The sequence below is a fragment of the Cupressus sempervirens genome, chromosome 11 (genome assembly GCF_028749045.1).
Source record: "Cupressus sempervirens isolate cs-2001-9-10 chromosome 11, ASM2874904v1, whole genome shotgun sequence".
Taxonomy (NCBI): domain Eukaryota; kingdom Viridiplantae; phylum Streptophyta; class Pinopsida; order Cupressales; family Cupressaceae; genus Cupressus; species Cupressus sempervirens.
This window is the reverse complement of record NC_143128.1, coordinates 535,992,611-536,064,699: the sequence shown is the minus strand read 5'-3', so window position 1 is coordinate 536,064,699 and position 72,089 is coordinate 535,992,611. Positions and strand designations below refer to the sequence as shown.

General features: G+C 35.6%; 1 protein-coding gene across 2 annotated transcripts; it reads right to left on the bottom strand.

Annotated features, from left to right (window-relative positions):
• Nucleotides 1-14,676: 14,676 nt before the first annotated feature.
• LOC149530747 (uncharacterized) lies at nucleotides 14,677-61,911 on the bottom strand. 2 transcript variants are annotated; one of them, XM_089809142.1, is made up of 5 exons: nucleotides 61,608-61,840; nucleotides 54,054-54,135; nucleotides 53,882-53,957; nucleotides 53,549-53,755; nucleotides 14,677-15,380 (listed from the first exon to the last, which is right to left on the bottom strand). In XM_089809142.1, exons 3-5 carry the CDS (start codon nucleotides 53,948-53,950, stop codon nucleotides 14,922-14,924), a joined length of 735 nt encoding a protein of 244 aa, XP_089665268.1. In that variant the 5' UTR covers nucleotides 53,951-53,957; nucleotides 54,054-54,135; nucleotides 61,608-61,840; the 3' UTR covers nucleotides 14,677-14,921. The 2 variants fall into 2 exon arrangements, with proteins under 2 accessions (XP_089665268.1, XP_089665267.1); XM_089809141.1 differs by lacking the exon at nucleotides 54,054-54,135 and having other exon boundaries at nucleotides 61,608-61,911.
• Between the last annotated feature and the right edge of the window lie 10,178 nt (nucleotides 61,912-72,089).

Genomic DNA, 72,089 nt, shown 5'->3' with positions numbered 1-72,089 from the left:
ACACTTGATATGGACTACCGTACTTAAATTTCCTTGTACACTTGATTCTAATGCCCAACCAATTAGATTGGATCCTTTGGTCTCCCAGGATATAAGGGCCACCCTTGCGAAAATGAGCTATTGCAGCCCCAACCACCTCCTTTATCATATGATTGATTCAATTTTTTTTTATCTAATCCATTTATTCTAATTTTCCCATAAATATCCTAAAACTTGTTTCCTTCCATAGCTCCCAAACCAAAATTGAAGGACTCCCAATCCAAACACTACATAAAATTTATTTCTTATGTTTGTATGGCCAATTTTCAAACATTTTCTTTATGGTATTTTACAGAGGACTTTGTCATCTTAGTTTTCTCAATAGATTTTCCCAACACTCCCTTGAAACTTGGTGCAAGAGTGCCCATAAAATAGAGTAAGAAGATATTCTAAGGTCTTATAGGCCAAACATATGTAATAATGGTCCATTTTAGGTTAGTGACTTGAGTAGCATATTATAAGCCCTCATGGTCAACTTGGTCAAACAATCCAAATTAGAATAGGATATTATGATTTTTGAGTCATTTTAAGTCAATTGGGACCGATTTGGAAGGTCTCCAAAATATTTATGGGTCATTAGACCAAAGTTCCAAAATATTGTCAAAATTGGCAAAAAGTTGCTTGACAATGTTTTGTCAACTTTGCAACTTTTGGCCAAATCAACCAACTAGTCCCACCAATAGTTATAACACTTAAGAATTAGTCAGATAGAATAGGGGTGGTCTATATAATATGTTTTCAATTGAATAATAGCGGATTGGTGTGTGAACACATATTTTGGGCATTGAAATCAATAAAGCTTCATTTGTTTCCCTACAAGATATGTCTTGCATGTGTTGCAGCAATCTTGTACTGATTCAATTCAATGCAAACTTGTTATGGAGTGTTAGTAGGCTACATCAAGAATCTAACAAATGTGGTTGCAAGGGATTTGGAAAATTTTGAAGCATTTGGTAGATATTTTTGTGAAATTGGTATCAAACCCTTAACATAATTAGGGTTTGGCAAACAAATGACTCTATCATGAAATTCAACCATTGGAATTCAAGTTCCCTTTGGGGTTTAAAAGTAAAGAACATTTACATTAAGAATCCAAAGCCTTTTTGCAAGAAACATAGTTTTTAAATTTTTCCATCAAGCCCTAGTCAAACATCCCTATGTGACTGGCCTGATTTACATAAAAAATTATTGTGTAGAATGGAAATTGGAGTGGATCAAGACATGTAACCAACAATTTGGAGTAAAGGTAGTGAGACAAAACTTCTCCAAGTGATATATTAAAAAGATCAATCCATTTGAGGGTACTTGTAGTTCAAAGGGTCCTAATTAGGTTAATTACCCTTACTTTAGCCCAATTGGAGTTTGGGGATCAAATAGAAGGTCTAGAGCCTAAAAATTTGGAATCTTACTAAATTCCGAAAATGGTGTCAAGATCCCTCATTCATTCCTAAGGTCTTTTGTAATTTTGGAGAGATAAGGGATAAAAATCCATTAGGTCTCCTATTAGGCTATTTTGTGACAACTTTGATCAAAATTGTGCATGCCATATTCTAAGGGTTGGATTGTGACTTTTTGAGGCTAAGAAGGATATTTTGGTACACTCCCACACAAAGACCAATATTTTGAAGTCAATTCCCAATGTATGCATTCCTAGGCCTAGGAATTTGCTATAAATCTTGTCACATAAATGTGTGAATTTGGAGGAACTAAGGAATGTTTTGTGATTTATAAAGTCAATTACTGAGATCATAAACCTATTGAGAGAGTGTTTCCTCACACACCTTGTAAACTAGTGGGTTAAAGCCCTAGAATTCACCATGTACATCTCACTCTGCTTCACAACCTTTCAATTCAAAAATATATAATCAACATTCTCCTATATCTATTTAGATCGATTACATCTAGTTGGCCCCTAAAAACTAAAAAAAATCTCCCTTCCTCCAATCAAGATTCTACCTTTTTCTTCCAACTAGGCAAAGGAACCAACTTTTGGTAGACATTCTTGACCCAAAATAATTTGGTTGGCAAATCCCCCACCCCTTCACTCCTATCTAGTATTTGATATCCAAATTTCACTTAGTAATGCACACTCTTTGTAGCATAAAAAAAAAACCTTATCTTCCTTATTAGTGAATAAAATGCATCTATTCCAAAAAATTATTTTATCAACTTCCTTTATTGCACACTGATATGTATCCCATCCAATATTTTGTAGAAACAATCTTACCCACATATGCCTTGTTTCAAATCCATATAATTACACTCTTTGTCTCCCCAGGCACGTATAAAGAAATTTCTCAAGTCATGTAGATTTACATTGTCCTTAAGAGCTAGGAGTCCATTCCAAGAACCGTCCCAAAAACTAACTTTGTGTCTATTTCAAGTCTACCAAATTATATGGCTAGTGATTGTCATGCCCTTGGGAGAGTTCCTAATAATTAAAATTCTACTTGCCTCTAGGTTATCCAAATATTGTGCCTTCATAACTTTGACTCAAACCAAACTCAGGTTAGAATATATGGACTAGACTAACTTGTCCTCAAGAGCCATGTTCATAAGATGTCAGTCCCTAATTCCAGTACCCCCATAGTTCTTAGCCTTAGAAATTTCACTCTATGCTAAAAGGGGACATGTACCTTCCTCTTGGGCACCATTCCAAATAATATTATGCATTTTCTACTTAGTTAACCTTATCACTTTCCCCAGGATCTTCATGCACATTATTGAAAAAATAGGGATGGTAGATATAATTGAATTCAACATTTAAATGTCATTGGTTGAGGTTAATCACTTACTCATCCACCCCTCCATCCTCTTTAAGAAGTAGTCCACTAGGTATTTCCAAAACATAGCATTTGAAGTACCTCCAAACAATGAGACACCAAAATATTTCCCTAGAAGAAGACAAACACTCATCCCAGGAATCCTATAAATATCCCTCTACAACTGCCTATCAGTACTAAAGAAGCAAACTTTAGATTTTTTCCAATTTATGCATGGACCCAATGCCCTTCTATATTTATTCAGAGTGGCCCTTATCACTCTTGCCTCTCTCACACTTGCTTTTCCCATCAAATACATGTCATCAACAAATTTTAGATAGGGCAAAGGATCAACGCCTCTACCACTTTGATGCCCTTCTAATGACCCTAAATATGACTATTTTAGATCAACCTACCCAAAGTCTTTGCCACTATAATGAAGAGAAATAGTGATCATCCTATTGAATGCTTGTCTTTGACTCAAAAAATCAATGAGGGCTTCCATTCACCAATATGAGAACTTATGGTTTCTTATGCAACTCACAATCCATCCAATCCTTGCAAAAACCAAACCTTTCTAAAGATTTTAACAAAAATCCACGATTCACAACACCATATGCTTTTCTTATGTCAAGTTGATTATCATTCTACATGTTTTTGATGTCCTCACATAGTGGATAGCATCATGAGAAAAAATAATCCCTTCATAGATGGATGTATTTGGGAAAAACCCACTTTTATCACTACATATGACAGAGTCAAGGATGCCCTTGAGCCTGTTGGCTAGTCTTTATGGTGATTTTTAAAATGATGCACAAGAAGATTAGCCTAAAATCACCAAACTTAGTCCTCTCCCCCTTTCCAAGAATGAGGGAAATGAAGGTGTTATTAAAGTCTTTTAGCATAAACTTGTGACATCTAGACTCAACTACTTCCTAGATGTCATAACTAATAATGTCTGAAAACTTCTGAAAAAGGATGGTTGAAAATCCATTAGGATCCAGGTCTTTTTCACCACCCATAGCCAAAAGAGCATGTCTATCTTATTCTAAAGTAATAGGGTGCATCAAAAGTTCATTTTTTGTCTCTATAGCACATTTAGGAATCACATCCAATATATTCAAATCAGCATTAAGACTTACCATATCATCCAAAATATGTCCTTGAAATATGTCACTACTTTAGCATTAATTTCCTCTAGGGTTTACAACAGTACCCCATTATTGTCTGTTATGGAGAAACTCTTATTGTAGGATCTCTTCACTTTCATTAAATTGTGGAAGAAACATGTGTTCTTCTCCCTATTCTTAAGCCTAATTTATCAGGACTTTTGCCTCCAATAAACCTCCACCCTTGCTAAAATTTTAGAATAGTGCTTGTTCAAATCATTTTCGCACAAGAAATCCACCTCCATTCCCCTCTTTATCACATCTGAGTGTAATGATGAACATTTTCAATCCTTGAATTTTCCTCAATGATATTTTTAAAGACCTCCTTGTTCAAAAACTTTAGTTGATCTTTGATTATTGGAGTTTTTTGAAAAGGTTAAAAGCCCTATTATTGTCCCTTGGAGCACAATTCTCTAATTTTCTCTTTCAAACCAAGGTCCCATGGCTACATAAATTAAAACTTGAAAGTAACTCTATCCAAAGTTGAATCCTCCTAGATGAACATGCATATATGGTGATGATAAGATCCTATAATGGGAAGAATCTCAATCAAGAAAACCCAATCCACCTCTGCCCAATCACCAAAATATTAAGAATATGTCTAAATTTTTTGTAATATTAAGAAACTCACCCAAAAAATGTCTAAGTTAATTGATCAATCCTTATTTCCACCTCTATCATCCCATTTTTAGTGACAAACTTATCAAAATCTTCTTGACTTTTCCCCACCCACCCTTGACCTCCCATCTTTCTTGTTAGATTCAAACTAGCATTGAAATTCCTACCCAACACAGACATCTCATTCAAGCTATTCTATAAGATCCCCATTAAATCCTACCATGTATCTTTTTCAATGTAGGATTGTTGGGTCCATGGATTTTTGTAGCTTGGAAAGATGTCAAATTTTTTTAAGAAAAAACCTCTACCCACAACCATTTTTTACTCTTAAACTTTACTTTATGCCAATTGATAAGTCTAACCATAACACCATTAAACCCCTTGAAGCACCCACATAATTAGAAAAATTATTCCACCTTGAAAAGTAGTTTTTTAAAGAAACAATATCCTCACCACTTAACTTTGTCTCTTGTGAGAATACCACCTTTGGCCTCACCTAATCAAAATATCTATTAATCAGGCAAATGTTAGGGGCATTGCAACCCCTGACATTCCATGAAAGGAACTTCGTGGCTCCCAAAAAAGGGCGTAACCCTTTCTCAATCTCAAAATTTTACTTTGATTAATAATATTTCCCATCATGGCTAGCTTCACCTTTATGGATTTTGCACCTCATTTTTTCTTTTCCCCAATGCTTGGCTTGTTGTGGGTTGTTGGAGTTTTCTCTATGATAATGTATTCAAACAAATATGGAATGTCCATTAGACCCAAATCATTGGCTCCTCCTCTTCATCTTGAGATGTGTAATTAGAATGAAAATCACTTATATCTTTATTATTGTCCCTGACTCCCTTAAAGGAACTCTCTAGATTGCAGATTGGTGATATTTTAATATGCTTGAAAAAATTTCTACATTAAAACCTTCCACACATTTCAACACTAGTCCATCCACCACTTTTGTCACTACATATGTTATACTATGCCATAGGTCCAACTCTAAAACTACATGTTTTGTCTAATTATTTTGCACCAACCCATTACATTCTTTATTTAGAGTAGTGGAGGAATGCACCCTATGTTTTGGAAAGTTCTCCACTCTTTCCTCTTGAGAATGTGCTAAAGAAAGGTCCATTGTCTTCTTGTCACTATGATAAAGTAGTTTCTCTTTTCTCTCCCCTCAATTTAACCCTTCCACCAAACCAGTTGACACAAGTTTCCCCCGTTACTTGATATTTGAGACCATGGTCAGGATCCCCCATATTGGTTCGATCCCACCACCAAAAAAAGTATACTTGAAATCCTTTGACTCAACTAACAGATAGCCACTCTTTCAAAGATAATGACAATTTCTAACATTTGCATCTTTTCTCACTCAAAGGATCTGCCCCCACCACCATACTCAATTTTGTTTTTTAATCCAAAATGGCTCCAAAGTCAGGCCCTCAAAATTTATCTAATTCTCATCCTCTGATGATTTTTAAATAAATTCTTTTAGTTGATCTTTATCCAAGATTTTTCCTTTATGAGATTTTTTTTTCATGACTTGATCAGATTTACCCCTATCTTCACTCATTGGACCCACACAAATGTCAGCCCCAATCCTCTGTTTCCACAATTCTTCTCCAATTTGAATCTCTATAAGATTTGTGAGGGGGTGAGCTTCCTACCATAGGATCAATATTAAGGCTCATTTATTTCATGGAATTGGATCAAAATTGGCATAGATAAAATTAGGTTTAGTCAAATTTGGTGTTTGGGTCAAAAATCTTAAAACAAAATTAGAATTGCAATCTTCTAATTTTGGCCCAAAATGAGGATACTAGTCTTCCATTAAGATAACAGGAATTGGGAATTGAATCCTAGGTTTGACATTTTGAGGATTAGATTTTTTTTGAACTGAACCATTTTTAAATTCCGCTAAATTACTAACCTAAAAATATGTTTTAACCATTGTGTCGCGAAAGTTTTCGCCATTTGAAGGCGACTTTGCTTTTTTGTGTTCAAATGCAACTTTGTTCAACAAGTAGTGTAATTTTCATTAGATTCCATAATGTTCCAACTATTCTTTGTGATCCATTGTCTAAGTCAATTGTTGTTCAGTAAAATTTCTTTCTTTGCATAGTTTTCATTATTTTTTCTTAGATATGCATTCATTGAATTTTCCGCAGGGGTTTCTTTTTCATTTTATTTGGTGGGTTCATTGCATCTTTTTTTTGGGTATAGTTTCAAATATTTTTCTTTCAATGTTTTGTCAAAGGCATAGAGACAAAAATGTGATAGACCATGTTCTGGTTGCAGTAATGATAGCTAATAAACCTATGTCTTCGACCCCTTTGGAATCACATATTTATCCTTGGTTGTCAATTCCAATTCCAATTCCAATGCCAATTTTATTAACCAAATGTAGAAGATATATCTTTCCACTCATCTTCCAGGTGAACCAAACAGAACAAACTATTTTCCCAAAACCATATTTCTAAATACAAAACTTAATTTTGAAAAAAATCTGGTTTTAAATCAAAACCCATTTTTGCTAATTCCGCTAACCAAACGAGCCCTCAAGGATATATGCACAAATCCCTATTGTGAAATGCCTCCTTAAACATCATTAAGGTGTCCATCTTATTCCCAGTAAACTTCACAATTTTTGGATCTCTATATTCTTGAGGGAGGTTTTGTATTTCAACCCAAATAAAAATATGCTTAACCTTCTCTATTGTAGGATCAAAATTTGGAGTCCACTCTACAAAATATAAGTGTTTCCTCTCTATCAAAAATGGCCTACTATTAAAAACCCATTCTTTGTCTCTCAAGAGAGGGCAATGACTAAATAGAAACCATTCATCTTGGTCTTTAAAGTGAAATCCTTGCCTAAATGCTTATCACAACAGTCTCTTATTCTATTAAAAGAAGCTCATTGCCTTGCCCATTTAAGCAAAAAGGCATTAGCCTTCAAATAGCTGGCCGAGTCACTCCATTCCTTGTTATCAATGAACATAGACTCAATCAAAGCATATTATATGTTAGAGCTTACCGATTGTTGGGATTATGTACCCTCCTCGTTTTGTTTCGGTCTCCAAAACTTCTTGTTGATTCATCCAAAAACAAAATCTCCTACTATCCTTAACGATTTCTCGTCAAACTATGTTTTCCCAAAAGCTTGTTACCTCCCATGATTGTCATTTTGATCACGACGTTAGAAATCATTTGCTTGAGAAAACCTCTAACCATTTTGTCGTTGCGAACTAGCCTTAAAACTAGATTGGTTTTTGTTACTAAAAGGCCAACCATAACCAATATGGCCATTATAGCTAAACCATGTGTGCCTTCTAAACCCTAGCCTTGACTCTCACTATCACTCTGCCATTTAGGAGCACTCTGATTTCATTTTTTAATTTCCAACATTTTAATGAATATAAATGCCCAATTGTTTGACACTTAAGTTTATTAATAAATCATCAAAATGGGCAATATAACATTTTATTTAATAATTAGTGATAGCCTTTTAATGTGGGATTGCCTTTGTACTTTTTGCACGAAAAATTTCTCTCTTTTTATCTATATTTTTAAGGGCAAAACAATTATTTACTAATTATCTTTTTATTAATCAATTTAAACATTAAAATAAACAATAACATTATATAAAATAATAATAGAATGAATGAAATTAATTGTATAAAACCTAAAAATTATCTATTTTAGGTAAAAAAAAGATTTGTATATATTTTTAATAAATTATAGTATAACAATTTAATCTCTTCTTTGATTTAATTATTCCTTTAGCAATAAAAGCAAAAAATATTATTTTTTAATTAATTAAATAAATTATTACAATTTTTTATTAATTAAAAATAATAATATTCTTGAATGAATTATATATATATATATATATATATATATATATATATATATATATATATATATATATAAAATAACATTTAAAGAAAATATATTTTAATAATATCTTCAAAATTTTAAATAGTAAATTTAAGATTTTTTTTTATACTAAAAATTAAATAGATGTTTTCTCTAAAAATATATTCTTATAAAAAAAAACTACCATCTATTTAATTATCATTAAAAATAAACATCACGTATTTAATTAATTAAAAAAACTTTCAAAAAAATTCATTAATAGAAAAGGTATGTTGTTTTTAACTTTATCTTATTATTATTTTTTTAAAAATTAAAATAAATAATAATATAAAATAATAAATCAAATTAATTGTATAAAACTTAAAACTTTTTTTTTAAAGTAAAAATATTTGTATTAATCAAAGAAAGTATTAAAATTACAAAATCTTATAATTGCCAAAAAAAGTATCATTCTAATTAAATAATATTCTTGATGAATAAAATAGAAAAGATCGAAATGCAACTATTCACATTTAAAAAAACAAATTATAATAATATTTTAAAAACTTTATATATTAAATTTAATATTACTTTTTATATGAACAATTAATAAATAGTTTCTCAATATTTTATTTTCACAATAACAAGTATCCTCTATTTAATTAATTTAAACAAACTTAAATTGAAGATTTTTTATATTAAAATTTTTTTTAAAAAAATTCAATATATTTTTTTTCTCTATATGTAATTTTTTGTTAATAAATTAAATAATTAAAATAAGCTATTTTTTTATTAAATAACAATATCAAAATAAAAAATAATAGTAATAAGATATCTAAATCTCTATAATATTAAATAAAATAAATATGTATGAAAATAAACAAAAATATATATTTTCAATTAATTGAAAAAATATAATTTTAATTTTAAATTTGACAATAAATTATTATTTTTATAATCAAAATAAATGAATTGTCTATTTTAGTTAATAAAAATACAAAAATTAGAATAAATAATATAAGATTTATAAATCTCGAAAATATAAATAAAATAAAAACCATTTATTTTATTATTATTATAAATTTTCCTAAAATCTATGCATAAATCTTGTCATGTGTTAACAACCACACATTTGAGAAGACTCACATACTAAAAGGTATTTGACATATTCGTATGAATGAAGTTAAAATTAGATTTCTAATTGACAATATTTTGGTAGTTGTCTATTTTTAGCCAAAAGGCTTATTGTGGGAGCTTTGACGTAAATGTTCTAAGACTTCTAAGTTTTATGATTTTTCGTTGATGTAAAAAAACTCATTTTTTAAATATTGAAGTTTCCTTTAGCATTGTCAATTTTGTGGGAAAGTTTCTAAATTGTTTTTCTTCTCCATAAGTTTCTAATTTTTTTCTCTATTTAACTTATATGATTTAGTAATTACTCTATGTTTTTTGCCCATTTCTAACATTGTGAAGGCTCTATTGGATTTCTTTTCTTATCACCAATTTCTGTTATTTTCTCTTTTTGTGCATGTTTGTTATTTTTGCTCATATATGTAGAGATTACAATGTCGCAAGTTTATATACTGGTTTGAATTGCTTAACAAGTTTAACATAATCATAAATACATAATGAGTAGTTACAAAATGCATGCATATGGATTATAGAGAAGTTAAAGAAACAAATGGAAATGGTAATGCATGCATGGCAACAAAGAAATGTAAATAGAACTAAATCATATTAGTTATAAATTTTTCTCGATTTCGTGCAATTCTAGGTTTGTATCAATGTCATGCTCAAAACGTTTTTGATAGGCTAGATTTGATTTGCAAATTTATCCATCTCTTTGCAAACGTCATTTTCTCGTAAATCTATGTTGTTTATGAAAGATCTTGAAATTGCATTATTTTTATTAACACATATCTTACAATGATTCGTGTTTTTTTATAAATGTAAAAAATAATAATAATCAATTTATATGTAAATTATTATTTTAGATTCATGATTAAACTACTTATTGCTTTCTCTCAAAATTAAAAAATTAAATTATCTTAAATTAGAGTTTGAAATGCAAAAATAAAATAGAATTCAAAATTTCTAAATACAAAATTAAAAAATTGCATTTGTATCTAGATCTTATTATTTGATAGAAATATTGTTTCTAAGAAAAATATAGAAAGATGATTTTATATCAAATACAATTTGAAATGATATGCATGCAAAAACATAAAATAGAATAACTACATTTTTAGAAATGTATAGAAAGTTTAAATTAAGTCTAGATCTTTAGTTTTTTGTATTTAAATTTAAGTTGATTCATTTTAGAGAATTGAAAATAGAATTTAATATAGTTTTAAAATTTGGAATAATTTATAATGGAGAAGAAATATTAAAATATATGTTTTACGCGTGCGCGCGCACACACACATATTCTTTTTGATGGAGGTCATCCACAAACTTGAATAAAAATAAAATGCATGCAACAAAAAAAGTAGTTTATATATCTTCAATAGATATAGAAAGATTTCCTTTGTATTGAGATTTTAGTTTTGAATTTAGAGGTTAATTTTATCATTTAATTTTTTTAACAATAATGATTTAGATTTTAGAAAAAATTGTTATATATGTAGATTAATTTCTACCATCTACCATGTTGGTTATAGTAAAAATATAGAAAGATTGTTTTCATATCAATTACAATTTGAAATCATGCAAAACCATAAAATAAAATAAAAATATTTTAGAAGAAAAATTTAAATATATGTTATACATATTTATTTCTATTTTTTAAAATTCATTAATCATTAAGATATAAATGAAATAATGAAAAACAATTGTTTACATATCTTATGTGTATATTGTGTGTGTGTGTGTGTGTGTGTGTGTGAGAGAGAGAGAGAGAGAGAGAGAGAGAGAGAGAGATTTTTGTTTTAAATTTATAGTTTAACTATATAATTTGAATTGTTTACATTAAAAAGATTTAAAATTTAGAAACATTTGTCATATATGTAAATTAATTTCTACCTTTGTTATTTTCATAATTATAACAATTGTTTATTCATTTAAAATAAATAAATTTATTGTAATGTCAACATAATACATAATATAAGCATTTGTTTATCTATATTATAATAATATACTCTAGGACCAATATATTCTCACAACCCTTAGAGCTATCCATTATGTAAATCTTAATTATAACCATAATCCCAATTATAATTATAACCATAATCCCAATTCTAACCTTAATCATTTTTTGAGACCCTTAACTCTAGGCTAAACCTTAATCCAAACTTTAATCATAATGTAACTACAACATGACCTTAACTATGGCTTAAACCTTAAACATAATGTGAGTCCTAACTTAATTTGATTTTGTGTATGGATTGAAAATTGTATTCACCTACTAGAAATATAAATCCATCCATCTTAATAAATTAACCATTAACCTAACATTAATCTTTATTAAATCATAAGTAGAAATTGAACCCTTATATTTAAAATTTTGAGTTTTCAATACCTTCCAAAATCTTCTCCAATGAATTAAACTTTGATTCTAACTCTAATACTTACACAAAACCAAATTGAATCCTAATCTATTTAAAATCTAAATTAGTTAACCCTAACCCTACAACATGTAATTAATTTTAAGAATTTTTTTGTGTACCATGGCCCTAATACTAAATGATATTAAAAATTTAAGATATATTTGAATCATAATTTCTTAACTCCAATCTTATCCAACTCAAAACCTAATCTCAAACTTAATTCTAACCCCACATTATGTTAAATTGAAAACCTAATCTAATTATAATCCTAAAATTAAATACTTTTTTCTCCTTTCAATTAATTACACAAATCATTCCTATCGGCTAATTGTTGCACATACATAAATATGCAATTGCTAGTGTATAGTGCTAAGTATCAGTTGTTCATTCAAGATATAGATTACTACTAAAATGGAACAACTGTTGCAAGCATTGATATTCAGGATTTGTGAGTTTGTGTTTCAAGGTCCTATGAATAGACCCAAGATATTTTATCAAAGACAACTTGTCACCTAGTAATATCTACCTATGTTTTAGATTGTAATAATATTTTGGTTTACTATTTGATATGATGTTAGGTTCAAATTAGTCCTTTGAAGAATTTTGCGATTGTTTTGAATTTAGTTTTATTAAGTAATTATTACGTAGATGGTTGGTTTTTTTGGGTGTACTAACCTTTACTTTTCTTGCTTGTCGAGCCTTTTGATCAAGATTTAATGGCTTTGTTTGCAGAATGTATCATTAGCATCTCTATGATTGATGTCAAAAGTAGATTTTGATAGACACTTGGTTTATTTGAGCTAACTTCGATAATAATTATATTCCTGCAAATGAGAGCCTTTAAGTAGTGCTACTTTGATTTTCTCTTCTTATTGCATCTGTAGGTTTGTAATTATGTGGAGAGATTCTAGCAAGTGGTCATAAAAATATTTTTCATACCTCCTTTTGGGATGAAGGGGAGTTCTATGTCCAAGATTGGATAGCAACATGTGGGAAGGGTTCACTAGATAGTTATCAAAATATCAAACCATCAAGCGAGAAACTACAAAACAAAGAAATGACGCTTGAGGTTACGCTCTAAATTAATTTATTTTTAACCTAATAGTTTATCACTTCCAATTATCAAGTTTCCTATGAACAAGTAAAGAGTGTTGAAGCTTTAAAAGAAAATCACTCTTGCCTCAATACAACCATGACAAACAACAAGGGAGACAAGAAGACTTTGTCTTAAAGGCATCCTTCAATGTCACAATGAGAAGAATGGACTTGATGCTCCCTAAATTTGAGAAGCAAGTGCATGATGGTTTTCCTTGGAATTTTCACCAGTCGAACAGGTTGAGATATTTTTCCTTTTCTTGTTTCTTCAGTTATTGGGTTCATCTACAATGACAAGAATTTGTGGCAGAGTAACATATATTTTGGACAACTTTTTTTTCTTCATGCCATGACTACAAGAACCAAGAAAGCTCTTTGACTGGGGCAAATGATGGACGTGGTAGGAATTACTTGGATAATCTATTCAATTTTATGCACTTGGGCATATAGGTAGTTGAGTTAAAACATGTACAAATTGTCTATCGGCTATTCCCTTGCACCTCCTATAGTGTAAGTGCTAGTACACATCTATTTTAACTTATAATATATATGATAAATAGATATTGTTTTATAATATTTTTATTTTTATTTTGTCTATTTTATATTTTGTTAATTTAGAATATTTTTAAAACATAGTATAAACTTATTTTACAAATTTAAAATATCAATATGCAATATATTATTATTTTATATTTATTTTCTAATTTTATATTATTTTATGACAAACAAATTTTTATATATTTATTGTATATTATTATTGATTTAAAATATTTTCTAAATAAAACATATGAATTTAGAAACATACTCACAAAAGATCTTTATAAGATTACTAATTCATACTTATATTATATTGATAAAATATTGAAATTTAAAACAATTATTAAATTATTCATAAATTAGAAAAATAAAATTAAAAAAAAGTAATATTTATCTTTAAATGTAAAATAATAAGAAAAAAAAAAGACCAAAAGATCCTGTGTGCCTATCTATATATATATATATATAGGGTAGGGGTGGCTCTCAAATTCCACGCCCAAGCATAGAATTGTGATTCATGTGAAACTGTTGAAGAAATTAGCCACATCCAAATCCTTATAAGAAGCCCATGAAAACACCTCAATTACTAAGAAGGCTGATAACACACCCCAAAATGCACATGGGAAATATTAAATCTCTATAAAGTAGCCTACCCTAAATGCAATACAAGATACTCTTCTTTCTCAAATCCATCAGCGATCATGGACATATTAAGGCAAGAAGGCATTAAGTCCACTAGAGGACCATCATTCGGCATATAATTAAGCAACCTTCTTTACATCAATGGAATTTAAGTTTTCAATTACCACTCGACATAGGATGGATAAACTACCTCATATATGATGCTATTCAGTTCCAAAAAATATTCATGATAGAATTAAAAACGTGTGCTAATTGACAGGTTAGCTTAAATTAATCAACAACAAAACATTAGTATGAAGTTTTCAACCATTGCATAAACTGAGAGAGACACCGTTTTTGGATTCAATTTTTCCTGGGTAAACTAAGCTGGAAGTGCTTAAACCATAAAATATCCATCATCATAAGCCCTCAACATATGAAATATATTGTATTTAAGTTATAATATATCCCGGGTTGGTGCCTTAGCATCCTTCTCTAACATTGTTCAGAGGTGCTTGTGTAGTTCAAGGGTAGCCTTCTGAGTACTGCCAAATTAAGTTTTCTACAACTTACAGGTTTGGGGTAAACAAAGTGACATGTTTTGCCAATAGAGGATTTTGTCCCACTATAGCATATATCTATCTATACTTTAACAATTGGACTCCTACCACTGCTTCTCCTTATTTGCTCGGGGAATTCCCTTTGGCGGCCCAGTCAGCAGCAGCTTTGGAACCCTTTTCAAGAGCTCCAGAGACCCACGTGGCTCCTGCACATACATAGGGGTTAACTTTGGATCCTGCAATATTCCATGCATCTCTTCCCAAGCACACTACTTTAGCTTGGGCAACGGGTTCCACCTCCTTGGCTTTGCTGATTGCAGCTGTTCCTAAAGATGTCACCGTAGCTGTAGCATTGGCTCTGACTTGATACTTCTCCTCTAACTCTTTGGCTTTGGTCCATGCATCTTTTCCCATGGTTGTCACTTTAGCTGCAGATGTAGCTGTGACTTGATGCTTGTCATCCAGCTCTTTGGCTTTCACTAATGCATCTTTACTCAAGGTGTATCCTTTCGAGAGCATTGCTGTAACCATATTTCCTGCCATGGCTGCTGCCCGGCCAGCAACTTCAAGGTTAGTTTCCTGCAAATCTTTGTGTTAGGTCAATGTTTTAAAAGTTCCCAAGAACCTCAAACCAATAAAATAATAATGACTTTGATGTTAGGAATCAGGATTATTAAACCGTTTGGCATTCTTAACCATTTTTCTTCCAGCGAAATTATGATTATTCTGTTATCATAGTTACCAAAAAAATGGGTAGGGGTAGGTATTACTGTCAAAGAAGGCACGGCATTATATCAATAAGATTACTGGCAGTGCCTTCATCTTTGTGTCCGAGTGTCAATTATGTTTTCTTTTATATATAAAGATGTATATATGTATATAAAAGAGAACATAATTGACACTCGGACACAAAGATGAAGAGACTGCATATATATATATATATATATATATTTTATTTTTTTTGAAGGGCCAGGTAGCTGCTGCATTTTTCCTTCTCAAGATAATCATCATGCTTCCTTTTGTAAATAAAGAATAAACTATATCTGTATATAATTTTCCATTCAGATTTGAGTGTTCTTAGAATAATCAATATTGTTTCTGGTATTGATTGTGTAATTTATTTTTAATCAACATTTCCGATCACACTTGTGATCCATCATTAGCATAGCATCAGTAGGAAGCTTGAGAAGATGTAAGATGGACAGATCTTACTAGCTAAATAGAGCAAGACAGGAAGAGAAGAGAGGGACGGGTGCAGAGTATGATACAAAACGTTCGTTAAAATTTTTTTACACAAACAATACCAGAAACATTATTGATTACTCTAATGGATTGTGGAAAACTGATATTCTTAATATTCTTAGAATATTATAAGAACACTTGATGTCTATTAGAAATAAAGACCACATTTTTAGCAGGAAACAAAATACATCCATAGAGAGGAGAGAAAACGAGCATAGAAAAGAAAACAGAGAAATTATAATAGCAGAGTAAATGTGTACATATCCAATAAGGGCATTGAATGGTGAATGGATAACGGAGAAGTATATATAACAAGGAAATGTAGAGTAAAAGTGCAATATCAGACCAAGGCTTCAAGACGATAGCAGAGCATATCATTTGCACAAAACACAGACAGGCCTAAAGGGAACCCAGTGGGAAAATATGTAACATCCCACAATTTTTTAATTAATGGTCACATGAGAATCATAATACTCTGCCCTTTCCATTTAAACAGTTTTCTGCTTGTTTTCTATATTTGCCTATGGAATTTTACAATTTTTTAAGAGATATATTCTAAAAATTATTGGGACTTCATCTCAAGGAAAGTATTGATATTAAAACATCCAAAAAAAATTTGAAGCCTAAATGAGGAACAGCCTTAAAAGTGTTATTACAAACACAACTTCAGAAAAACAGGGGAGATGCTGCTCCAAATGAAAAGGATCATTGAAATTGTCTCCACGGCGCACTGTTGGAAATGTTGACTCAATACCATATATAGCTCTATTGGGATTTCACGACACCAAACTCGGGGTACTTGTTGATTTATTCATGATTGATCTACTCTCCTAACTCAACAAAGCACCATCACTCTACTTCATGCTAACCTGATGTTTTTCCAAAGTTTAGGAGTGCTAACATGAGATCCTCTGCCACTTCCATCTTCAACAGCACAAAATCTTAGCAACAACTACTCCTCACTCAAACCCACCCTTCCACATGTAATGCGTTGAGGGTGCACAAATGCCACTAAAGTTATTGATGAATTTGCAATAGAATCTCACTAAACCATAAGCCTTTGTTGTACTTATTGGTTTTGGCCATTCGATGATTGTGCCAGCCTCCTCAGAATCCACAAGCAATCCATTATGAGATTGATAAATCTGATGTAATGCCCAACCGTAGTTTGCTTTTCTGTTCTGATTGCCAAATTCTTTTAGGCTTATTTCATGCATTTGTTAATTTTAGAGATATCTGATTTATAGTTATATGATATTATTTCATTACTTGGATTACAAATATATTAGTGATGGTTACTTAGTTGATTATATTTCATGTGTTGTTTAATAATTATGATTACTTGTGCGTAAATGATGTTTTAATGATTCGTAGTTAGTAAATGTGATTTCTTTCATAATGATCTTAGATAATGCCTTTAATGATGATTATTCTATATTTGTAATGATGCATTGTTATATCTGAGCACTCAATGTTTTGACTTGTGATTTATTATGATACTTATCCCATACTTGCATGTGTATGGTGCACGTGTATGTTTTACCTTTCTATCTAACATGTCTGATATGGTTAAGGGAGAGAGTCGTAGTCACCTGTTAGTTAGGATCTACACGATGTACCACTCACTGTCATTGCTTGTTTAGTTTAAATATAAATATATATGCACTTGCACATGTACATGCTCCTCTTTCATGCCGGATGCAGGTACCGGGCATCGACTTCCTTGAATTGCCAGGATGAGCATGCCCTATCACAATAACTCAATGGTAAGAATGGAGAGATAATGATCAAGTCCAATCCCAGCCATAGCCTAAATACTTGTCCTACAAGGAGGACTCGTAATTGACTATCTACCCCTTTTTTAAACTTGTGAGTCTTTTGTGCGTATGTGGTTTAATTTTTGCTTTGGTTGATTTTCCTTATGCAGTTCATGTGGTTTGACTTCGTGATTTGCCTGATAGAATATACTTATTTATGATTCTTGGATAGATCGTTGATATTGAATTATTAAATATTATATAATTTAAAATTGGAAAAAATGTTAAAATAGGACGATTTTTCATTATTGGAATTATATGAATATTTAGTTAAATTAAAATATTTAATTTAAAGTCCTAATTTAGAAAACTACATTAAATGATTTAAACAATAAATTTTAAATATTATGTAGCATTATTATTTAATTAATAAAGATTTAAAATTTAGTGGCATTTAAATAATGCACTTAAGTTACCTTTATTAATTAAATAATAAATAAATATCTTTTTATGAATTTTCTTAAAATAATAAAGTGGAGAAATAAAAAAATTAAAAAATATATTTTTAATTTTAAAAAAAGTAATTGTCCATGAAAGGAATAATTAAATAAAATAATTAGAATTTTAGATCTTGTGGAGATAGAAACCCTAAAAAGGAAATTAGGGCTCCATATTAGGGGGTTTTTGGGTCATGTTGCACATTTTTTTTGGGAGCGACTTTGGAATTGGAGGAAGGAAATTTCAGTGGCTTGAAGGGTTTTACTTGTAGCAGGAATTTCATCCGGCTATCAGATTTTAGCATTAGCATGAGGTGGGGTTTGAAAATCTGTGTCTGCATTTTCATTAGAAAAGATCTGTTTGCTTCGTGCTTAATTAGTTGTTGGAATTTTGTTTGTCATTCTAGTTATTTTTTCACATATGTATAATTTTTTTTTTTTTTGAATCCAAAAAGAGGGGTAAAAATTTATTAAGACAGAAAGGAATACAACAAGGAGAGCTCAACAAGGAGCTCGATCCTGAGCAACAAGATCATCAAATTCTTGCACCATCTCAAAGGACAGTTGCCCCCTATCCCTAATATTCCAACCCGGATCATGACTAGAAGCCCATTTGGCTAAACAATCAGCAGGTCTATTCCATTCTTGCGGAATATGCTTGAACCTAATGAACTGAAAAGAGGAAGAGAAGAAAAGAATCTGCTTAACAACAATGGCCAACTGCCAACTAACATCCTCAAGCTCTTGCGAAGAAAGCATGTTCACCACCACCTGGGAATCAGACTCACAAATAATCTTACTCCATCCCCACAAGCAACATTGTTCCACAGCATATAAAATAGCCTGAGCCTCCATGAGATTGTTAGTATAATCACCCTTATGAATTGAGAAGAAAAATTTAACATTCCCAGAACTACAACGAGCCACTCCGCCAATACCAGCCGGACCAGGATTCCCACGAGAAGAACCATCAGTGTTAATTTTCAGAACTCCACAGGGAGGAGGAGTCCAGTGCCCATCCCGGTTAACCTGACCCTTCCTCTGATGGTGAAGCTGCCTGGACATAGAAGGAAACCTATGAGCCGCAATCCCATCTTGCAGATGAAAATTGAGGCGATTACAGATAGCAAGATTTATCGGATCCATACCCCCATCAAGCTCACACTTCACAAGAATAGTTTCCTGGAGAGAATGTGATATTTTCCACCAAAGATGCAAAACACCAAGCCGAACATCTTGGAATATGCGACGATTCCTCTCCAACCAGATATGCCAAAGCATGAAAGATGGGCCAGCAATCCAAGTAGCATGGAGAGAAGAAGACTTGGAGGGAGCACTACCCAAGCGAGCCCAGAACTTAGGCAAAGAGGAAGCATGCCGACAAGAGCAACCCCAAGCGCTCCACCAAAGGTGCCATATCTGAGTAGAATAGGAACAATGGAAGAACAGATGGGAGACAGACTCCTCTCCATCACCACACAAAACACAATAAGAGGGGCCCTGAAATCCACGTTTACAAAGATTATCCCAGGTAAGACAACGGTTGTGAGCCACTAGCCACATGAAAAAATTGCACTTGGACCAAGAAACTTTATTCCAGACTTGCTTCCACCAAGGGACCTCAGCATCCCCAAATAATTGTCTAGTTATCTCCTGATACCCAGCAGAGACATGATATTTACCAGACAAGGTACCACCCCAAGCCAATACATCTGGACCAAGCAAAGAGGAACACTCTCTAGAGGCCAGAATTTGAGAAAGCTCCTGACGATCCATGTCTGTACCTCCAGGAGGCCAATCAGAGGAATGCTTCCATCTATAACCAACAACAGGTCCCAATTGATAAGGAGTCTTGTAATGAGCCACTTTATCCCATCCAGCGGCAAGAAAAGAGTCACAAAGAGGTTGAAGATGAGGGTATATGGATAAAATGGAAGGGAATCCATCCCAAGCATCAGACCAAAACAAAGCCTGAGAACCTCCTTTACATATCCAGAACAGACCCCTCTTCACCAACATCGCACCTGTCTTCAAAGTATGCCAAACCATTGAGCCACGACCTTGAAGAGGAAGTGCAGAAACAGAGCAAGGATCAGCACCATGAAAATATTTATGAGTGATAATACGAGCCCAAAGTTGATGCTGTCCAGAGCACCATCGCCAATAAAGTTTAGTAGCCAAAGCTTGTCTACTCAATAGAGCAGAACGAAGACCAAGACCACCCTCCTTTTTAGGCCTACAAACAGTTGCCCAATTAACCAAGCTCCATTTAGTACTACGCAAATTACCACTCCAAAGGAATTGTCGAGAAAGAGCATCAAACTCCTTGAGAAAGTAAATAGTTGCAGCATGAACCATGCTTCTATAAGTAGGAAGAGCTTGGATAACAGCTTGAAGAAGAGTAACCCGGGCAGCAATAAAAAGCCATCTATGAGTCCAATGATTTACCTTATCCTGAAGCTTGGTAATCAAATTTTGCCAGAAGAGACGTGGCTGCCTGGAAACAGCAATAGGAATGCCAAGATAAGTCAAAGGAAGTGAACCTATCTAAAACCGTAGGATACCAACAATCCTGTGCTAAATAGAATCAGGAGTGTTAAAAAAGTAAATGAAAGATTTGTGCTCATTAACTTTCTGGCCTGAAGCTGCCAAATAAACGTCCAAAGCATGTCGAAAGGCTTCAGCTTCCTTGATCCTAGCAAGACCGGCAAGAGCAGAATCATCAACAAATTGAAGATGGGAAAGAGAAGGTAAGCCATTACCCCACTGCCAGCCTTGAATAGAATTCTGGGACACCTGATGCTTAATGAATCTGCCCAAGCCTTCAGCCATGATGATGAATAGATATGGGGAGAGAGGGTCACCCTGGCGGAGGCCTCTAGAAGCACCAAATAGTTGTGAAGGTTGACCATTAATAAGAATAGAAAAAGAGGCAGAAGTAACGCAACTCATAATCCAACTCACCCAGTCAGAGCTAAATCCAAAAGAAAGAAGAATACTCCTTAGGAAGCTCCATTTAACTCTATCGTAGGCCTTAGCCATATCCAGCTTAACAAACATGGCTCTCTCCCTTGAAGTAGCCATAGAGTGAATAGCCTCAGTAGCAATAACCACCCCATCCAAAATTTGTCTTCCAGCAACAAAACCACCTTGTTCTTCTGAGATAATAATGGGAAGCCACCTTTTCAGTCTCTCAGCAATCAGCTTAGTAATAACTTTGTAGACCACATTACATAAGGCAATTGGTCTAAAAAACTCCAATTGATTAGCACCCTCTCTCTTAGGAATAAGAGTCAAGAATGTAGAGTTCAAAGCTCGAAGCATCTGCTTGCTAGCATAGGATTCTTTAACCACCTCCAACAAATCATGATTAATGATGTCCCAAAATTCCTGAAAGAATTCAACTGGAAAACCATCAAGACCAGGAGCCTTCCCCTAAGGCATGCCAAAGACCACCGCCTCCAGCTCTTCCAAAGAGATAGGACGCATGAGATAATCATTCATTTCCTGAGTGATAAGGGAAGGAATACAGGACAAAATAATATTTTCTTCATTATCAGCAGGAGGAGAGTCCTCAGAGAAGAGGGTAGAGAAGTACGAAATAGCCTCCTGGAACAAAGCTGGCAAGGAATTCAGTTGGATACCTTGAGAATTAACCAAAGAAGAGATAGTGCTCTGATTCCGGCGAGATTGCACTGTTTTATGGAAAAAGGCAGTGTTTCGATCACCTTCCTGGAGCCAATCAACTCGAGCCTTTTGCTTCCAAAAAATTTTCTCTCGAAGTTCCCATTCTTCTAGAGCTCTAGAAGCAAGGGATTCAGCCTGGCCAAGATCCTCCGAGAAACCTTGATCTCTAATCTCCCTTGTGATGACATCAAGATTTTCTTGAGCAAGCCTCTTCATAAAGTGAAGATTCCCAAAGCATTCCCTATTCCATATCTTGAGCTGCCTTTTAACATATTGAAGCCTTTTAGAAAATGAGAACATTGCAGTACCATATGCAGGGGCACCATCTTTCCACCAACAGAAAACAAAATCATGAAGAGAGGAGTCACGAAGCCACATCAACTGGAACTTAAAAGGAGGATGCTTCGGAACATAAGCCCCTATAGCGAAAAATTTGATTGGCCAATGATCTGAACCCCTCCAATCCAGGATTTCTGAAGAGATAGTAAGGGTGCCACTAAGCCAGAAGCAAGAAACAAGAAATCTATCCAGGCGTTATGAGATAGCAGCAACACCAGTCCTGCGATTATTCCAAGTATAGAGGCCATTAGAAGGCTTAACATCAGAGAGATGCAAAAGAGATATGTGTTGCCGAAGAAGAGCAGAAGAAGGCCCCAATCTAGCCAAACCACCATGCTTCTCTTCCAGACTTAAAACTGAATTGAAGTCCCCTGCTAACACCCAAGGATGATAAGGATGACAATTTCTAACATATTGAATATGTTCCCAAAGTTCCTCCTTTCCCACAAGATCAACAGGTGCATACACATTAGTAACCATGATTACCTCTCCTGAGTCTAGAGCAGAAGCTACCATAGAGAGAGCTGAGCGAGAAGACATCCAGCCAAGAGGAGAAATTTTTTGAGGATCCCAAAATATAGCTAAACCACCAGCACTGCCTGTTGCCCCAACACATTGGCATTGGCCACGAGACCAAATACTAGAGGCATGTTGGACCATAGACTCCACAAAGAGCTTAGTCTCTTGGATACAAAAAACATCAGGACTATGATCAACCACCAAGTTATGAATAGCCTTTTGTCTAGGGATGCTATTCAACCCCCTTACATTCCATGAGAGAATAATCATCATTGGGTAGATTTGGGAAAATGAGAATCCAAAGGTTTCATTGAACCAGACTCAATCAATATATCTCCTATGAGTTTAATCTTCTCTTGGTCTGTTTTGCGCCCACTCCTTAGAGGGGGAGAAGAAGAAGCCCGCTTAAAGGGTCGAGGCAGCAACCCCAATGGGAGAGGAGATCCCTTGCCCTTACCTGATGGTAGCACATCCTTAACCAAGTCAGCCAAAACAACATCATCATCTTCCAACACAGCAGGAGTCACCAGAGCCGCTGTCACAGGAGCTACAGGAAACTCACAATTCTGATATACTACAACTTGAGATGCCCCACAAGCATCATTAGGAATAGATCTCTCATCTGGGCAAGCTGGATCAGAAGAGATAGGAGGAGGAATACCCTCCTCTAGAACCATACTATCCAGCACCTCAAAACGGTTAAAACCTGAATCAGATAATCTTTCTTTCAAAGGCCTCTTTTGACCACGTCCCTTAGCTCGAGGACGAACAGGGGTAAATCCATCCTTATCCTGTATTGGAGCCTTACCCTTACCTATAGCATCTTGTGGATTCATCCCCTTGGTAGTATTAACCATTTGAGATTGTCCTTTCCTTGTAGTATCTGCCAAACCACCAGCATTTCCAGCTGTAGACCGATCCACTCCTTTGAAACTCGAGTTACGGGGGCACTGCCGCAGTAAATGACCATACTCATGACAAATCCGGCAACGGAAAGGAAGGGATTCATAATCTAACTGCTGCACCCAAGAAGAATCCCCCAGACAAATTTCCAAAGAATCTGGTAATGGGTTATTCAAATTAATTTCAACACAAATTCTAGCAAAAGAAATAACCTTTTTATCGAGGGTTTGATGTGCGATCGCAGCTGGCTTCCCCAACAAAGCAGCAATTTGTCGAAGGATGTCTTCACGCCAAAATTCCAAGGGAAGACGAGGCAAGCGAACCCAAACTGGGACTGTTGAAGGGAGATCCTCAGCAGAATTAAAACCTGAATGCCAAGGTTTGACAAATAACCCCACATTGTTGTAGAAATAAGGGCCTCCTTCAAAAACACGATCACGATCAGACATGCAAGAGAATACAACAAAAAAATAACTATTCCCTGCCAACATAATCTCCATATCGCCTTCCACCTGCCAAGAGTGGCGGATCCATGCCTGAAGAGTGGATAGGGAAATCCGGATTCCAAGAAATTTGCATATCAAAGCATGCTTGGTCCAATAATCAATGTCCTCCATTACAGCCGTTGGAGGAATAACCAGAACAGGGCGATCATGGCTACGCGGAAGACAACCATTAACTTTTTTCAGCTTGGAGCTCTCCCCTGAATAAAATGATTCAGATCGCATTGCATGCATAGTTGGAGAAGAGCCATCTGTTCTCACCAACGGAGAAGAAATCCCAGGCCCTGCCATGCAAACAATAAAACCCCCAATCCAAAATTGACTGCAGAAGATCTCCAAAAACACCGACGCAAATTATGTCCAGTAGCTAACAATCCAAACAGAACAGAAAAATAGTGAAGATCAAACACCAAGAACAGGCTAGGGGAAAAACCCTAGCCCAGCCGGCAGCCAACGCTTCTCAGAGACTCCATCCAGTTAGAAATCTCACATATGTATAATTGAAAATTAGATTCTCAATTACTTTTATAGAAGAATATGTTAGGGAGAAAATGAATCTGTGAACTAGGGTTTTATTAGAATATATTTGGATTGAATTTACAATTTGTCCTTCAAAATCCTTCTCGTTTTATTCCTTAAGATAAATAAAAAAGAATCCTGCTGGAAAAATTTGTCCTTCAAATTTGTATTTCCAAGAAATTATATATATAAATAAATTTCATTTTATTTTATATATAAAAAATTAAAATTAAAATTAAAATTGGGAGGTTGGGCCATGACCCCCGACCTACCCTCGAAGGCACGTTGCCTTAGCAGTGCAAGCTACCAAGGCAACGTGAGTTGTTGAGGTAGCTCACTTCCCTAGGGAAAGTCGAGTGAGCCCTTTCGGGCTATGATCGTGTGTTTTTTTAATTTAAAAAAAATATAAATGTTTTTTTTTTTTTTTTTTTTGTTTTACTTTTAATTTATATGTTATATTTTTAAATACTAAATGTTCAATATAGTTTTTTTAATTAAATATGTTTCATTTTAATTATTAAGATTTTTGTTTATATAGTTTTTTGTAAATGTGTTTAAAAATTAAATAGTTCAAATGAGAATTATGTTATTTTGTTTAAATAAAAATTTGAATTCTTATCAAATTATTAATGGAAAAATGATCGTCGTCTTTGCACATAGTATATTGATTAGTTGAAATGAAATTTTGAATTGTCCAATGTTAAGGTTAGGGAGAAAATGAATCTGTGAACTAGGGTTTTATTAGAATATATTTGGATTGAATTTACAATTTGTCCTTCAAAATCCTTGTCATTTTATTCCTTAAAATAAATAAAAAAGAATCCTTCAAATCTGTATTTCCAAGAAATTTTATATATATATATATATATATATATATATATATATATATATATATATATATATATATATAAATAAATTTCATTTTATTTTATATATAAAAAATTAAAATTGGGAGGTTGGGCCATGACCCCCGACCTACCCTCGAAGGCACGTTGCCTTAGCAGTGCAAGCTACCAAGGCAACGTGAGTTGTTGAGGTAGCTCACTTCCCTAGGGAAAGTCGAGTGAGCCCTTTCGGGCTATGATCGTGTGTTTTTTTAATTTAAAAAAAATATAAATGTTTTTTTTTTTTTTTTTTTTGTTTTACTTTTAATTTATATGTTATATTTTTAAATACTAAATGTTCAATATAGTTTTTTTAATTAAATATGTTTCATTTTAATTATTAAGATTTTTGTTTATATAGTTTTTTGTAAATGTGTTTAAAAATTAAATAGTTCAAATGAGAATTATGTTATTTTGTTTAAATAAAAATTTGAATTCTTATCAAATTATTAATGGAAAAATGATAATCGTCTTTGCACATAGTATATTGATTAGTTGAAATGAAATTTTGAATTGTCCAATGTTAAGGTTAGGGAGAAAATGAATCTGTGAACTAGGGTTTTATTAGAATATATTTGGATTGAATTTACAATTTGTCCTTCAAAATCCTTCTCATTTTATTCCTTAAAATAAATAAAAAAGAATCCTTCAAATCTGTATTTCCAAGAAATTATATATATATATATATATATATATATATATATATATATATATATATATATATATTTCATTTTATTTTATATATAAAAAATTAAAATTAAAATTAAAATTGGGAGGTTGGACCATGACCCCCGACCTACCCTCGAAGGCACGTTGCCTTAGCAGTGCAAGCTACCAAGGCAACGTGAGTTGTTGAGGTAGCTCACTTCCCTAGGGAAAGTCGAGTGAGCCCTTTCGGGCTATGATCGTGTGTTTTTTTAATTTAAAAAAAAATATAAATTTTTTTTTTTTTTTTTTTGGTTTTACTTTTAATTTATATGTTATATTTTTAAATACTAAATGTTCAATATAGTTTTTTTAATTAAATATGTTTCATTTTAATTATTAAGATTTTTGTTTATATAGTTTTTTGTAAATGTGTTTAAAAATTAAATAGTTCAAATGAGAATTATGTTATTTTGTTTAAATAAAAATTTGAATTCTTATCAAATTATTAATGGAAAAATGATCGTCGTCTTTGCACATAGTATATTGATTAGTTGAAATGAAATTTTGAATTGTCCAATGTTAAGGTTAGGGAGAAAATGAATCTGTGAACTAGGGTTTTATTAGAATATATTTGGATTGAATTTACAATTTGTCCTTCAAAATCCTTCTCATTTTATTCCTTAAAATAAATAAAAAAGAATCCTTCAAATCTGTATTTCCAAGAAATTTTATATATATATATATATATATATATATATATATATATATATATATATTTCATTTTATTTTATATATAAAAAATTAAAATTAAAATTAAAATTAAAATTAAAATTGGGAGGTTGGGCCATGACCCCCGACCTACCCTCGAAGGCACGTTGCCTTAGCAGTGCAAGCTACCAAGGCAACGTGAGTTGCTGAGGTAGCTCACTTCCCTAGGGAAAGTCGAGTGAGCCCTTTAGGAAAGTCAAGTGAGCCCTTTCGGGCTATGATCGTGTGTTTTTTTAATTTAAAAAAAAATATAAATGTTTTTCTTATTTTTTTTGGTTTTACTTTTAATTTATATGTTATATTTTTAAATACTAAATGTTCAGTATAGTTTTTTTAATTAAATATGTTTCATTTTAATTATTAAGATTTTTGTTTATATAGTTTTTTGTAAATGTGTTTAAAAATTAAATAGTTCAAATGAGAATTATGTTATTTTGTTTAAATAAAAATTTGAATTCTTATCAAATTATTAATGGAAAAATGATCGTCGTCTTTGCACATAGTATATTGATTAGTTGAAATGAAATTTTGAATTGTCCAATGTTAAGGTTAGCCTAAATTAAATTTGATCACGATTTCTAAATGGAGACCTTGTAATTAGGATTGCAATGATTAAATGTCATCTGTTCTAGAGAAGTGTAATACTTAGATGCAACAACTTAAACCTAATAAACGTTCCTATTGGTCAAACTATACTTCATAAAATGGATGATTTTAACTGTGTCTTGGAAATCTATGTTTCCTCCTTGTGTTTACCCTTAGTCAAATGATGTTTCTTTCAAGATGGTTCTTTTCTTGTAAGTTGTTTAGTTGGCCAACTAGGACGTACACCAGAGGTTTTCATTTGTGTTCTCTTTTATGACGTCTGTCTATTTCCGAATATTATGATGAGATTGTGTTTTGAAAAGTTGCATTTATGAGTTTTTCTATGTGGTGCATCTACGTTACTTGGGTTGGGAGAACCAACTTATTTTCGGATTGCCTATTAAGGAATCGAGTTCGATCATTACGGGTGTTGTGGTATGGGACACAATTGTGATTGTATGCTTCAAAGAGATGGTCTAGGTGCATGTCTTTGGGAGTGGCTTGCAGTAGGGGTTTGGGACCCAAAGTGGTTAGTGCCAAGGTAACCTATTGTAAGTTACGTAATAAGTGATAATCTAGTAATTAATATTTTGGGAAACACACTAAAAAGATAAGTTAGAGATATTGTCTTGCCCATGCCTTGAGTGCTTGTATAGACTAAGGATGGAAATCAGATGACAATATGATTGGCTTGCCTCATCTTCTTGAGAGGGTATTCTAGTTCTGCATGTGTCATGTTGAGGGTTTGAGGTTCAGAATAACCAATCTAGGGTAACTCAACACTTGAGGATCCGAGGTCTTTTGAGAGATCAGTCCAAGGTAACTCAAGTAATTTGAACATTTGATGACACTCCCTAGAATGTAGCCCAAGTCTCCTCCACAGGTTTTATATTTTCCTTTGGTGGTGTAGCTATTGGTGTGGTACTTATCATTGTATGTATTTAATGTTGTTATTTACTTTCATTGATGATGGTTGGTGATATGTGGTTGATTTACTTTTGACATGTGGCTTTTGACTTGAGGTGGATATCTTTCGTTGACTTTATCTTGTGACTTTGGTATTCAATTTATACTTAGTATATGTATGTTGTTTTGTTATGTGATGTTGGTTTTGGATTGAGTGTTCATTCTATTTGGATTATCTTTTCTAAAGTAGATTGTTTACCCTTGAGGTAGATTTGGCTATTAGGATTCCTTGCCTAGGAATATTTTGTGATTGATTAACCGTTTGTAGATTGTTCATTATCCTCTATGCACAGTGGGAGTGGAAGCCTAACTAGGTAACCACACGGTCGGGAGGTAGTATCTTCTTACCATTTGGGTCCCCCTCACGTTGCCAACTGTTGGATGATCGATGATGTAGTTGTACCTTTATCATTCTTATCTCAAAGACTTCTGTTCAGTTGATGTATATATGTTATCATGTATTTGGGTGTATTGTCTCTATTCTCACATACCCTATGTGTAGTGGATGTTATTTATTGGATTCTTTCATTATATTAGTTGTACTTACGAATTTTCTTATGAGATTGTGTACCTGTTACTTCTTTATGATCGCAAGGCATTGTACTCGAAACTTAAACTAATTAATATAAACTTCTTAACGTGACTCAATGTGAAGGAACCCTTGAGGAATTGAAACAGCGTTTGTAATTGCTTATGTGTACTTGATGTGTATGTTTATATTGCTTCCGCATTAATGCTATCTTGATGTTGTTTAATCTTTTTTTCTAAATAGTTCAGTAACATTGTTATATGTTAGGTTTATGTCTCTTGGGTTCCCAAGCGGGGCATTACATCTGAAGTATGTCAACTCCTTCCTCACGAAGCTAGATTTCTTCAAGTTGATACAAAGGCCTTGCTTTCTCAGTTAGATGAGAACCTACTATAATTGCACAAGACGATCTTCCCTTGTTTTGTCAAACACAAAATATCATCAAGATAGAAAACCAACAACTTACGAAGAAATAGCTTTGAACCTCATTCATCAACCTATGCTCATCCATTGACCCAATGGTATCAACATCTATTTATACAAGCCTTCCTTTGTTTTGAATAGGATCTTCTACTCATCTCCCTCGTGGATCTTGATCTTAAATAACCTCCTCTTAAGAATTATCTCGGAAATGTCTCATGCTCTCCTCATGCAATCCATTAGGTCATCCATGCATATGGAATTTTAGAAACATATTCCTAGTGGTAATTTTATGGATTGCATTGAATTTATGCACATTTTCCATTATGCACCTTTGGCACAAGTATGGTGAGAACTACAAATAGACTCTCTCTAATCAGACGTCATTACATTTATTCAACCTATTTGTCCAATTGTAACTCATTTTAGGGTATTTTTGTGGTTTTGTATTTGGTTGACACCTATGATCATGTTCTTGTAGTGTGAGATGTTGTATATCAGTAGCAATCCATCTAATTTATGTACCAATCATTAAACTTATTGAGCAACATAGCAACTGTAGGCTTTTCAAAGAGATGCAATTCCTTTTGCTCCCATATTAGGGTGTTATGTTGTAAATTTGCACCCTTGTATAATTTACCATCATCTAATGCTCCTACTTTAGCCAAAAAACAAAATTCCATGTAAGCCTCCACATCCCTTTGTTTGGCCTTGTCCTCTTCCTATCGGATTCTTGGCCACACGACCTAATCGGCACAACACGTGTGTGTGCCATGAAGACATCCATGCAGCACACATTTGTCCCACATGTTTGTAAACGTGCTATGAGTCGTTGAGACGTTTCAACTGCCACCCATGCCTCCTACCTCTGCCCACCTACATTGAGAATTCCTCTAGCGGCTTTGAATTTCATCTTGGAGCTTCCTTTAGTCTATCTTGATTACATTTCGCTTCTTCCACACGCTTTGGCTCTCCTTCTTACCATTTATTCACTCTCTCTCCATCTTGACAACATTTTTTACTCCTTGAACATATTATTGTATTGAGACAGCTTACACCATCTTGGCTTTATCGTTTTCCATCATTTTGCCTTCATTCCATTAGTCTCCAACTTTGTGATTTTGAAGGGAAGTCTCCTCACACTATATCCTATTTTATGTTGTGATAGCATATCATAGTCCTTCATCTTAATCTTGTAATACGTTGTCTTTATCATTTTATATATTTAACTTTCCAGTTATCTATTACCATTATCTCGTGTTCGATTGTTGTGGAGGTGGAAACTCGTTGCCAAGTTTTAGTCTTACCCTTTAAAGTTTGAAGACTTTGGTATGAAAGTGAGTGTGTGTCTAAGAGTGATGTCTAAGTATCCTTTAGGTACTTCTCATCTTTCCCGAGTCTCAATTTCTTTGCTTTCTGAGTCTCCTAATCATGTTGTGCGGGAATTTTGTTTTTTCGAAGCGGAAGGGGTCTAGGTGATCTAGGCATGGTTGGGATATTTTTTGGCATCTTTCCAATGAGAAGTAAGTGATTCATGTTTCACAATCTGCTATTTGGCCCTAACCTTCCATGTCCCATGGATTCTGAGCTTTTGAGCTGATTTTCCCCTTGAGTGAACTATATCGAGTGCGTATTTGAAGGATGGAGCCATGAAAGTGATTAACAAGCTATAAATATGGTTATGTCATGCTAGAAAGGCCTACGAAGCTATGGATCGAAGCCAAAATGAATCGCATTCAAATTTGTGAAGGTATAATCAAGTGCTACGAGGGAACACGGGTCTATGGGTTTTCTCCGACGTACTCATGAAAGTGAAGTTGTTTTGTTCTGCTTCCGAAGTTGTGTAAACTTGACCCAAATCTCAATCCCAATGATCAAATAGTGTTAATATGATGCTGGATGGATCATTTAGGGCTCATAATCAGTAAGGCGTGCTCAACATCTAGCTTCGAGGTCATCTGATTGAGGTGAAAGAATGAAGTGCTGCTAGCTGTGCTCCAGTTCGGGAAATGATGCTGAAAGAGGGGTTTCCATCCCAAGGCAATGAAGAAGGCCACTTCTCCGGAGGCTTTGAGAATAGAAAGTCAAGTTACTCTAAAATGTGAATATCCTTCGGAGATGCTCTAAAGATACTTCCAGAAAAGTTAGTGATGGAAATACAACCCCGATATAAAGGAGATGCAATGTTAAAAGCTTTAGGTGGAAAGTGAAGGGATGAAGTGCACAAGCCATTTGAGGATCACTCCTCGTGTTGCGATCCCAAATAGGAGGAAAATGGGTTTGCGGAAAAGCTAAGTTTCTCTCTCTCTCCCAAATGTGTTAATATTATCAAGTATATCTGCATTCCAGATTCTAAGGCGAAGTAAGGCACTTCCTGTAAAGTTAAAGCCTTTGTGTTGTTAAGTGATTCTTAGTCATATCACTTAAGTAAAGTGATAGAGCTTTTGGGAATTTGGTATTTTACATGTAAATGAATGAAAAGTTTAAATAGCCATTACTCAGGGAATTAAATGCAAATATGCCGTTAAAATCGTTGGCCAAACTTAATTTCATTCGTGTGGCGCCAACATTCTAATTCCTATACCTATTTCATTGGAATTGCTTGCAATTGGTTTCTTCAAGTATATTTAAATGACTATTTATCGAGAACTCTATCCTGTGCAATCATAGCGAATGGAAATCAGAGCTGTTGGTTATGATAAGTTAATTGGCCTAGAGAGTGAGTTAAAAGAGCTTACAGGCACATCTTTCAAATTCTACGATTTGGGTGATCTTCATAGAAGACTTAACTCTCAACCCATTCACCCAATCACTTAGAAACTTAAAGAGAGCGGATTGGTTGAAGAAGCTGGTTTTCCTATGGCAGTTCATGCACCTGAGTTAGTGAAGGAATGCATCAAGAGATACAACCCGAAAACAAAGCAGATTTTTATTTCTTGACCAATTTATTCTCATTTCGATCAACAAGGCACTGATGCAGTCCGCATTTGGAATTCCTGGAAGGAACAGTATTGTGATGTCAATTTCGGCTCCTCTACATCTATGTTCAATGAGAAGAAGACCCTCAGACAGGAAGACATGCAGAGGACATGGTTCTAGACTGCTTGCTCAAAGAAGAGTAAAATGTTGAAGACCTTGTTCGGCACAAATTTGAAAAAAGAAATAGTGGATATCCTCACTCCTCAGATTGAAAGGAAAAGAGATTTTGGAGTTCATCGAGCACCATTTCTTCCAAGTACAAGCAATATGTGTTGAGGATATGTAGATCGACTAGGCATAGATTATTTGTTATGAGCTCGCCTCGTGGTTGAATTTGGCTAGAGGATTCAAGCAATTTTACATGTCCTAATATCTTATCTATGCCTTGGCAACTCACCACTTGTGGCCTGACCTCCCTAACATCCTGAACTACGATGAGCACACCAAAGTATATGAATTTTACCCACATCTGCAGCTACAAAGAAGTTATGAGGAGTATGTGGCTGTTAATGATGCCTTCACAATGAGGCTATGCCGAGAATTGCAAGGATGCCCTGAAAGGAGATTTTCACTAGAGGCAATTTTGGCCATAAGCCAATTCGAATGCTCATTCATTCAGTTTTCGAGTTTCTCCTATTTGCGAATATGAGCTTACGATGGCTTTCCTAAGAGGTTGTCAAGATATCTAGAAGATAAAGCAGTTCTAGTCGAATTGTGTCGACAAATCCTTGAGGTGAACACCCTGTGTTCTAATGTGAAGAAGATAGCTAAGATTCCCTTCCCTATAGTGGTTGGCCCATATTCATGTGCTTCTAGATCAGATGCTCTAAATTTGGTGAAGAGCTTTGAGGACAAAATTAAATTGTTAGACAATGAGGTACTTAGGCCTCAATATGATCCAGTTAACTTTGTAAGGGATCACTTGAAGTTGGGATATTCCTACAGGCATGTTCCAGATATTGAAGACTTTTGGTCCAGGTGTCTTAATGAGTACCAAACTCGGGAGAGGTTTTGGTCGATGAGATTAAATTGTGTAACGATTTTCTTGATGTTTCTGACCTTGTAGATGATGGAGCATACATGCACCCCACATCCTACGAGAAGATCAAAGGCACCCCAATTTTGTCTACCCCACCTGTAGGTCTAGTCATTAACACTATGGAGGTTCTTATGCAGGGAATAATCAAGAGTACAAATAAACGGGTGAAATGGACTCGAGCAAGGAAGAAAAGGACCAGGAGCATTGGTTCTATGTGTGGAGTATTAGTTGGAGTCGCCCAGTCAATCGCAACAACAACCACCACAACTACTACATCGACATCTGGAGGGCCATTATAGTCCATTGGACAAGGTGGAGACCAAACTCTAGAGAAGAATCTGCCAAAACACTCCTACCTGCGGAGCTGGCTCTCTTTCGAACACTGGGAAAGTTGGGGAGAAGCAAGATGATAAGGATGAGGAAAGAACAAGAAAAACCAGTGGCCAAGCCATCTGCCCCTATTCAAATCATCAATTTGGATGGTGACACTAACCCCATGGATGGCCAGGAACAAGATGCATCTCACCAAGGGGATACCTTAGCCCTTTCGGTAACTAAGGTCGCGACCTTCCTTGTTGCTTCTCAGAGCAAGCCAACTCCCTTAATTTCAAGGAAGCTATTCGATCCCATTGCCTTGCAATTTGCTATCAGTGTGCTCTTTACAGAGTCATGGCTTGAAGAGACCATTGATAGGAAGAAGAGGAGATATGAGGAAGCAACTCCATCGGAGGACTTGATCACACAAGTCACTTCCTCTCAGCCATCCAAGAAGTTGAAGAAGCAGAAGACAATTGTTGCACTGGCTACTTATTCAACAACTGGCCATATGCTAGTAGAGATCGCTGAGCCACAAAAGGAAGGCAGATCTCATGAGCTTTCAAAGGATGATTTCCAGATCAGAATGGTAGATCTTGGCATCCTAGTTCATGAATCCATGGTGAACATGTGTAAGTCTACCAATGAGAAAATCGAAGATGAGCTAGAAGAGGTTAGAGTAGAAAAGGAAATATTGAAGGCCTCGAACATAGAATTAGTGTAGTACATAACGTTTGCACTCGGGAGCACTTCTTCGAGTCAATTTGACCCACCCGAATGCAAAGGAGAACAAAAATCTACTCCTAAAGCTGTAACAAGAAAGGCAATTTGGGTAGGTAGGCCAAGCGTGGGTAGATCAAATCAAAGCTCAAGGTCCCCCACTGGTTGAAAACTTGGGAAGCCTAGTATTGGATGCTCACAAGCTCAAGGAAGCAGTTTCAAATCATCAGACAACCATACAAAAGGCAGCAGACAAGCTGACAGAGCAATTGGCCCTTCTATAAGAAGTAATTGACATGAAGACAAATGTGGCCAGTACTCATGGGATTCTGAAGACGCCTAGAGTCATTGTTTCACTAGAAAAAATCCTTGGATTTTGTTATAGAAAGCTCTATGAGGTATGCAAATGAGCTCAAGGATGTACACGACCTAGTGCAAAAGGTCATTGAGAAGTTCCAATATTTGAAGATATTGCACACAGAGTCCTTTGTATCCACTAATGGCAAGCTTGTGGATATTGAGAGAATGAAATCAAAGTTGTTGGCATTTATTGATGAAGTAGTTGACCCACTCAACTTCCAAGTGTCCAAGATCTAGGATCTCTCAGCAGCAGACGCGATCATGAGGAGAGAATCAGAAAAGTTCCAGTCAAGGGTGGCCAGAATAGATGAATTGACAGAGATGTGCGACTATTGGATGGTTCAAGCTAACAACATCATCATTCTAGATGTCGAAGAACTGGACATAGTAACTGACGCCATAAAAGCCTATAGAGCCAAATCAGTTACTCCTAAGAAGACATAATGTTCAGATGCTTTTCCAGACATCTGACATTCTTCCCCTTCTCTCTCTTTGTAACCATTTATGGCATTTTGTCAATCTCTATAACAGACAATGATTTAAGCTTGTCCTATTTTTTGTTTATTCTATTCAGAGATGCTCTGCGAAGCAATCATCCAGTGTAATCGGTCATTTTAAGAAGGCCTATAAATGTAACCTTTTGAGATGTTAATCAGATCGACAAAACTACTTTTGGGCAAACCCCTGTAGTTGGGACTACTGTGTGTGACTTTGAGTCCTTTTCAAGTTTTGTTGTTAATTAAGTTTCAGTATAGTGTATGGAATGAATGTGCTAACATTGAAGATTGAATGAATGTGAATGAACTTGGTTTTGTTTCCTTTGTTCAATAGATTGTATGTCTTATTTCTTCAGCATAAGCATCTCTTTTGTTCTTTGTGTTGTACGCAATAGTTTGTGTGTTTAGTATAGTTCATTCCATAAGGAACCTAAAAATTGATGTGTGATAGTTGAGAGATAGACAAATTGGGTGTTGTCAAAACATTAGCTAAATATGTAATCCGAGAATTACTTATTTTGTCATCCATTTCTTTCTTCCTACTATCGTAGCTGGTTATGCATATTTTCATTCAATGCATTGTAGGTTAGAATAGATTGCATGTTGTAAGTTAGCCCCCCTTTCAATTTCCTAAGATGTTTAAAGTGTTGAGCAACTTGGTATTTGCCTCTTTTGCTCTTTGGTTAAGAGTATAACCCTAAAACCCAAAATATAAAATTCATTGCATATCTCGCATTCAAAAGGGAGTTGTACCTTTCAATTCAGGGGTCTTTGATAGATAACTACACTAACCTATTTTGTTGTTAACATCTTTGTCCTCCATAAGCCATTGGGCAAGTTAGGAGTCAAGGTATAAACCAAAAAGATAAGGAAGACAAATTGTTAACCAACAAAACTCCAAAGAAGGGACTTGGCTAAGGCAAGTCACAAACCAACCACCCAATACTATTATTGTTTTTATGTGTGCAGGTTTGTTGGAAAGGGAAGTGGAGCAGCTAATCAATCTAGTCAATGTCTCCCAGTGCAAATCTTTTCGTGTCTTCTATTCTCTTGTATTGTCTTTATTTTCATAGCATAGTTGTGTTGTGACCTTTTCACACATTGCTCCATTGCAAATGGGGATCCCCTCTTTTTGTTGGATAAGTTAAGTCTTTAGCCAATTAGTGTTGTCCCATGACCCTAAACTATATTGCTGTTTTATCTTAAGTTTGAACTGGCTAATCTAGATGACAAGTGTTGTCTTCCGTTGGCTCCTAGATTGGATACTTTTTGTGTTTGGCCAAGAGCAATAGCAAATTAATCTTCAAGAAAGGGTACCAGTGAAATTTTGAACATTTTGACATATAGAAATTTATATTTTTAGTATGTCTAAATTTAGTAATCCCATTGTGTCCTCTTTTGTCCTAATTTCATATTTAAATAAACTTACTATTTATAGTAAGTCTAGATTTGGAGTCAGGTGACAACTGGCAGAAGACAAGCAAAAAGGGGTATCCACTTTGATCTTCAGAAAATGCAGCCTAGAAAAAACACCTAAAAATGGATAAGTCTGAAGATCATTCTTGAAAAGGCACCTCAAAGTGAAAAGCACAAAAAGGCATGAAAAATCTCTATGAGAAATTATTTATTGTGGACACTCAAATAAAAGTTTGAAGAAAACGGACAAGTGTTGGCCATGTGTGGATCCAAGGAACATGGAAAGGTGCAAAAAAAGCTAAGTTATGAAAAGTCCTTCAGCCCACTAAAGTGCACCCAAAGTAGAAATGGAGAAAATTGATAATAATGACTATCGATAAAATGAATATGGAAGAACGGAAAATATGACCAAATGTAATGAAAATCCTTGACCAAGCTCAAGTAGCACCCAAGAGCACTAATATTACAATGTCAAGGAATTTCCTTGAAAGGCAAAAATCCTTCACATGGTCAAATCTGCACTGAGGAACACCAAACCATGAGGCAAATAATTTTCTTAAAGTTCCAAAAATTCCTCATCATGTGCTAAACGGGCTCATGAGCGCTAGTTTTGGCAAGGCATAGAATATTTCCAAAACTGCAAAAATCCTTCACTAAGTTGAATGTACGCTCAAGAGCACTAGCCTACATGGCTAAGGAAATTTCGAAGGGAAAAGAAATCTATGGCAAGGCTCAATTTGTGCCTAGCAGCACTATTCTTCAGATGGCCAAGGAATTTTGCAAAGTCTCAAACATCCTCAATGAGGTATCATTTCTGCTCCTAGTTGTTGATTCTACATGTAATGTTCTGTTTTTAGCAGTGCCAGTGGTTGAGTTGTTAGCCCATCATTGCAACCCTTGTGGGCCAATGTTATGGTTTGAAGGTCTCTAGTTTGAGTTGTTACCATTGGGAGAGGTGACATTACTTCTCTTTAGTAATATTTGGGATCAAGATGCTGCCTCTGCATTTTCCATTGACTTGTTTTGAGAGACTTACTATTTATAGTAAGTCAATTTTGGACAATTACCACTTTTGGAGTTGACCACTTGGAGAAATTTAATAAGCTAATTCCATGATTATTTAGTTATTAATTAAGTTGTACTTAATTAGTAATAATGTTAATCGATTATTATATAGTTTTCGCGCTAAGTTCATTTAATGAATATTTTATGAAGTTTGAATTATGGCTCCTAGTATTGGAGGGGCTCATAATTAATATCATATTCAAAATTCAACAAGAGCAATTGCACTTTAAGTTATGTGAGGTGTATTGCTGAAGCTTCGTGATCAATCTCTATGGAAAATATATAAAGGAAAAAAGCCAAAATTAACCCATTCTATGCATTCTTGTTTATTGAAATTGGTAAAGAGAATATTGGTGACAAGGTTTTCAGAATTTGACACTTGAAAGAATGGAGTTCTTCATAATTTTTTCCAATCAGAGATGGCAAAGACCCATCAATTTTTGCTGCTAGCTATGGCTTCATTCAGGAGCCATGATTGTGTCAAGTGGTGGTGAGTTCTGGAGGTATTTACAACAGTTTGTTATCAGATTCTTTGCAGAGAATAAAAGGGACAGCTAATAATCATATCACAGTCTCTAAGACCAGAGTTTGGGGTTTATCAAGGCAACCGCACTATTATAGAGAATTCGTGTGAGCCATAGAAGGTGACCCCAAGCATTTTAGGTGGCATGTGTGGGATTTCAAACAACAATTTGGTCTCTAACTTAGCCACCTAGAGGGTTCCTTCCATCGTGGCAAGCTGCAATCAATTTGGATTAATAATTCAAGGCTACTGTATATCAGGTTACTTCATTGTTGATAGTTTCAGGTCTTAGTATCAATAAATGAAATTGTATTTCAATCCGATGGCATGGCAATAAAATTAAAATACTTGTGCATTGTTTTGCTATAGTTAGTTTGTTTCCATGCATTGCTCTTATATATTGAAAAACCACAAAAATAGCATATTCAAAACCACCAAAAAAACATACAAATATGATGAAAATTGAATAGGGGTAGAACTAATAGGGTTCTTACACTACATGCTCATGGAAAATATGTTTAGAATAAAGAATCCTCCAACCTTGTTAGAATGTGTTGATTCACTGTTGTCATGGAATGGTGTTCAGGTTTTGAAGATTTATTACCAATGTACTGCACCTAGTCTGATCCGTTCTTCCAAACTGGCTTGTTAACTTTGTCACCCTTCAATTTAGTCTGCCAAAGGGCAGGAATGATTAATCACACGACCTTTGGATAAGGATGAATTCCGCATAGTTTGAGAATGGCCAAAGTGTATGTATATGAACTGTATGGGTAAACTGGGTGTTGATCATGTAGGTGGGATGTGTACTGTGGAGTGGAGGTGATGGATGGACCATACGGTGTTGAGACGTACAATGAAGTGAGGAGATGGAAGGAGGTGATGTTGGCGTCTGTACTGAGATGGAGGATGGTACTTGTGGGTCGATGGTATAGGTAGGGTGAGTATGGTGGGAGGGAAGTGGCATACAATGGGGGAGAAAGGTAGTATAGTATGGCCTTCCAAGGGAGGTCTCCAAAGTGGATGCACAAATGAAGTAAATGAATTAATTGTGCCCAAATGCAAAACACAATGAATGATCTATATTGTATAAATATTTGTCACAGTGCACGCACAATAGAATTCTGAGACAATCGCAAAATTGCTAGTGAATATATATTAATCACCAAATGATAGTATTTGTTTGCATATTACATGTGCATTAGACAAGATCCGAGTAGATACAAGTAGTCATCAAATGACCACTATTAATAGATCGGGCACACGGTGAGATATCCTAGCGATACCTCCAATGACAAAATAGAGTGGTATTGGACCACCGAAACTCCAATGGCAGAATAGGGAGGGTCTTCCACCCCCAATTTGTGCACAAGAATTCTTCAGTCTTCAGCCTCCAGAAATACAAAGAGGAATCAAATCCAATCCATGATTTCTTCAATCTTCTGGTTGTCTTGAGACTTTTGTTGTTCTCCATTTGAAGGAGGAATTCGAGTCTTTTGCTTGTCCATATCTTCTCATATCTGTATGACTTCAACTTGTAGCCACTTATCAATCTCTCACTTCAAACCATTTTTGAAGAGTTTATTGAGTAGAGAAATTCTCTATAATCGTTTAGAGATATGTCCTTCTCCCATCCACCAATCACCCAATCATGCTTGATTTGCTTCAATGACTCGGCCAACTGGGTGTTTGTGATTTGTGATGCTCAGCCCTAGGAGTGAAGATCGTCAAACGGCCTTGTGCCTTCCAAGAGGTTGAGTGTATCTTGTGTCTGTTTGAGGAGCCTTTCTTGACATCTCCTTAGCTCTCTCAACATTTCACTAAAACCATCACTTGGCACCATGATCCAAACTCAATACTCAACATGCTAGCAAGATCTCCAGCTCTAATACCACTATAATGTTTCATTCTAGTTCCCAATTGGAAGTTGCTTCTAGTTCCCGTCAGGAAGTTGTTGGGCATACGTCTGGAAGTTGCTTCTAGTTCCCATCAAGAAGTTGCCTAGTTCATGTCAGAAAATTACATCTAGTTCCTATCAGGAAGTTGCTCGGTTCCAGTCAGGAAGTTGTTTTTGTGTCTTTTGTTCCAGTTCCCAACTAGAAGTTACTTCTAGTTCCCATCAAGAAGCTTCTAGTTCTTGCCAAGAAGTTGCTTCTAGTTCCTATCAGGAAGTTGCTTAGCATGAGATGGAGGTGGTTCGTGTGCGGTGTGCATCATAAAGAGCAGATCAATATGGAGTTTTAATATCCTTCATTATTGAATAAGAGAAGACATCTAATTTCCAGCACATAGAAGTACACCATATAAAAGATACACAAGTGAGTCACAATTTATCATAGAGAGAATATAGTTGCAAACAATTATGGTACTCAAATTTGCAAGATCCAAGAGAACGGAATAGGGTGAGGGAATCCTATTGAAACCGTGATAGCCAAGTAGGGAAGGTCTTGCACTTCCGAAATGGTGAACAATACTGAACTCCAACAGGAATTCGCAATATAATAAAAATTATCCATATTGCATACAAACAACTTCCTACATACCGCACATAAATACCCCTTTGGAGAAAACTCCCGAGGGTTACAAAAGAATGCGGACACGACAAACACCTATGGATAATTAATAAAAATTGGGCCCCTTTATTAAATAATTAAAGTTTCATTTATAATATTATTTAAATTTTGGGACCATTAACTATTTAATGTATTTTATTATATTGAGGACATTACAACCAACTATTACTTGCAATCTTGAATGCTGATTTCTCAATAACAAGAAATAATGGAAAAGCTCCAAAACTGTCCTGCTTTGTGGAAACACCAATGCCAAGGAAATCCGTTTCAAATGTTAAAATCATTCATAGAGAATGATTCACACCCACATACTATAGAATTTCTCTTCCTATACCCAAAGTTTCTCCATGAAATCAGATTTGTGCCCAACAATAGGAGTAAGGATTTTGTTTCAGAAATGTGAGAACTCTTCATCAAGTTTAAACAGCGATAATGAATGCTAGTTATGAACAAACAAGGAATTGCAGAAGGATTTAAAAAATTCAGGAATCTGTCATAGAGGTTAAGGCACACCTGAGAGCGTAAATCGTACACAGGCCAGGAACTGCGCAATGTCAACTACCTTTAGATCATGTCACCTGAATGTTTCTATTCTATGATATACTATCAATAACTTCTTCAGTACAACATCTTGCATTCTTGCTCTTGGTATTTTGATTGATTGTATCACTGAAGTTGTTGTTAAACAAATTGTTTTGTTGCTGGTATTTTAGCATGGTTACTTATCTATGGTTATTATTTTCAATGGAAAATGTTTTCCCTAACTTCATTGTTTTTCTATCACGAGTGATAATGTTTTCTCTAATCTGAAAAATCATTCCCATTAAATCAACCTACCTTGTCTGTACTTGGCAAGAACTATGCTGCCCTGCAGCTCTTGTTTCAATGTCTGCCACAGCAATTAATTGGGGACCGCAATAACCAAGAGGCATCCAATGAATAAATTATTGAAGGTTTCCAAACTATCATGAGTGCTGATATTTCAACCAATAATTTATAAATCCTCAACCAATAGAGAGAAGCGTGTTTTAAATCTTTTAATACTTCAGCATCACTTATGATATCTGATCAAAAAAGAATTGGATAAACATTGACAAGAAGATTTTTCTACTTCATTGATTTCAAGAAAACCTTTAACATATTTACTCGAAGCAAAGATGGGATGTGGGTTGAGGAAATTGGTGCACTAGATGAATACAGAGAGAAAAATTTCATGCTTTATTGTTAAAGTAGAAGCCACATACAAAATTGTCAAAATGTTATAATAGCAATGCTGGTATCAAACTAGGTTTCATATTATTCCCTAAAATCATTGGACTGGATATAAATAAAATAGAAAAGTGGATAAACAAATTTGGTAGTAAAATGCACTTAGCTATGTCGTGAAGTTACTTACATATGCTTTTGATCTCCTTTTAATTGCAAAATCAATTCTCAGTTTAACAGAATGCTTGAAGGAACTTTACCTCCTTTATAAAGAATTATGGATGCAAGTTGGCATCCAGAAAACTGAAGTCTCGATTCTCTCTTGAAAGATATAAAGCACATAAACTTCCTTTTTGAGAGCAAGTTGTTATAGCTAACAACAGAATATGAATATCTTGGTCTTGATTTCAATAATCTATGTTACCAGATTGTTCCCTGGAGGCTTAAAAGTTAGGTTCTATTTGTTACTAATTCTGGTCCTTGTCGAATTCGGTCCAAATTTCACTGCAGACAATCAAATTTGCTCCAAATTCTGTCAGAAGGACCTGAACAGAATTTGGCGGAATTTGTAATGAATTTGATGCCCAGCTGTAAAACCTGGGCTCAATTTGACCTAAAAACTTCTTCTTTTTTGACTTTTTGAAAGTGTTTTTTTGCTTGCCTAATTTGGTCTGTTCAACCCTACAACCCCAAAAGTGACCACTTAAAAGGTCAAAAGGGATGTTTTATATGGCATTTGTGCATTTGTGAATGAAAAAGAAAACTGCTTCCATTGCTAAACTTTCTTATTTGGTTGTCATTGCTAGAGTGTTGAAAGGTGATTGTTGCATGCTTTAAGCTTGTTTGTGAGCTATTTGTGCTTCTAATTTGCAACAGCCAGATGATGACGATATCGTTTAATGATATTTGATCAGTGATGCTGATTTTTAATGTTGACATTATTATTTTGAACTGAAACATTGACATGGTGGTGTATTTTGGCATTTTGTTATGTCATTTGGACTAAAACATTAATATATATGATAGTGTTTTGCTATATTTCTTTACTATTAGCATAGTGGTGTCCGAACTTATTTGCTGATATGTATGTATGTATTATACAAACCCAAAATGAATTCAAACCCACGCCAAAAAAAATCTAAAAGAATTTCAAACCCGAATCCAAACCAGCAACTTAGTCCATAATAAAATTTGTTAGGAGTCCTGCTAGAAGAACAAATGGAAGGATTTAAGAACTATAATCAATATAGAATAGATAAGGATATGTAAGAGTTGTGGAAGTGTTGTAGAAGAGTTGTCAAATTGAAATATCACAAGGATTTTTTTGGGTTGCTTTCCATGCCAAAGGGATTATATAGGTGTGGACTGTAGAGTATGGGATGGCAATACATTGGACCTAGAAAGTAGATATGTGAGAGAATTCAAAAACACTCAACCACAAGCAATTCCAGTATTAAAGTCTTAGCTCCAAACAAAATACTTAATTAAGACAGGTACCTCTTCTTTGAAACCAATGGCTATAATCTACCTACTAGGCTACCTAAAAAACAAAAGACAAATATTAACCAACATTAAAAATGATAGTGGGAAAAGAGTTAGATGAGCAAGATCAATTAGACAAAATAAAAATCAAGTGGATGCATATGTAGGGCATTAGCCTACACAAGTAAAAGATGTTTATTAGGAAATTAAAAAGCAAAACATTTCAAGCTAACTGTGTGGACAAAGAAACTCACTAGGAGGAGAGAACCATTAGAAAACCTACATTGGGACAGAAATCAAATGGAAGGAAGAAAATGTCAGTAAGTTCAATTAAAAACAAGCTCTCATCAGCTTTGATGTGAAATAGATGGCTAGTTCCCAAGGAAGAATGAAAGACAAAATATGTTTATTTTGTAACTTTGGGGCTATGGAAATGAATGATTCTACATATTGAGTGCCCAAGCTACAACAACACATTACCTCATGGCGATGGGAGAGCGGAGTGGAGTGAAGCGGGAGGGGGTGGGAGGTTTAGATTGTTTGAGCGAAAACTCCATAGGGATACAGGGATCCCAGTCTCTGGGTTTTGAGCAGGTCAATGACGACGGGAAGGGTGAAGTTGTGGAAGATGGGGACCCACGTGACTTGCAGCCGCACCCAGGTGAGATTCCTGCTCATGTTTTGGTACATAGAGCATCTAGAGGAGGTACCCCTCGAGCCTGGGGGAAATGGAATAACCTATTTGGTGTTAAACCCATAGGTAAGTCATCTTTTCCCAAGATTATTGATAAAACACATAAGAAAAAAGGGGTTTTCGCTGTAGAGGTTCCCTCTGAAATCATAGACCATAACATTTTGGGAATGGCAGTTACCCTAGTGGGCAAATTCATTGGCCCTTGACCTAATATAGATTTGGTGAGGACCTTTGCTAGAAACAAATGGGAATTGAAAGGGCACATTGAAGTAACAGCTATGGCTATAGAGTTTATGTCTTTGGAGTTCACATGTCAAGAGGATTACTCTAGGGTTCTTTTTGCAGGGAATTGGACGATGGGTAAATCTACTCTTATCCTTCAAAAGTGGACTTCCAATCTAGATTTGAACAATGATTTTCTTACTTAGGCCCCAATTTGGATAAGGCTTCCAGAGTTTCCCCTAGAATATTGGCATAAAGATGTTTTGGTTGGCATTGCCAACTCTTTTGGGAATGTTTGTCCATAGCTTCGGTTACAGCAACCAAGAAGAGACTAAAGTATGCTAGGGTATGTGTGGGTGTGGTTGAAGGACAGGATATGCCTCAGGTGATTGAGTTGTAGTCTCATCTGGGTAAAAGAGTGCAACAGATTGACTATGAGTTTGTTTCTTTTGCTTGTTTCCATTGTAAAAAGGCTGGACACAAAGCGAAGGCTTGCCTAGTTATCAAAGACAAGGAAAAGGCCTGTAAAGCAAATCTCAAAAAGGGAAAACACAACCAAATGTTTTCAATTGAAGCACCCAAGGTATGGAAGGAAAAAACCTCACATGAAAAGGACCAAGGGAGAAAGCACATTGTGCCTCCACCTAAGGAACCCAACACATTGGATGAAAATGCAAAAACTGGGGATATTGCATCTATTAAGAAATCATAGCTTATTGTCCTTTTGGGGGATAATAATAAGATCCTGAAAGGCTCTGAGCCAAAGCAGAACAACAATGTGGAAGACAATGCAGGAAAGGATCTTTTTGGCAATATATCTCTTAAGGAGGACAAAGGAGGAATGGAGGTAGCCAGTATCACTGAGAATCAGGTTGTTGTGGAATCCACAGACTCTCTAGATGGGACTCTTGTGGAAGGGGTGAACAAACCATCTCAGGGTAAAGGGTTCTCTCCATCGATGGTAAGTAGATTCCTAGACATGGTCTCAGATGCCTCGCCTGAGCACTTATCTCATTTGGAATCACTCTTAGATAGTTGCAAGGACACCAATGAGAACCCCTGGACTCAAGTTACCCATAAGAAAAAGAAAAACAGTAGAGACCCTTCACCAGCCTCACCAGTAGCAACAAGGAGCAAGGTCAAAGTGGAGACTAGAGGATCTTCAAGTAACCCAGGTAGGAAGAGCTTGAAACAAATTAGAAAGGAAGAAGCAAGGAGGAATATTTCGGATGGAACTCAAAAAACCATCCAAGAAGCTTGCCATAATTTTAAAATATGAAGATTATATCCTGGAACATTCGTGGACTCAATGGAATCTACAAACAGGAAATTGTTAGGAGTATGATTAGAGATCAATGGCCAGATCTTTTTTTAATTCTGGAAACTAAAATGAAAAAGGAAAAAGTTGATAAGATCTCCTTTGGTAATGGTTGGAGAAACTCGGCCACTAACTTGGATGGGGCGTCTAGTGGTCTTCTTACTATATGGAAGGATTCCTTGGATGCTAATATCATTTTTGATGAAGATAATATCTTACTCATGAATATTTTCGATCCAAAGACTCCGGAGAGATGGTTTCTTCTTAATCTATATGCCCCCAATACTAAGAATGGCAGAAGAAACTTTTGGCTTAAAAATTTGAACTTAGTTTCTCAGATTGGAGAGTCTAAGGGTATTATTATGGGAGATTTTAATACCCCCTTTTGGCTACTGAGAAGCTAGGAGGTCTTCCGCCTAATGTGGATAGTAGGAAACATTTAGCTGACCTGATAAGGGACTTAGCTCTCATGGATGTGGATCTTGGTGGATGCAAGTTCACATGGTCCAACAGGAGAATAGGCTCGGATTGCATTCAGGTGAGATTGGACAAAGCTCTCTTAACTTTGGATTGGATGTGTTAGTTTCAATGCAATCTTTCTTCGCTAGTTCGGCTTGGTTCAGATCACTCCCCTATCTCTCTCTCTATTGATAGAATTAATAGAAAGAAAGCTTTCCCTTTCAGATTTGAGAAAATGTGGTCGGCGCACCCTGGCCTATATGATAAAATCAAGGGGTGGTGGGGGATAGAGGTTGATGGAACAGCTATGTACAAGGTGTCCAAAAAACTAAGATTCATTAAATCCGAAATCAAAATATGGAACAAAAGTGACTTTGGAAATATTTTCCAAACCAAAGAAAGGGTTATGGAGGAACTTGCGAAGGTACAGGAAGAGATCTAGACATGGGGGTATGATGAAATTAAGATGAATACAGAGAAGAACATCATTGCTGATCTTCACAATATTGTTGGAAAGGAGGAAATGTTTTGGAGACAGAGATCACGGTCAATCTGGCTCAAAGAAGGGGATAAAAACTCAAGGTTCTTTCACCTTTCCACTATGAAACATAGGGCGGCCAACAGAATCAACCAGATTAAAAAGGGAGACGATATGATAAGGGAAGATAAAAAGATAGCTAAGGAGGCTATCAGGTATTTTTCCTCTCTTCTTACTAAAGATCTCAATTTGCCTGAAGAGGATCAAAATATCATCCTTGATACTATCCCTTCTATTATAAATGAGGCTAAGAATAGGGCCTTACTAGCTATTCCCAAAATGGAGGAAATTAAAGAGGCAATTTTTTCTTTGCCTACTAAAAAGGCCCTTGGTCCTGATGGGTTCCCCACCTTTTGCTCCTAGATGTACTGGGATGTTATCCATTATGACCTTGTCAAAGTTGTTCAAGAATTCTTTGGTGCTAGGAATCTGCTTAAAGAAATTAATGCTACTTTTTTGGTCTTGATTCTGAAAGTTACTGGGGCTGATTCTTTTGATCTTTCAGGCCTATTAGCCTTTGCAATTCTCTCTACAAGATTTTTGCTAAAGTCTTAACCAATAAAATTATTAAATTACTTCTTGGGATTATTGCTCCGCAACAATCTGGGTTTGTGCCTAGTAGACAAATTTTTGACTCCATCATTGAGGTCCATGAAGTTATTCATTCTTTGGAAGCTGGTAAAGGAGGGCTTCCTGCTTAAACTTGATCTTTCTAAAGCTTATGATAAGGTGGATTGGGGGTTTTAGGATAGAGTGCTTGAAGCTTTTGGTTTCAATTCCACAGTGAGAAAGATAATTTCTCAATTGATCTCCTCCCCTACCTTTGAGGTTATTGCTAATGGAACCCCTTCGGATTTTTTCAAATTTTCTAGAGGTCTCCGTTAGGGGGATCCTTTATCTCCTATTCTTTTCATCATCCTTGCTGAAGGTCTAGGCAGACTTATTAATTCCAAAAGAAGTAGGGGGGATTTGGTGGGACTGAAACCTTCTTCAGGTCCTCTGGTCTTTATCCATCAGCAATTTGTGGATAATACGATTTTGGTAGGTGAGGCGTCGATTAGAGAAGCACGAAGCGTCAAAGGGATTCTCAATACCTATTCCAAGGCCTCTGGTCAGCTCATTAACTAGGATAAGAGTTTGGTTTTTTTCTTCAATACTCCCCCTCATTGACAGAGGAAAATTGCTTGCGTCTTGGGCTGTAATATTGGGACTCTTCTCTCTGTTTACTTAGGCCTTCCTTTGGGAACCAAATCGCCTGACTGGTTTTGGGACAATCTCATTGACAGGTTTAATAGAAAACTAGTGGGCTAGAAAGGTGTTACTCTTAGCCAAGCTGGTAAAGTATTATTGATCAAGTCTGCCCTCTAAAACCTTCCAACTTATGCTCTCAGCCTCTTTACTATCCCTCCCAAGGTTGCTGAGCATTTGGAGGCCATTTAGAGGCAATTCATGTGGTCTGGAACTAATGAGAACAAAAAATACCCTCTAGTGGCTTGGGAGAATATATGTAGACCCAAGAATAAAGGGGGCCTGGGGATTAGAAAGCTGAAATAGGTTAACAGTGCTCTCCAAGCAAAAAAAATCTGGAGAATCTTTAATTCTAGAGGGGAATGGAGAGATATTATGGAGCTAAAGTACATGGCAAACCTTAGTCTCAAACAATTCATTAATAGAGAAGCTAATCCTAGGGGTTCTATTATTTGGAATGGCATATTGAGGACTAAGAGCTTTGCCTTCGACAAAGCTAAATAGAAACTTATCAATGGAGAAGATATCAACTTTTGGCATGATGATTGGCTCAGGGTTGGCCCTATCTGGGAAATTGAACCTTTCAGCAGATGGGCAAATGTTTGCATTAATAGATTTGGGAGCAGGGTGAGTGACTACAGGAATCAGAATGAATGGATTGACTTGGCTGAGATATCCTTGGATCTCAAGGCACTCATGGACCTGATTGGACATATCCCCTTATCTCTCAAGAAAGACACCATTATCTGGGGAGAGACTGTTAATGACATTTACACTATGGCCTCTAGCTATGAAAATCTACAAAATTTTGGTCCTTCCCCTGTGTGGGCTAAAGCCTAGTTCTCGGGGCTCATTCCAAAAATCAACATCTTCTTCTGGATTATGCTCCAAAATTGCATCTTGACGGTGGATAACCTCACAAAGAGGGGAAATATGATGCCTAACAGATGCATTCTTTGTAAAAATCAATGTGAGAGTGTTGATCACCTTTTCATCCATTGCCCTTTCATTAACATTATATGGTCTCTTTTCCTGTGTTTTTCTAACATATCCCGGTGTTTTCCTTCCAACATCCTAGAAGTGTTTGAGTAGTGGAACCATCGTAGATTTGGGAGTGATGACAGGGTTTTGTGGAATTGGACCTTACCCCCTGTTTGCTGGGGGGTTTGGAAAGAGCGTAACAATAGAATTTTTAGGGACAAGGAAACTCAGGCCGAGGTTGTTTTCCACAAATGCATGAATTCTTTGATGGAGAATTATTCTACTATCAAAGGTCCTATCCCCTCTATTGGCACCAATGAAAATAATAAACGAAAGAGGGAAGGGTGTATATGGTTGATGCCGCCTGAGGGATGGTGTAAAGCTAACTTCGATGGGGAGGCCAAAGGCAACCTGGGAAAGGCTGGAGTGAGAGGTATTATTAGAAACAGCTTCGGTAAAGGTATTGCTGCAGTGGCTGCTCCCCTTGGTACTCAAACCAACCATTATGTGGAGGCTATAGCAGCTCGTTATATCATTAAGCTAGCTAAAGATATGGCTGTGAGAAAACTTTGGTTGGAAGGCGATTCGAAAAACATTATAGATTGCCTTAAGGAGAAGAATAAACCTACCTGGACAACAGAGAACATTATAGAAGAATGCATTTTTCTTCTCAAATCTTTTGAAGAAATCTATGTGGCACATGAGTACCGGGAGGCCAACCAAGTGGCTGACAGCTTGGCTAATTGGGCCATCAAGTACAATGGGATGGCCAAGTGGACAGAAGGCAATAATCTCCCGTCAGAAATTAAAGATATGATTGAATGGGAAAGGATCCCAGGAAGATTGGGCATAATTAAAAATCATTATGATAGATAATACGACTTGGAGGAGGGTCAGAAATTTGATGTATAAATTTATTATGATAGTTAGTGCTTTATGGGGAATGTGCAGAAATGTGATGTGGAAGTACGATATCACTCGTATTCCTCACATCAATCATCTTTATCCTCTTAATTCAATGATAGACTTCAGATTGCTGGATAATAAGACTGATAACAGACTAAAGAAAACAAGAAGAGACTCTTTTACACTGAGGGGTTTTGATACTAGGTTTCAGGCTATCATCAAGGATAAAATGGTTGGGGAAAGGCATAGGAGGGAACCAGAGGATGAAGCCTAGCAATGGCGTAGGAGGTTGAAGGTTTGGGAAATTTTGAAAAAAGGGGATCTCACAACCTTTATAGAAAGGCTACATGGTTGGAATCCCTCAGTCACCAAGGCTATGGTGAAAAGCTAGAATGAGGGCATTGTGAAAATTGATGGAGTTAAGTTTACTATGACTGAGGATGTTATTTCTACAGTCACTGGTATTCCCATCATGGGGAAGAAATTTTACAAAGATTGGAAAATCTCGAGCCAAGTGGTGGTGGAATTTACTAAGGATCAAGAGGAGAAGAAAGCTCTTGCGAAGAGAGGTACCAATTATCTCCCAAGTTCCATAAAGCGGCTATGGAGGTTTGTTTTAAGGGCTATTATCAAGTATGTCACCTTTGATACCAGATTTGATCGGCTATGCGCTTACCGCTTCATGATTTTAAATCACTTTAGGTATGGGGCCAAAATTTCTATCCCCTTTTATCTTTACTCTTCAATGAATGCGAATATAAATGAATATCAGGAGAAGCACACTAGGAATCCGACACTCAATCAGGGGCTTTTACTTTTAATTTATGAATTCTTCAAAGCCAGGACAATGGGAAAACAAATTAAACCTAAAAAGGATGGGAAGAAGGATAGAGAGGACTCGGAAGAGTTGGAAGATAACTATTTGCCATTGAACACAGAAGATAGCCAAGATATGCACACTGAATCGGATAAGGATGATACTCCACAAAGAGGCTATGGGAAACACAACATCAGACAGGAAAATAAAAGAGATACTACTCATCAACCCAAGCATGACCTTGATTTCTCCTCTGATAGGGAGTATAATGAAGGGGCTGAAGGAATGGACACGGGGGAAGAGAGTGCTGAAGGTGCAGAGGAGAATAGAGAAGAGGAGGGTTTGGAGAGGAAAAAGGGAAAGAAAACCATCACTATAAAAATGCCGAAAAACAAAGAGGATTCTGAGAATACTGTCAGGGGTCAAAAAAGAAAACATCCTGAAGCCAAGGAGAAAAAAGGGGTCAAGGGGGATGTGTTGGAAGGAAGCAAGAGGGTTGATCAAAACCAAGGCTTTGAGGATTTTGGTACCAGCCGATACAATTGCTCAATTACTGGCAGAGATAGAAAGGTGGTATGGAGAAATTTCGACACTACCTCGGCCAAGATGGGGTTAAACAAAGAACTAATTAGAACTCAAGTAAAAGAGGATGATGAAGGCAAAATACTAATGGAGCAATCAATCGATCTGGCCCTGATTATTTTCAGTGACACTGCTAAGGAGCACCCGGACATGGACGTCATCAACAATGCCAAGAATAGTGCTGTGGACAGTTTCCGTACTACAAAATGGATCTTCCATGAACTCCAATACCTAAAGTACAAGGTGTGCAGCCTTGAAAGAGAAAACTACAGCCTGAAGAACATAATCACTAAGGAAGAAAAGAACAAGGATGACAGGGTGCAGGAAGTCATAAAAAGGGTTGAAATTATGGAAAGCTCCATGGGGATCATTGTAGAACAAAGCTGCAATGTCCTTAAGAAAGCCAATGAAAACATCAAGATCCTTAACAACAATATGGAGGATCATAGAACCAGTAAGGATGAGGATTTGACCTACCATAGCACCAAGGAAAAGACCCCTGAGGATTGCTTTAGGAAGCGCAAAAGATCCAGCACAAGGAAGACGAAAACTCTGGATCTTGATAAAGAGCATTCAGAAATGAAGGAGGCAGCAGGCAGACTTTCGGAGCTCCACATTAATGCAGCAGAAATGTTAAGAGAGATTCCCTGAGCGCCCTAGCTTTTTTGGGATGACCTGGCTTTTTGTCCTTTCTCCTTGGCTTTTCATTGGTTCCCGTCTTTTTGTAGGGAGATGTTTCTTTGGTATGCTTTTAGTTACTGTTGCTACTTTAAGCGATCTTTTATGACTGTTCTTTTTATTGTATGGGTTTCAGGGCCCTGTTAAATCCTGTTTTCCTTAATCAAAAACATTAGAAGCAAATGCATCAAAAGTCTGAGGGCTGACCCTTCAATTGCCTTTTTTGAAGATTTGAGAATGACAAAAACCAAGGGAATTTCTTCCCAACATAAACAATGGCAGATCTAACCTTAAGAAGAAAGTGACAATGTCTCAAGTTTAGGTTTGCTGACCTTGCATATTTTTTCAAGGTGACCTACATTGTATGGTGTATACATCTTCCTTAGTGTTGCTAGGTGGTCCCATAGACATTTTGGTCTCCTAGAGGTCAATCAAATCTTTCATTCATTCATTTAAGTAGTTGAGATAAAGTCAGTTGCAGACAAAGTTAGAGAGCATGTGGTATATATGGAATTAGTATCTGTTTTTGCAACTAGAAGAAGAATTTAATATGCACAATTTTTGTCCTTTGAAATATTTGTTAATTTCAGTTATCCTCCTTTGAGCCGCATGTTGTTGTGAATGCTCTTATCTATTTCTTAGTACTTCCAACTGTGCCACTAAGAAAATGAATTCCTTTTGCACTTTTGATCCCTCTGCTGATAGTTCAGTTTTCTACAGCTTTGCATTCCAAGAGAAAAATATTCACAACTCAAGATGATGAATTTTCAAAGGGTTGAGTTATTTCCTTGTGGTTTTCCATCAAAAATGTCAGTGCTTATAAATTAATTAATACAATAGAGGCCCTGAAAGACGAATAATCATAAAAACGAGGACACAAACCAATGAAAAATAAACAAGGGAAAACGTATTGTTTTTTTCTTAGGAAATTGATGATATTCATTGAGTTGCATGAGTGGAAAATGCATCTCCTCAATTGTTAGCAGAACAATTAGATCAAGCTCAATGGAATGTGCTCCTGTTTTTGGGCACTTGAAAAAGAGTGCAAGTCTTGGGTGGACTGGGATACACAAGAAACCAATTAGGAAACTAACTAAAAAGTCACTAGACAACTCAATGGAATGTGCCACATGAACAAGGGTTTAAGTCTTGGGTGGATTCGGACATATAAGAAACAGACTAGGAAACTAAATAAAAAGGCATTAAATCTATCTCCACAATTTAACAAGGAAAACTAACTGAAAGCAGCACTTGAGCTGCTCTTAGCTGATAATAAAGGAATAATTTATTTTTTCTTCAAAAGGAAAGCAAATAAATATGAAAATGTATAAATATCATATATAGTTAAAGAACGTGAGCGTACATTTGGATTGTCCTCCACATTTTCCTGCCGTATTTCTTTCATGTTGTTGTAAGTTCTGCCACTTCTATCCTTTTGTTTAAGTTCTGATTCTACTCTTCTCTGATCTTCTTTAGAAATACCCATTGAGTGCTTCTTCCAGCGCATAACTGCGTCCTCAGACCCTCCCCATGGAACTATACATACTTTTTGACCTCTGATGCTTGATCCCTGTCCAAATATTCAAATACGTAAAAAAAAACACAAAATAATAGCCATCTAATGATCAATAAGTCTGCTCTTTTTTAACAATATATAGTACTACACCACTGATTGACAAAAATTAAACTTACTTACACTCAAGAGAACGGCAGTTTCTAAAGCATAAGGCTCCTTGAAAGTCACAAATGCAACTCGTGCATACATTCCAGCACTACCATCACCATTCCAAAAAACCAACAATCAAGATAACTTTAGGGATTGTCAATCTTCAGATATAAACCTTATACATCTTCTTAAATGAACTTACTTCTTAGTTGATCAGTAGTCTCCGCTTATACAGAGAACGAAGTCGGAGAAGAAAACTATATGTGCTGTTTTTTCCCTATCCTCTTTACCAACTCTCAAATATTAGATTTGACAATTCAATTAAACATGTCAAAAGAGTAACCAATTGTTAAAGTTTTACTAAATTCCCGATATTTAATCTTTATGTTGAATTCTATATATTTCATCTAACACATATTTCATACGCGTCTGGTGTATGCACATAGTCTGGTCCTGGATGCTAAAAACAAACAAAATTTTCGAAGACTAATACTATGCATATAGTTATTTCTGTAAATCTTTTGTGCTGCAATTCAATATCAACAGGACTTCCGTAATGGTGAGTGGAGGTAAATAACAAGATTGTAAAGTCTCTTTTGGAGGAGAGATTTGAAGACATAATATCCGAGCCAAGAAATTTCAGATAGTTATAAATGGATTGCTTGCACATAAAAAAGGAACAGTAGGTGCTTTGGAAACAAATTTCCCCATAGAATAAGCACACATGTATATCCATCCCTAGGGATTTAAAAACCAAGGAAATTTCTTGACATAATCTTGGTCTGACCGGTAAATTCTCATGGACGCCAAGTATAAGGTCATAAAAAGTCTCAAAAAAGGATGGAAAACAATTGATTTAGGTCTATTAAAATCCCTTGTCAATAATGACACCATATCAAATCCAATTGACTTTAAAAGGCATATTTAATTTGGGGTAAGCTGTATGTCAATTCATCAAGTACGTATATAAGAGGGTAATTTTTTTATAGAAAGCAATGATAGTTACTAAAAATAAAAGATAGTTTGAAATTAGTAAAGGTCTGGATTAGTTTTAGAAACTAAGAAACCAGGGATCGATGTAAAGAACTTGCCTATAGAATGGGCCCTGGTAATAGACTCAATTAAATTTGGAGGAGCCATGTAAACACAAAAATAAAAATTAGATTTCCATTGCCAATGAAATAGCCCTGTTATTAGTTTAAGGAACAAGGATGATACCCATAGAATCGTAATTGTCTTGGTAAGAAATAGTTCACAAGAATATCTGGAAGACAGTTTACCCTCTAGCAGATGGTGTTTAAGTAGAAATATAATTGAAGTTCTCTTTTGAACTTTTTTCTGTTTTGTCGTGTTTCAAGTTTCAACTGAATGGCCTGAATGCCATATCCTTTTTCTTTTTATTTCTTTAGCACCCAGAAATTCCTAACAGCTTTAAGTTGAAAGAACATAAACCAAAGTTCTTTAATTAGTTCTCTGAGTGATTAGATGTAGGAGTGAAGGAAAACTGGTTACAATTGTAGGTGCATAACATCATTTAGTATCACAGAGGAAGATTCTAAGATGATAGACTTTATTAAAAGCATTATCAGATATTGAGAGAAAAGGTTGAGAACAAGCATGGATGCTGAGTGAACCTGTAGGGAAGAATGAATGGTTACTGCTGAAGCATATGACCATCTATAAGTTCAGAGGAGCTTTCGTGTGCATGACAGGTTCAAACTTGTGACTTGAGGAAGTCCATGAGTAATTAGAATTGAATGTGCAGGGGGAGTCATAAGTAATGTTAAGTATGTGAAGACCAACGGTCTCCTGGGATTTTCCCTCCAATTATTATGTCTCTTCAGCTGATCACTTGTGATCTATAAATGCTGATTGCATCCATTTCTAACTCACTTTTTCAATCAATAATATTCCTCTACTCTCACTGTGGACATAGGCACGATTTGTGGTGAACTAGGATAAATTCTGTGTTTATGTGTTTTTCTTTTTTGCACTTTTCATTTACACTTTTGATTAACCTTTCAATTGGTATCAGAGCCTGCAATTGATTTCGGTGACCAAATTCCGAAGTCATGGAGGAATCAAGAGTGCAAAAATTCTCAAGGAAGAATTTCAATCTATGGAAGGTACAGATGTAATCATTATTAATCAAGCATGATCTTGCAACAGCAATCGGAGGTAAAGCAAAAAAGCCAACCTCCATGACGGATGAGACTTAGAATACGATTGATGAAAAAGGCAATGGCAGAGATTTTTCTCTCGATATCTCACGTCTTGTTCAATGTGAACAATGAAATGACAACAAAGGCGGTATGGGACAAGCTTCAAAGTATGTACGAAACGACGTCTACTGCAATTTTTTTTTTAATCATGAAGAAGATTTACAAGTTGAAGATGAAGGATGGAACAGCGATGTCGAATCACATGAATGAGTTAAACACTCTTTAATGTCAAGCAAACTCCATTAGTATTCCTCAAGATGACGAAAATAAGACTGTCATCTTACTATGCTCCTTACCAGACAGCTGGGATGGTGTGGTAACATCAATCAACACTTCCGTTAAGGGCAAAAACAAATTGGTCTATGATGAGGTAGTTGCTACTTTTCTTAGTGAAGAGATGAGGAGAACCAACAAAGAGTCTTCATCCGGAGATACTCTAACGATGGTTAGCACAGAAAATAGAGGAAGAATTCATCATAGAGGCAGAAATAATAACAACTGAAGGTCACAATCAGCTAGAAGACCACAGTCCCGAGGTAGACAAAATGGTTGTTGGTTTTGTGGAAAGGCTGGTCACATTAAAAATGACTGTAGAAAATATAAAAGGGTTCAAGAAAAGGTTTTGGACAGCGGAGCAAACATCATTCATAATAAGAATGATGGTATTTTAGTTCTTGCAACAAGTGACACAACTTCAAATTCATGGGTAATTGACTCCAGGGCTTCATTTCATGAATTTTCTTGCAGCAAAGCCTTCACAAACTACAAAGAAGGTAAATTTGGGAATGTCTATTTGGGTGACAACAAAGCTTGTGAAATTGTAGGAAAGGGTGATATTTTGTTACCAATAGAAGGAGGTGCTCAATTATTGCTTAAGGATGTTAGGCATGTTCCCAAATTAAAAAAGAATTTGATTTCCATTGGTCATCTATATGCTCAAGGATTTCTTACACTTCTCACAAACACATGGAAAATTATTGAGGGTTCCATGGTTATCACCAAAGGGGATAAAGTTGACAGCCTATATGTTGTAGAAACTAGTGATGAGGTGGGAGTTGCGATGACTTTTGAGCACAAGGATGCCGCATGAGCAAAAAGGGGCTAGAGGTTATGCTTAATCGAGATCAACTTTCAAGTCTCCAATCAGCAGATTTGGAATTTTGTGAGCATTGTCTTCATGGGAAACAAAAACATGACAGCTTTATGAAGAATGGCCATGACAAGAAGACAACACCATTGGAGTTAGCACTCAGATGTCTTCGGTCCCACAAAGGTAGCCTCTTATGGAGGCGCAAATTACTTTGTTTCCTTTCTTGATGATTGTACTAGAAAGGTTTGGGTTTATATGATCTCTAGAAAATCTAAAGTTTTCTCAAAATTTAAAGTTTTTAATGCTCTTGTTGAAAATCAAAGTGGGCACAACATCAAATGTTTAAAATCAAATAATGGAGGTGAATTTTGTTAGTTGGAGTTTGATAACTTTTGTGCAGATCATGGTATCCGACCAGTGAAAGTTGTGTCATTCACCCCTCAAGAAAATGGGACAGCAGAAAGGCTGAATCGAACCATACTTGAGAAAGTTTGATGCACGCTTTCTAATGCCAGTTTGGGCAAAGAATTCTGGGCAGAGGCCTGCAATACAGCAATGTATTTGATTAATCGAAATCCTTCATCTCGTTTGGACTTTGGAATTCCGAAAGAGGAATGGTTGGGTAGAAGGATTTCCTACTCACATCTTCAAGTGTTTGGGTGTCGAGCATTTGTTCATGTTCCTAAAGAAAAAAAGAGCAAGCTAGATTCAAACTCACAGCAGTCTATCTTCATGGGCTATGGTGAAGATTGGTTTGGATTTCGTTTATGGGACCCTGTTGCAGAGAAAATTCTGCGGAGCAAAGATGTGGTCTTTACTGAGAAAAAGTTTCCAGCTCTTCAATCAGCACCACAGGAAGGCATTACTAAAGACTTTGTTTCTATATCTCTGTTTAATAAGAACACTTCTTCAATAAATTCCCAGATTCAAACTATGGTTTCTACTCCTACTTTTGTTTTAGCCCCAAATCCTACTCTATCTTCATCCTTTGTTTCTACGAGCATGGACTGTAATCATTCGTAGCTTGAAGAATTGTTTGAAGATACGTCACATCTTCCTTCACAAGCCAATCCAACCAGAGATGAAGTGCATCCAAATATAGTTCCTCTGTTTCATACAGAAACTTTGCCATCACCACAAACAGAGCATGTTAACTGTTATCAACATCCTCCTACATGACTTCACGGCAATCAGGAAGAGCATCGGTTTCAAGTTCATCGACATGTTGATGGTGGTGCCTCATTAGAGACTAGTCATGGCAACGAACATTTAGGAATTGCCAACATCCCTCATGATACAAAGCCTTTTAACAGGCCTCCTCCGCACCTCTCTCACCACCATGGAGCATCTACCTGGGCATCAAACTCCTTTGAACATGGTGCTAGAGTTTGTCAATGTCTATTCATGCCCGATGAAAACAATGTCCATGGTGGACCTTGCGTGGACACTACCACTAGTGACAGTCTTCAACATCAAACAATGGCAGAGCATGAGAGACGGGTTGTTTCTATTGATGGTGGCCAATTTGGGAAGTTAAGACAGGACTCCAGTGATGTTGCTGCTGCTAGAAGACAGGATACTTGTCGTGAAATGGAGCTTCACTTCTCTACTCCATATGAGCCTGATAGGAGTTCCTTTGGCCTGAGCAGTGGACATGGGCAATCAATCCCAATTACGGTTTGTAGGGAACACTGTGACATTGGCAATTCTATAGATCAACATGATGGTAACTGTTCCAGTTTTCCAATTGGGTTATTGCCAGCATTTTCCATTGCAAGACATTTTAAGCCTATGGATGTCTCTAACTGCAAACATCAAACAATGGATTTCAAATTCAGCTTGCCATAGATGGAGGCATCCAAGAAAATGGGCATTTGATCAGAGATAATACCCAGAATAAACAACAAATTCAAACATCTTCACGTGGGAGTGCCCATGAATTGCTACAAAATAATTCTGAGGAGACAAATATTCCAGACTTAAGGTGATCTACAAGGCAGAGAAGGATGCTTGCCAAGTATTCAAATTATGAGTTTACTTTGAGGAGGCAGATCCTGAGATTTTAATCTCTGATCAAATTGAACTAGTTAATTAACTTAATTTTAAAGATGTTTGCAGAAGTACTGATAAAAATCAGTGGATGATTGTGATGGAAGAAGAGATGAATTCTCTTAAAGCCAATTAAACTTGGGATTTAGTACCGCTTCTACCCAACCGTAAAGCTCTTAAAACCCATTGAGTATATAAAGTGAAAGAGGAAGATGGCAGAAGAAAGAGGTACCGTGCTCGGTTGGTTGTCAAAGGGTATGCTTAGAAAAAGGGACTAGACTTTGTAGAGATTTTCTCGCCAGTTGTGCGGATGACTATAATCCGGGCAGTTTTGAGATTGGTAGCCATTTGGGATCTTGAACTAAAACAACTTGATGTCAAGATGACTTTTCTACATGGTGACATCAATGAATAATTGTACATGGAACAGCCTAAAGGCTTTGTTCAAAGAGGAAAAGAACATCTCTATTGTCGGCTGAAGAGAAGTTTGTATGGGCTTAAGCAAGCTCCAAGGCAGTGGTACATTCAATTTGATCGGTTCATGTCTAAACACAATTTCACCCAGTGCGAATCAGATCCATGTGTCTACTATAAAAGGCTTCCTAGTGGTGAGTTTGTTATTCTTCTACTCTATGTTGATGACATGTTAGTTGTTGGTTCTTCTCCTCGAATAGTTAGCAAGTTAACAAAAGAGTTAGCTACTCGGTTTGCCATGAAAGATTTAGGGGCTGCCAAAAAGATTCTTGGAATGACTATCACTAGAGATAGGCAAAAGAAGGTGATTACTTTGTCACAAAAATCATACATTGACAAAGTTGTAGAGCGGTTTGGTATGGCTGAAGCAAAACTTGTTCCTATTCCTCTTGCTCCTCACTTCCATCTAACTTCTTATTTGTGTCCCAAAACACAAGAACAGAAGGACTTTATGAGTAACATTCCTTATAAATCAGTAGTTGGTAGCATAATGTATGCTATGGTTTCTACATGTCCCGATATTGCTCATGCGGTGGGAGTTGTTAGTAGATTCATGAGCAATCCTGGGAAGCCTCATTGGGAAGCGGTTAAGTGGATATTATGGTATCTCAAGGGCACTTCTGATTATGCATTATGTTTTGGTAGAAATCATGCTCAGCTGCAAGGATTCAGTGATTCAGATCTTGCTGGAGATCGAGAAAAATGCAGGTTTGCTACTAGTTATGCTTTCTTATTTGTCGGGGCTGCCATTAGTTGGGCCTCAAGGCTGCAACATTGTGTTGCTCTTTCTTCTGCTGAAGCTGAATACTTGGCTCTTTCCGAAGGTGCTAGAGAGATGATTTGGTTGCGATGCTTGTTCAACGAAGTACATTGGCAACAAGATGATTATGTTTTATTTTTTGATAGTCAGAGTGCAATTTTTATGGCTCACAATCATTCCTCTTAGTGACATTCCAAACATATTGACAAGCATGCTCACTATGTTCACTATGTGGTAGAAGAAGGAAAATTAAAGGTAGCCAAAATTGATACAAAGATCAATCCAGCAGACATGTTGACGAAGGTTGTTGCCAAAGAGAAGTTTGAATCTGCCAAGACTTCTTTTGGCCTTGTTAAAAAGAAGTAGGTCAGCAGGGGAATGGGTGATCAGTTAAAGCATCCAAAGGCTCTAGAGCAAAAAAATCACAGACATCCAAGAGGTTTCAACTTTCAACAATGCCAATTGAGCAGAAGAGTGAAAAAAAGCACCAAGTAGCCTTGGAAACATGGTAAATAAGTACAGAAGAAACAAACTAACTGGCAGATCTGCAGAGATGGTAGAGAGTAGCGGTGAAGAAAGCAAACTGCTGAGAAGTGAATGACGGAAGAAGATTTTCATTCTAGGAAGGGTATAACAAAGGAATGATGGCTGATCTGAATTTTTCATGACAAAGTACAATAGTTTTATGGCACTAATTTTATGGTCATCAACAGTTATTATATACTTTCAGCTCTTCTTTCTGATTTACAGAGTCCATGCCCCCTTCAACATCATTTTATCTTATTAAAAATAAGTTGTCGAGATTTTTTATTTTTAAAACCTATATTAAACATTATATAAGTAAAATGCTCTTTTGAAACATAGAAGTTATTTTTATTTTCTCAGATTTGAGAGCTACTGATTCAAAGTTGATAAGCTGGCTGAAATTTCAAAACAACAAAACAAACTTAATACAATGAATCAATTATCCATGAGAAAGATTTCATAAAATAATCTTTACAATAGAGAGAGAAACTTTGAAGTTCATTTATCTGAACAGATCAACTTGACTTCAAAGGTTTTTTCATATCACAAAAATTATACCGCCCAAATTGATGATCTTAAAGTAGAATAAGCAAGAGATACAGAAACCAAACTGGGTATCATAAGGAAAAACTTTACCTTTCTAGCTTTACATTGAGTACAGTTCCACAATAGCCGAAGAATTCTTTCACATCATTTTCGGTTGCCTTAGTTGATAAATTACAGATTTGGACGGTGAATTTGTCTGCCATACACTCCTAATTGCAACTCAAATCAAACCAGGAAGACAAGCAACGCAGTACTGCTGATCTTCTATTCCAATGTTAGGCTTGTGAAAGCACGAAAAATTCTTTGAAAAACAAGTGGTGCACGGATAAAAGCAGGGAACAGAATAACTTTTTAAATGAATATTCAAAGTTGTGTATTCTTTTTTTTTTTTAATAAATATTCTTGTTAGCATTAGATTAATAACAAGAGCTAAGTTACAGCTATGGTCCCACCCAACGCAAAATCAACAATGATAAATTTAGTTGTGGTTGGCATTGTGTAAAAGAAAAAAGGGTACAAAGCGAGTAATAGTAAGAGGAGGAAAGATAGTGACAAAAAGGAGTAATATAGAATGGTTATAAACTAAGAGAAACATAATAAAATATATATATTGCAACAATTTTGTTGTTTTATTTATATATAACATTATAGATTATTAAGATATAAAAATGCATATTTGTTTAATTTTGTAAGTAGTTCATTATGTATTTATTATTTTTTTTGAAAATTATTTTAGCTTGAAAAGTTTTCAAAGCTTTAATATTATAATATATAAGAAATGTAAATATAAATAATAAAATGTCTTATTATTAAATATAAATTTATATTGTTATAATTAATATATATTATATTTTATAGTTATAAATTCAATTAAATATTAATTTTTGTAGTATTAAAAATATAATAAAATTATAAATTCAAATTATTTACTATTACAAATTATACATGATCATATATTTATTATATACTATTAATTAAATATATATAATTTAATTTAGATTAAATATATAAAATATGACATAAATATAATTATCCTACTATTTCATAATAAATTTTTAATTTACATTGATATAATATATAAATATAAGTAATTAGAACATCGAAAAAAGGATGGGGGAGCGAGTGCAGGGGCGACCGCGTTTTGAACGCTGGGGGCAACGGTCACCTGCAACAGACAGGCGAGTACACCAGCATTTCACAGAATGGAACCCTAGGTTCAAACGCCATGAAGGAAGGGCATATGATGAGAAGATCAATAGACGATGGCCAATGAACCGGTATAGGTGGAATGGGGGGCATAATAAAAAACCCTACTACCAAAATGAGTGTCAGTTTTTTCCACCATAGAGGAGACAGGCGGAAGCAAAGAACTGGGACAGGAGCAAGAAAGGGAACAGAAATGCTTGGGGGTACAAAAATTTCGATAAGTTTGACTATTCCAGAATTGCCCATAAGTTCTACAGGTCGAAGCAATAGGAGGAAATGGCCATGGGGGAGAAAGAAGCAGCGAAGGAGGGCTCTCAAAGTAAAGAGGACAATGCCACCTATGAGGTAATGTCCATAATCCGTATTAGTAATGAAAACTGGTTAGAATCGGTTAATGAAATGAAAGAGAAAGCATTTTTCTTTAAGTGGTTAGGGCCATGGCCGTCAGTTTCTATTATAAGGCGGGGGAGCCGATCTCTATGGGGGGTAGAATGTAGATTCAAAACCCTAGCGAATGGTTTCTATCTGGGAATAGCACCAAGCAGAGCAGATAAAGATGACATTCTGAAAAAGGGTCCCTATCTTCTCGAAGGTAAGGGTATTATTTTAAAGGAATGGGCACCAAACTTTGATCCAAACAAAGAGAAGGTGAAGTCTTTCCCCACCTGGATCAATCTTCACAACTTACCAGTAGAATACTGGGGAGAAAAGGTGCTGGAAGAAATTGGGAACACAATAGGAGAACTTGTCAGGTCAGAAGTGGTCCTAAATAAAGTGGACTCATCCTCTCATCCAAGGCTACTGATCATGTTAAAGGAAGGGAATCCATGCCCGGACTATGTAAACCTAAGCACGGAATACGGGGTTTGGAAACAACAGATAGAGATATGGGAAGGAGAGGAAATAAAAATAAAAAACCCAGAAGAGGAATCTTGGAATATCAGTAGCAGGAGAAGGAAAGGTTTGGAGGATGACGAAATTCTAGATTTCTTAGAGTTGGGCGAGGGACAGAAGCCTCAGACACAAAACCCAAAGGACCTAACACCCACAAACATTGAGGAAGAAATTCAGGATCATCCAGTGCAGTCAGAGGGAAGAGAGGTGCAGAAAAGTGAGGAGGGGGAAGGGTTTAAAAGGACCACAGAGAACTCCACCCAAAGAGTATTGGAAACTCCATGGGAAGCAGAATGTGATCAAAGGGAAATGGAGGTGCAGAGAAACGCTCAGGGTACGGATGGTGACCAGCAAGGGATGAATGACAATCCAATAAACCTTAGAAGGTGTAGTGCAAGAATAGGAGAATCAAGTAAACAAGAAATGGAATCCCAAGAAGGAGGAGAGAATGGAGAATGTGAAACTCCGAGAAGTAAGGATCTAGAAGGTAATGGGGAAACAATTTTTAAAGACAATGAAGTCTCCCCGGAAAGAAATCTAAGTGATTCCTCTGAGGAAGCCTTGGACAGTAGTAGTGGAATGGAGGAAATGGGTTTACCCTTAGAAGAGGACCTATTAAATGACCTAGGGTTATCAGATAGGCCAGGAATATAGGAAGATAGATCTTTAGAGCTAACAAGCTCCAAAAAGCAGAAACCGAATGTTGGGAGTCAAAAAAAACGAGGACCAAAACCAGTGAAAGTTAAGCTGGCAATGGCGGGCAAAGATGCAAGCCAAACAAAAATCTTGAGATCGGGAAAAGGCTTGGCCTTTTCCCGGGAGCCATGAAAACCTTATCATGGAATGTCAGGACAAAATTCGTTTGATCAAAAGGTGTCTTGATCAAGCAAAGCCAAATTTAGTTTTTCTCCAAGAAACAAAGATAAAAGAAGAAGATTTCTCTAGTTTTAAAGATAAATTTAGAAGATGGGAATGTTTGCTATCGGGGGCTCAGGGAGCTTCAGGTGGTATGGCGATACTTTGGAAGCCTGAAACAATCACAGTTTCGGAGTCTAAGTTAAACGCAAATTGGCAATGGGCTAAAGTCTATGTTAAAAATCTACATTGGTCATTTATGGTGATAAATGTGTATGGACCAAATAAAAATGTTGAGAAGAAAGAGTTATGGGGGAAAATAGCTGAAAAAGTGCAGGAGTTTCCAAATGAGGTAACAATTTTGGGGGGGGATTTTAATGCTATTCTAAATCCGGAAGACAAAAAGGGAGGCAAAGGATGGCGTTCTGAGAGTCAAAAAGATTTCAGCAATTTTGTAAACGACAATGGATTAGTTAATATTAATTTCAAAAAAGGTGACTTCACATGGACAAACCGTAGGGAAGGTTTTGTGCATATAGCAGAAAAGTTGGATAGGTTTCTAGTGGCAGGGAATTGGGCTGAAGCCAATTGGTCATGTGATGCGGAAATTCTACCTTACCAGGGTTCAGATCACTTTCCCATTTTTCTGCGATTTCAGGATGAAAAAACTCCAGACAGATGTCCCTTTAAATTTGAAGCAATGTGGCTGAAGGCAGAGGGTTTCTCAGACCAGATTGCGGAGTGGTGGAAAAAGGCTCCGACAAGGAAAGGTAACAAAGCTTTCATTTTCTTTAAAAAGTTGCAATTTCTAAAAGAGCAATTAAAAATCTGGAATAGGGAACACTTTGGTAATATCTTTGATAAGAAAAAGGATATAGAAGAGAAGTTAAAGACTTTAAGTCTCAAAGTCATAGAAAGTGGAATGTTTGAGGAGGATTTCAAACTGGAAAAAGGGCTCAAAAAGGAGTTGGAGGAATGCTTAAACAAAGAGGAAATTTTTTGGCGTCAGAAATCTAGAGAAACATGGCTACAAGATGGGGACAGGAACACTAACTTTTTCCATAACTCGGTAAAAGTAAGGCGGGCAACAAATAAAATCTTTGAAATAAAAGATATGAATGGAATCTTAAAGACAGAAAGTGAAGAAATAAATCAGGAGGCTATAAATTTCTTCTCAAACAAGGGTCAGGTGCCAGTAAGGGACAATGCTGAGGTGGGAGCGGTGCTGAGTGTTATTCCGACAGTAATAACTGGGGAACAAAACAGGGCTCTAATGGATCCAATTTTAGAATTTGAAGTCTCTCAAGCTTTAAAGGGTTTAGGAGGGGACAAAGCCCCAGGACCGGATGGTTTTCCAGCTTTGTTTTTTCAGAAATTAAGCTGCATATTCTTGAAAGACTTGTGGGAAGTAGTGGAGGAGTCGAGAAAAGGAGGTTTCATTCTTAAAGATTTTAATAACACCTTTATAGCACTGGTGCCAAAAAGGGAAACACAACAAACCTTTGAAGATTTTAGACCCATTTCACTATGTAATACAGTATATAAGCTCATATCAAAGGTGATGGCAAATCGGCTCAAACTAGTTTTGAACTCTATTATCTCAAAAGAGCAGAGTGGGTTTCTCCTAGGGCATTCAATTTTTGAAGGGGTAGTTGTGGCACATGAAGCTGTGCACACCATTCGAGCTTCAAAATCTCAAAACATGATGGTAAAACTAGACATAAGGAAAGCATATGATGCGGTTGATAGAAGCTTTATGCTAGAAGTGCTAGGCCGATTTGGGTTTAGTAAGGAATGGATACAATGGGTGAAAAGTTGTATTCAAACACCCAGGTTTTCTGTATTGGTAAATGAAAGCCCTCAAGGTTTTTTTGAACAAGAAAAAGGAATAAGGCAAGGAGATCCTCTGTCGCCTTTCCTTTTCATAATAATGGCAGAGGTGCTAGGAAGGCTGATCCAAAAGCAAAGGGAGCAAGGGGCATGGAAAGGCATTCAAATCACAGAAACAGTTGAATCCCTCACACATATGCAATTTGTAGATGACACTTTTTTAGGGGGAGAAGCCAGTGTAGAAGAAGCCAGAGGGATGAAGCATACTTTAGAGCTCTATGGGAAAGTCTCGAGGCAGTTTATTAATTGGAAAAAGTCAGAAATTTTTTTCTTCAATACTCCCTATAATGTGAGATTTAGGATCAGTCGCATATTGGACATCAAATTGGGGTTAATGCCAAACAAATATCTAGGCATTCCTTTTTTCGCAGGAAGAAACAAGGCAGACTTATGGGACAAGCTTATAGAAAACTGCCAAAAGAAAATGGAAGGATGGAGGGGCAAATGGCTGACTTTGGCAGGCAGAATACTTATGCTTCAAGTAGTGATAACAGCAATGCCGGTTTTTGCAATGATGTGTCTAGAAATTCCAAAGAAGGTTATTAGAACTTTGGAAAGCAAAATGAGGAAGTTTTTTTGGAATGGTGCCAATGAAGAGAATAAGATCCCATTGTTGGCTTGGGAAAAAATATGTAGACCCAAAGCGGAAGGAGGAGCTGGTCTGAGGGATTGGAGTTGTATGAATAAAGCACTAGGAGCTAAACTGGTCTGGGCAGTCTATGAAAATCCACACCTCTACTGGGTAAGAATTTTAAAAGGGAAATATTTAGACAATATGGATAACAACAGAATTTTAACAATCCAAAATCCTCCAAAAGGATCAGCCATATGGAACTTTATGGTGTCTTGTAGAGAGGTGATAATTAAGCACATAACGTGGCAGATAGGGGATGGGGAGTCAGCAAAATTTTGGGAAGATTCGTGGAATGGTTTGGAAGTGCTAGGGGATAATATAAGGGACAATGAACTGAAGTCCTTTTTTAAAGAAAGATGGGGTAATACAGTAAAAGATTACATGACTGAGAAGGTGGGTCCTGTAGGAAGGGAGTGGTGTTGGAAGGATGTATCGAGGGAGGAACTGACAGAGGAACAGAAAGAGCAAATGAAACAAATCTTTAAGAACAGGAATATGATGCTAACAAAGAAGAAGGACAAAGTAATTTGGTGTGGCTCAGTATCAGGTAAATACTCAGTTAAAATAGGCTACAATCTATTAGCCGAGACAGGAAGGGAAAGTTTCCTCTCAAGAGACTTATGTTGGAATAAGGACACAATGCCTAAAGCTGGGGCCTTTACCTGGTTAGCATACAAAGGAAGAATTCTAACAGCTGAAAGACTAAGAAAGATAGGGATAAATGGTCCATCCAGATGTCCTCTATGTGAGAAACAAGAGGAAACCATTGACCATCTTTTAATTCAATGCCAATATGCTAATAAATGCTGGGACACAGTTCAATTCAAACTAAGATGGCAAGGGCCAAGAGCAAAAACGCTAAAGGAAGCTTTGGATGGATGGCCAAGGATAGTTGAGAAATCAACCCTATCAAGTATTTGGATAGTAGCACCATCTCTGATAATCTGGGAATTGTGGAAGGAGAGAAATAGGAGAATCTTTAGAGGAGAAAAAGAAAGTTTGAGGAGGTGCATAAGCAGAATCATTAATGCAATAGAAGAAACAGTCAGTGTGTCAGCCACAAGGAAACAAGCTATGAAAATTCCATTCACCCGAGAGGATAGACAAATACAGAATACATGGACGGGGATAAGATTTAAATCACCCTCAGGAGCTTTGGTAACAAGCAGAAGCAAAACAAAGAAGAAGCCAGTAGAATGGGTTACACCATAGGAAGGATGGATCAAAGTGAATTTTGATGGAGCAGCAAAAGGCAATCCAGGGGATTTAGGAATTGGGGTTGTTTTTAAAGATGACAGAGGGCACCTATTATTAGCAGGAGCGAAAAAACTCCCAAATGGAACGAATAACATAGCAGAATGCCAAGCAGCATTATTTGCAGTTCAAATAGCTAGAAAGGAAGGAATTAAAAAATTACATCTGGAAGGTGATTCTTTGATCACAGTGCAGGCAATATCTAAATTGGACGCAACGGCATGGCATCTACAACCAATTATCAATATTATAGAGCAGGAATTGAATAACTTTGAAGATTTCAAAATAACACACATAAAAAGAGAAGGCAATCAAGAGGCCGACATGCTTTCAAAATGGGCTCTATCAATGAATGAGGGAAAATTAAGGATTGAAAAAGTTAACTCAAAAGGCACACTTTTTAACATCCTAAATCGAATGTAATAATAGCGGACTGTCAGAAAATTAAGTAATAGAAGTCTCAGCCGTCCGATAAATCCTGCGAAGCGTGCGAAATCTTTTAAGCGAAAGGCTCGCAGGAAATAATAATGATTCAAAAGATTTGAAATGTCTTTAAAAAAGGCACGGAAAAGGTCATTTCTCAGAAGAAAATTTGAAGGGAGATAGCAATTGAAGAAGGTAAGAGGAATTGCAGAGATGGAGCCAACCTTCACATTCAAGACGGCGCGACAGCAGAAGGCATTATACGGGAGAGTTGCAGACCACAGGCTAAAGAAGATGGTGAAGTGCGCATCGCCGGCGGTGGTGGAGACGTTGCAAGACACATTGGGACCCCTTTTTCAGGATTCAGAGCACCGTTGGAAAGTGCAAGTGGATATAGCTGCGATGATAATGGCCTGGGGCTTGGAAGTTGGAGAACATGAAAGGGTAGTGGAATGGGTTATGAAGGAATTGTTTGAGGAAGAGTTAATCCCAAACATGGAAGCCTGGTTGGAGTGGGCACATCCGGGCTGGGCTTTCAATTTCTCGGAGGGTTATGCAGAGGAGGAGGAAGGCAGGGAGAAAGGGATCGTGCCTTTTGTGAACTGGCCGTGGGGATTTAAGGAGAAAGAGGCTTATGTGAATGAGCGCCGCGCAGCATGGAATGCCCTAAAAAATGCAATAATGGAGGGCAAGGCGCAGAACCAAAACGAGCCCTTCAATGTGACAGTGCCAAGGAAGCGGCGGTCGGATAGGAGAGCCAGCAAAGTGCGGAGGTAAAACTTGGAGGTGTCTTTTTGGAGACGTTTTTTTTTGGTGACAGAGGCCATATCCTTTTTGTGTCGCCTCTGAATGATAGCAGTTGAAAGGGTTAGAATCTCAGTTTGGCCCTAGCTGGAGGCAAGGAAACGAAAGTGGCTAGAAGCGAATGAAGGAGTTACCAGTGGCAAGTTGTGCGACAACGGAAGGCCGAACCGAGCGAAGGATCAATTTTGGAACGGTCGGGTTTTGCAGGATACAAGGTGGCTCCTTGTAGCAGATTTATCTTTAAGAGTAAAGTCTATAATAGGCAAATATTATGTTTGAATGAAAAGGTTTGTAATGAAAGTAGATGACTATAGTGTAGTTTTTTCTTTTGTGATAATAGGGGAGGAAGGTTTAGACTCATTGTGAAAATGGTAAACCTTGAAAGGTTAATGTATGAAACTATGTAATTTCCTATGATTTATTAAATATCTTATTATCAATCAAAATATATATATATATATATAAATATAAGTACTAATGTAATCATCTATATTCTTATATTCTCTTATCCTCATCATCAATTTTATAAATTTAATTGGTTTGAATGTAAATGTTTATTAAAATCTTTAAAAAATAAATATCATGGAAAAGCTAAACGAGCATTTTCAAAGTTTTTAAAGAAAATTTATTATTTAATAAATGAAAACATTTAATTTAGTTGATTGGTGAATTGATGTAATTTTTGCACGCCCATGATTCAAAATGATAAAAATGCAACATTTAAAATCTATAAGAGAGCGATTGGGAATTCAAAACTCCAAAATGATTTTAAAAATATTTTTTGAATGATAAGAGTGCCAAATGATTAGCTCTAATATTTTTTTTCCAAGATGTAAAAGCACAGACAAGCACATGTTCCTATCTAAGAATGCGAAGTGTTGATCTACCCTTTCCATTAACAATGATCTCATGCATGGGACTAACAAGAGCTCTCTTCGAACATAGTCTTGCCTACTGCACAAAGTATGAGAAATTATTATAACTAAATATATGTAATATTAGTTAGACATATAATATGTGAATATACAATTATTTTGATATCAGTTGTAAATTTTTTTTGAAATTTTTAAGAAAAGATTAACATTTATATATTATAAAATATATTTGATTATAATTATGTAAGAATATTAAGTTAATTTTTATTAATGTATAGATATATAAAAATTAAGTTTAGGAAAATTTTGTGAATCATATGATTAACACTTATATATTAAATCTTGATGTGATGTAAATGTCTCAATAGTTAAATTTGACTTGTACTATATATGACATTTAAGACTTGTATTAGTTTAGATTCCTATATTTGTATATTAAAAATATAGTTGAATAGGTTGAAATAAATATTGTTGAATGCTAAATTTTACTACTATTTCAATTAAATTTATATTAGGTTTATATATTTAATTTTGATCGGTAATAAAATATTGAAAAACTCTAAATACAACACAAATTTTGAATGGTTTTATAGATATAATATTTTAATATTTTAATTTAGTTAAATAATAAATAAATTTATAGATTAATGAAAATTAAATTTTACTGTATATATATATATATATATATATATATATATATAACACTATTTAATGATTTTGATAAATATGAAAAGTTTTGTCATAATAGTATATAATTTTAATTTTTCTAATTGTTATTAAAGTTTCAAAAATGTTATTTACAAATGCTAAATATTTATAATCTTTATTAGTGTTAGCTAAAATATTAATTAAAGTAAAAATTAAAAAATATTTTATCTTTCAAATCATTAACAATTTTTACTTTTAAAATAAATATAAAAATATACTTAATATACCTCTCTCACCTGTGCATAAATCAATAAAAAAATACAAAGTTTGGATGTTATTGGGATAGGGGACCTACACGTGTTTGCATGTTCCACCAGGCTCAGTCACGTTATGGCATCGACTACGGTGCAACTTATTTGCACCGTAGAACAACGTGCCAACTTCTCTTCTGCCTGGATGTCTTGTCTTACTTATGTCCTGTTTGACACAAGAGTGTCCTTCCCTGCCAACTTAACTTTAAAACTAGCTTTTATATATATATATATATATATATATATATATATATATATATATATATATATATATATATATATATATATATATATATATATATATATATATATATATATATATATATATATATATATATATTACGCCGAGAGTAATCGTTCTCGAGGCGCCTATTTTTATTTAATCCCAAGGTTATTTTATAATTGGGATTTATGAAAAAAAATAGGCGCCTCGAGAACGATTACTCTCGGCGTAATATATATATATATATAGGTATATATAAGCTAGTAGCAGTCGCGGCGCAACAGATAAATTATTTTTTAATTTTTCTTTTTTTGATTTGGTTAGTATTGATTGATTTATTTTTTTCTTTTTAAATTTAGTTGTATAAACTTACTATAAAATTGTAGTCATGTAAACTTAGTATAAAATCATTCTTCAACATTTTTTTTTAAAAATTCTATATATATTGTTTATTTGCATCACTTTGATTCAATCTTATTTTAAGGATATTATTAGGTAAATTGTTATATTTAAGAGTAGAGTTATGGTTATGGTTAGGGTTAGAAATAGGGTTAG

Bases quoted from the DNA above. Each gene is read 5' to 3' on its own strand.
- LOC149530747 (XM_089809141.1), bottom strand. From the start codon at position 61,720: ATGGCAGACAAATTCACCGTCCAAATCTGTAATTTATCAACTAAGGCA. The intron at 53,756-53,881 runs GTAAGTAAGTTT...ATATTTGGACAG, and splicing joins AAACTGCCGTTCTCTTGAGT to GGATCAAGCATCAGAGGTCA. The intron at 15,381-53,548 runs GTACGCTCACGT...AAAGATTTGCAG, and splicing joins ATGTGGAGGACAATCCAAAT to GAAACTAACCTTGAAGTTGC.